General features: G+C 42.2%; 1 protein-coding gene across 2 annotated transcripts; it reads right to left on the bottom strand.

The window, feature by feature from the left end:
- Nucleotides 1–376: 376 nt before the first annotated feature.
- On the bottom strand, nt 377–51,655 carry arpc1a (actin related protein 2/3 complex, subunit 1A). 2 transcript variants are annotated; one of them, XM_078240133.1, is made up of 10 exons: nt 51,492–51,655; nt 30,307–30,406; nt 26,160–26,264; nt 20,030–20,252; nt 15,019–15,126; nt 11,798–12,010; nt 7,944–8,019; nt 6,980–7,173; nt 2,696–2,786; nt 377–784 (listed from the first exon to the last, which is right to left on the bottom strand). In XM_078240133.1, exons 2-10 carry the CDS (start codon nt 30,368–30,370, stop codon nt 746–748), a joined length of 1,113 nt encoding a protein of 370 aa, XP_078096259.1. In that variant the 5' UTR covers nt 30,371–30,406; nt 51,492–51,655; the 3' UTR covers nt 377–745. The 2 variants fall into 2 exon arrangements, with proteins under 2 accessions (XP_078096259.1, XP_078096260.1); XM_078240134.1 differs by lacking the exon at nt 51,492–51,655 and adding an exon at nt 48,924–48,945.
- Nucleotides 51,656–60,948: the final 9,293 nt, after the last annotated feature.

Raw genomic sequence — 60,948 nt, 5'->3', positions numbered from 1 at the left:
GGATTTTTACAATTCTGTGACTGTTTCATGGTAACCATTACTGAGACTTTCTTTATATTTCCAATCATTAAAAAATTAACCGAATTCAAATCCTGCCAGCTGCCATGGTGGGATTTGATTCCACGTCCCTACAGCATTAACCTGGGTCTCTAGATTACTAGTCCAGTGACATTACCACTGTGCCATCATCTCCAATGTTAAAGACAAAAAGTTGAAGAGAGAAACACCTTGCAGTTAATCACTTTTAACACTCTGACCCTACAGTCCTCATTTCCTTTCATATACCTACATCGGAATCTGGAAACAAGCATGAAGCTTTGTTAGATTGCTCTTTCGGCAATTTAATGGGCAATAAAGAGGCATTACCATTAACAGCCAAGTTTTGTAGTGTTTATTTTCTAGCAGACACACTACACAAAAGTCCCCTTAAATTAGTGTACATTATTACCCTTTCTTAGGGCATGTCCCTCAGAATGCCGTAGAAACTGCTTTGAAGGCAGTTTTAGCTAAGAAAAAAGGAAAAAAAAGAGAACCCACTTCAAACCAATTCCTTTAAAAACAAAACAAAAAACAATTCCCAGAACGATAAAAGCGGTGGAGCATTGATTTCAGTATTTTTCAGTGCCTTTCCTTGTTTTTCTTTGAGAATTTTCTCGCCAGCCTCTGGTCAGCTGCTGCTGGGAGGGCAGGGGGAGCTCTTCCTTTCTCATCGCGTTTTGTCATGCTAGAGCACAAGGATTCCTGTTCACATGATGCGTACATCTTGGATCGAGGATTCCAGAGACTGAAAGGAAATTTAAAAACTTTAAATAAATGCATGGTAGCAGCAGGCAAAAATAGTGTTCTGGTAAACTGGATGAAAACGTTTGGGGAGAAAAACTGAGCCCAAAATTTGCAGACTGTACATTCCACACTTGTTGTGGGAATCCTGATTGTAAGGTGGCAAAGATGAAGTGAGTTAACAACATATCATGCAAGTTAGAATCATAGAATCCCTACAGTGCAGGAGGAGGCCATTTGGCCCATCGAGCCTGCACCGACCACAATCCAACCCAGCCCCCTGACACTAGGGGGCAATTTAGCATGGCCAATCCACCTAACCTGTACATCTTTGGACTGTGGAAGTTACCATATTTCTGATTTGACACTTTGAAACCTAAATTAATGTCGCTTCATTGCAGCTCCCTTAATGACATACACACACGTATAGAATCCCTCCAACAGTCTTTGATGGGAGCTTATCCATCTCTGGCCAAAAATTGCAAGTCAACCAATGAAGGGAACATACACTTCATTCCTGTCACTTAAAATATTTTCTGAAGTTGTTTGTGTTTTTACATGCTGGCCATACTGTGCGTTTGCTAAAACCTATACATGGCACACCGGTATCAGTGGTGGCATTCACACCCAAGCTAGAAGATCAAATTCCACTCAAAAAGACGCCTGAATGTACATCAAGCTGACACTTTATTGCAATGTTGAAGGAGGGATCCTGCAGAAAGGGCCATGTTGTACTTCAGTCATTAAGTTAAGTAAAGTTCATTTATTAGCCACAAGCAGGCTTACATTAACACTTGCAATGAAGTTACTGCGAAAATCCCCAGGTCGCCACAATCCGGCACCTGTTCGGGTACACTGAGGGAGAATTTAACATGGCCAATGCACCTAACCAGCACTTGCTGTGGGAGGAAGCCGGAGCACCTGGTGGAAACTCACGCAGACACAGGAAGAACATGCAAACTCCACACAGTCACCCAAGCCAGGAATTGAACCTGGGTCCCTGGTGCTATGAGGCAGCAGTGCTAACCACTGTACCATGCTGCAGGTCATGCCCACCTGTCAGGTCATGTAAAATATTCCACAGCAGTCTATTTTGAAGATCAGCAGCAGCGACAATATTACAGTTAATACCTGACATTCCTCAAATAATTCCTCCTGCCAATACGAGATGGCCTCTGATACTGGTCCATGCATGTGCAGTAAACCAATAACATTATTGGCCAGAGACTGTGCCTGCAAAACCCATCTTCAAAAAGCACTTGTGTGGAGTTCACTCCAGCATTGGTGCTGGTTTGTACGTTAAATATTAGTATTCAATCTTCCATTTCTACCACAAGTGACCTCTCTCTCCCCCTTTCTTTGTACCCATATAGTCCCCCAACTCTGTTCACCTTTCTCGCCTGCTCTCGATAATCTGTCAAAATCTGTTTTTTTTAAACCTCAAAATTAATTAAATGATTGAAATGCACTCTGAAAAGTTTGTCTTACTATTTTAAATTATGACATACTATGGCCATTTCTTTATTCATGCTTTACATTAGCAAACGGAGGGTGGCGGAGGGGGGAATGGAAGCAATCCATAATCAGATCATCAGTAAGTTGAATTTGGGGAGTGTATAGCCATGGTTGCAGTGCAGGAAAAGCTGCAGGCTATGATGCCACAGGGTAAAACAGTACAACTGCGCATGTACCACATTGGCAACCAAAGCACCCTTTCTCAAACCAGTCCATACAATTCTGAAGAAACTGGTAACAGAGCATTTGAACTGTTTAATGGCTTCAATATCAGCTGCAACCGTATAGAGTTTTATACAACACACATAATAAGCTGAAAGTCTTAATGATAACCTATTTATAAACATTCCTTGTGTGGCTGGAACCTATTGAAAAATCCCCAAAATAAATGTGACTTCACCTTCAAATCCCAAATTGTCATTGCGCCGTCAATACCAGTAGTGCAAAACTTCCGACAATCTCTCTTATCACCTTCATATACTGAGACTTGGCTATGGAGAGAAAAACAAATAAATACATTTTTGTAATACACTTTTCAATCCAGCTAAACCCAGCAGGAATCTACAAACAACTGTTTTTAACTTCAGATACGAGGGGTTTGATATTACATTTGAATATACAGCACATAATATTCAATGACATTACCATCATTGAATTCCCCACTATCAACATCATGGGAATTACAAGTGACTGGAAACTGAACAAGATCAGCTATATAGATACTGTGGTTACAAGAGCAGGTCACAGGCTGGGGATTCTGTGGAGTGTAACTCTCCCTTTGACTTTCCAAAACCTGTCCATCGTCAACAAGGTACAAGTGTGATGGAATACTCTCCACTTGCTTGGATGAGTGCCGCTTCATCAACACTCAAGAAACCTGGCACCAACCAGGACAAAACAGCCTGCTTGGTTGACACCCCATCTGCCACCTTCAACGTTCACTCCCTCCATCACCGACACAGTAGCAGCAGTGTGTACAACTCTACACGATGCACTGCAGCAACTCATTAAGGCTGTTTTGACAACACCTTCCAAACCTACGACCACTACCACCTATAAGTGCAAAAGCAGCAGATCAGGGGAATACCACCAGCAAGTTCCCCACCACGTCACACACCATCCTGACTTGAAACCAGATTGCCATTCCTTCACTGTCACTGTGTCAAAATCCTGGAAGCCACTCCTATCAGGGTATTGCTACAACACATGGACTGTGGCTGTTCAAGCAGGCAATATTAGAATATGAAAATATGTATCTTGCATACAAGTGCATAAAAAGGAAGAGAGTGGCAAAAGTCATAGGATAAGACTGAGGAATTAATGGGAAACAAGGAAATGGCAGATTTTGAACAAGTAATTCACAGTAGAAGATATAAAATGCATCCCAAGAATGATTAAAAAACACATGAACGGGTAAAGGGAAGGAGTTTTCACTATAATTTCAGAAAAAAGTACTTGGAAAACTAATGGGACTACAAGACCATAAGAAATAGGAACAGGAGGCAGCCAATCAACCCCTCCTGCCTGCTCCGCTACTCAATAGGATCATGGCTGATCCAACATTCCTTATGTCCACTTTCCTGCCCTTTCCCCGTAACTCTCAATTCCCTTATTGATCAAAATTCTATCTATCTCAGCCTTAACTATACACAAGGACTCTGCCCCCACAGCTCTCTGTGGCAAGGAGTTCCAAAGACTCCCAAACCCTCAAGAAATTCATCCTCATCTCAGTCTTAAGTTGGCGCCCCTTTATTCCGAGGCGATGCCCTCTGGTCCTAAACACTCAGACGAGGGGAATCATCCTCTCAGCATTTACCCTGTCAAGCCCTTTAGAATTCAATATGTTTCAATGAGAGCACCTCTCATTCTTCTAAACTCCAATGAGTAAAGTCCCAACCTGTTTAACCTTTCCTCATAAGAAAAGCAATTTTTAGCCAAACTGCCTCAGGGCTCCATTTTCATCTAATATTTAGTTAAAGACTTGAGTATTTCAAAATTCACCTAATTGAAGCGGCTTGGTATTTTATACATCAAGAATCTTTTGTCTCCAAATCAGCAGTTGACGAGTTCTTGTTCTTAGTTGCTTGTCACTTAGATTCCACCTCAGTCATGCTGAGTTTCACCTATTCTCAATACCACTCCAACTCTCAGAACCCATGAGATGGCAACAAGCAACTCTCATTCATTTACAAACGGAAATTGTACCCAGCAATCCTGAACATCATTGACATTGCTTGTTTTAAACCCCCTTTTTACCTGTCAGCTTGATCGAGGCAATGTGTATTCTGATAGGAATTAGTGGAAGTTATAGAAATTTGAAGGGACCAAAAAAAGGATTTGGTAACTTAATTCTGTTTAAGAAGCTGTGGAGCTGATGATTATTCCATTCTTAAATTCCGACTCAGGAGATTTACTGGGTAGTAATCAACTATCGTTGTCAATATTCTTCTGATCTCTACATGAAGGCAGGCCCCGAATCTGCCCCAGCCGAAACAGGGATCAAATCCCATGCTGCTGGCACTAATCTGATCCACACTGGCTGTCCAGCCAACCAACCCACTGTGGAGTCTTACTTACTGAGGCAACATGCAGTTTTACATGTATATTCTAGTCCCGAAGCTTGAACAGTGATGTTAGGGGCCCCTGGTTTCTTTCAATGAAATCATAGAAACCCTACAGTGCAGAAAGAGGCCATTCGGCCCATCGAGTCTGCACCGACCACAATCCCACCCAGGCCCTATCCCCATATCCCTACATATTTTACCCGCTAATCCCTCTAACATACGCATCCCGGGACACTAAGGGGCAATTTTTTAGCATGGCCAATTAACCTAACCCGCACATCTTTGGACTGTGGAAGGAAACCGGAGCACCCGGAGGAAACCCACGCAGACACGAGGAGAATGTGCAAACTCCACACAGACAGTGACCCAAGCCGGGAATCGAACACAGGTCCCTGGAGCGGTGAAGCAGCAGTGCTAACCATTGTGCTACCGTGCTGCCCCAATGCCGCCTCATCAATGCTGATGAGGAACTCTCCTGCCGTTACTGCCTTCTATCGGCACATTTTGGAAGGATTTGCAGATTGATACTAAACCTGTTTGGCCGCATTATTAACACACCTTCCTCTGCCATCAAGTCCTGGATTGGGATTTGAACTCAGAGCTTCTGCCTGTGAGTTCAGCCTATGTGGTTTTCACCTCTGTGTATTTCATAATAAGTTTGTGTCACCAATACTCGAATACACATATAAATGGGATGGATTCCAAACACCAGCAGGCAAGGCAAACAGTTCTTTGTACTAAAAGCAATTCTGAACAGTATAATATCAGCAATCTAAGTCATAACCTACTCTTTGGAATTAATTAATGGAGAGATTCTGTAACCAAATCATATTTTCCATGAGGAGCTGGGTGGGAGTGGATCCTTAGAGACCAAACTGGATAGGCAAGAATGTGTTGGATGAAGCTACAGTTCCCTTCTATTACTGTGTAAGAATGTTTTTCCAACTACAAATAGATTTGAGTGTTGCTCTTAGAATTTTAGCTCATTTAAACTGAAGTCTTTAGAGATTTAGACAAGCTACATTATATCAACCACTAAAATGTACCTGTAATCTAATAGTGCATCCATTTGATGTTTGTTTATTTCAATGTGTTCAATGCAAGCGATCCCTTAAAGCAATTAGTTGGAAGTTTTGGGCCCTCAAGGCTGACACAAGCTCTAAAAGCTCAGAATGGGTCTAATATTACACCATATCACTCAATTTGTTTGGTTTTGGATTTTGACAACGACTTAAAAAGAGTTTTAGAGGAATGACGTTATTTTTTCTGCCACTGAGTGCATTGTTCCAGGACCCTGGAAAATCCCTGTTGTATAACCTGATTGTTAATGCCTCTTGGAATTCAATGGTAGATATTGACTACAATATTAAACAGTCTGCTGTTTAATTTTGTTAAATGACACCGGATCCTTTCTCAGGAAAGGGACCGTTTCTGGGCTGGTGGCAGTTTCAGACGATGAGTGTTCCATAAGAAATAGAAGCCGAAGTAGGCCTTTCAGCCCTTTGGCCCTGCTTGACCATTCGATATGATCATGGCTAATCTGAGTATTGTAGTCAATATCTCAATTTTCCAACCCACTCCCCCAAACCCAGCAATGGTAGTTTGGTAACTACCCAGTAAATCCAGAAGTCAAGATCAAAGAATGAAAAAATCACCAGCTCCATGGCTCAAACAGAATTAAGTTACCAAATCTCTTGGTCCCTTCAAATTTCTATAACTGCCATGAATTCCTATCACAATACACGTCACCTTTATCAAACTGACAGATAAAAGGGGTTTAAAACAAGCAATGCCAGTGATGTGGGTACAGTTTCCGCTTGTAGATGAATGAGAATGGCTTTCTGCCATCTCATGGGTTCTGAGAGCTGGAGTGGTATTGAGAATAGGTGGAGCTCAACATGCCTGAGGTGGAGTCTAACGGACAAGCAACTAAGAATAGGAACTCATCAACTTCTGATCAGGAGACAAAACATTATTGATGCATAAAATACTGAGATGTTTCAATTAGATTAAATTTGCCGACCAATATAAGCACACTAGTCTATCAAAATATTAGATGAAAATAGGTCCCAGAGGCAGTTTGGCTGAAAAATTGCTGGCCTTGCCTTTCTCAAACTTACGTGATACTGTTCTGGTGCAGCGTCTCAAGCATAGTGTTTCGATCCTCTGTAGTTGCCCTTCTATCCAGATTGTGGAAGCGCTGCATGGCAGACATGTTGCGCTGAATGCTCTGCTTTGGAATGTCTAGCTTGGAGATGTAGGTCAATGAACCACGATCATCATACATAAACAGCATCGGACAACAATCATGGCCCTACAAATATAGAGAAAGCTGTAGAACAGGTTATCCAGTTTCATGTTCATCATGGATAAATACTGATAAATGTGCACAACTTTAGAATCAAAAAGCAAACCCTCTATACTACCATACAAAATTTATTTCTAATTCGTGTTTAGCAAGTAAGTGGAATCTTATTAAAAATAGCACGACCAACCTAGTACACACTTAAAACATTAATATAGAGATCGGGTTTTGACAATGTTAATTTAAACAGAGCACCAGAAAGCAATACTGCTACTGGGATCAGAGTGCTTTATCCTCCTTCGCTCCCTCAGTTTCCTCATCTTTAGTTCTGAAAGCTTTCACCCTAATGGGGTGTGGTACCTCAGGTGGCTGAGCCCTCTGGTTGCCGTTAGTAATGTGGAAGCCTAGGCACCAACTGCTACCAGACTATTTGCTCATGCAGGACATCCTGGCCAAAAGGAAACCTGCCCCATTTGATATGTGCTCTTCCTAACAGGCCAGTGAACAACACACAAGGCTGATTCTCTCCCCTCTTAGCCCTCCTCCTTCCTCCCTAGTCCAGGGCCCGCTGAGGAGTTGCACAGTATATCCCACTTTGATTTATCTATGCCAGATTGGTTCTGGAATATCAAAGGAGGAGTGAGGTTTCCAACGAGTGGCATTCTGCCATAGTGGCAAATACGATATTCAAGACTTTGAATAGCAAGTGTAGATGATACAATACAGAAGCTTGAGTCATTCCCACAGACTTGTGTAACATGAAACTAGGTTGTACTCACTGCTGCCACTATGTTATTCTCAGAGACAAAAATCACACTCAACAGAGGGAGAAATTCGGTCTTCGTTTGAGAAACCCTATAAAGAAAGATTACACTTTAATTCTAACCACTTATCTTTTAAGCATCCTTAGCCACTACTGAATCACCGATTTCCCCATTAAAAGGCAAAACTCCTACAGTTGAAGGTAGAATTGACACAAATTAAGTCAAAATTATTTGCTCAATTATCTCTCCTACTTCTCTTCATAGCGCAGGCCCTTCTTACGACAGTAATTCCTGGGCACCAGCAGCTCTCTGACATGAGTGCAGCTAGACTGTAGGCACTAGCAGACTGTTCAATTGTGGAAAGCATCACAAGAGCGACATTCTCCCTTTTACTAGGCATTCACACATGCATACTTTCCAGTTGAGATCATGGAATGCGTTCAGGAGAAGCAGCCCTGGCTGATTCTTCCTCAATCTCTAACCAAGAGAGACTGAAGACAATTGTCAAACCACTGTCTCTGCTGAGATTAGTAAACCCAAGACAGATCAGGCACCTCCTGGTCTATATTGTTGTACTAACCTGGGAAAATAGAACAAAATATCTAGTCCTTAGTCAATTTGCTATTTCTAATACTTTGGCGTCAACTAAACTGGGCTTTCAACCACATACCGAGAAACTAATTTTTTTGTGGTTCGTAATAAGCACTAACCATAGGGAGCGAAGGTGTAAGAAGAGTACATTTTATTCAAGTACTCCATGTTTGTATTGAAGAAAATTAAATTCCTGTCAAATATTTGGACGTTAATTTTAATCATCGCCATTGTACCACGGCGACCAGAGTTGGATCTCATTCAATGGCCAATCGCTCACAAGTGTCAATTATAGGGAGTGGCTCAATTACGAACACGATAGAACACCAGATTTTACAGCAGCCTTCGCCTCAGGAAGAGACTAGGATGTCAATTTCCTAGTCTGTAGAAAGATTTTCCGAAGCTTTTGGCTTTATGGTTGGTATTTTATAATAGACATCCTAGGAACAGCCTAGCTGGAAAGAACCACCTACTTAAGGGACTTGAGATAAAAATTAAATCACTTTAATTCATGTCTAGCAACAGAATCATGTTCTTTTTATAAAATCAGGGATCGTTTTGATCAAGACTACTAGCCAACATTTTCTTCAGATGTGCAAGTTTACATGGCATCTTACTGACACCATGTGGCGTGAACATGCATTACACAAGTAAGCACTATGCAAATTCAACAATTCAACAAAAGAAATCCCAACACTTTATACAGAAACATGGAACAGGAGTAGGCTGCTCACTATATTCAAAGTGATGTGAATTTACTTTGTACAAACACAAATTCTCTCTTCACTCCTGCTTAACCGATTTGTGACAGCGCAAACGCTAAATTTGAATGCATTTGAATCCTAAAATCAACACCTAACCTCAATTTACCAGTGTAAATGATTCACATTTCACAATACAATTACAGTGGACATTTCCAAATATCAATGTATCAAAATGACTGGGAAAGTCTGAAATAACAACCTTTGGAAAAGTGGTGATTCATAAATATGCGTAGATTTAAAACCTATCTTTCTTTGCGCCACTTCAATGATTTTGAAAATTTAAAGGCCAGCATGACCCTTCTTTCATCTGAAAATATGAGAAGCAATGGCCTGGGGCTTCAATCACGCCAAGCTCAAGAGCATCCGACCAAGATACCACCAACATGTCTCCTGTTCCACCAGAGGCCCAAACATCCACTCTATCACCCGCCCACACTTTGGCAAAGCAGACCACGAGGCTGTGCTCCTGCTCCCGGCTTGCAAGCAAAAACTGAAGCGGGAGAATCCATCAAAGAAAGTCATGCAACGTTGGTCTGAGGAATCGGATGATCTCCTACAGGTCTGCTTAGAGTCAGTAGACTGGTCAGTATTTAAAAACTCTGCGACTGGCCTGAACGAGTACACTACTACAGTAAGTGACTTCATTAGTAAGTGTGTAGAAGACTGTGTGCCAAGGAAGCAAATCTGCATGTTTCCCAACCAGAAACCATGGGTGAATAGGGATATCCACTGTTTGCTGAAGTCCAGGTCTTGAGGCATTCAAGTCAGGCAACCCTGACCTATACAAGAAAGCCAGATATGATCAAAGGAAATCCAAAAATGCCAAAAGACAATACCGGACCAAGCTAGAGTCCCAGGTTAGCCACATGGACCCTCGTCAACTATGGCAAGGTCTGCAAGACATAACAGGCTACAAGATGAAGGCATGTAAAATTGCCAGCTCCAATGCATCCACCCCAGAAGCCTCAGATGAGCCTGTATCCGAAGTCACCATTGCAGATGTCAGAGTAGCCTTCTCGAAGGTCAACCCACGGAAAGCGACTGGCCCAGATGGGGTAACCGGACAAGCACACAGATCATGTGTGGACCAGCTGGCGGGGGTATTCGCAGACATCTTCAACATCTCTTTACAACAATCTGAGGTCCCTATCTGCTTCAAGAAGACAACCATCATCCCGATACCAAAAAGCCAAGCAGCGTGCCTTAATGTCTGTTGTCCGGTGGCTCTAATATCCATCATTATGAAGTGCTTCAAAAGATTAGTCATGGCACAAATCAATTCCGGCCTCCCAGATTGCCTGGATCCACTACACTTCGCCTATCACCGCAACAGGTCCACAGCAGACATCTGCCTAGCCCTGCACTCAACCCTGGAGCACCTAGATAACAAAGACACCTCTGTCAGACTCCTATTTATTGACTACAGCTGAGCCTTCAACACCGTTATTCCTACGAAACTCATCTCGAAATGCCGTGGCCTGGGGCTTGGCTCCTCCCCTCCCTCTGCGACTGGATTTCTTAACCCACAGACCGCATCAGTAAGGATAGGCAACAACGCCTCCTCCACAATCATCCTCAACACTTGTGCCACACAAGGCTGTGTCCTGAGCCCCTTCCTATACTCCTTATACACCTATGACAGTAACGGCAAATTCCCCTCCAACTTGATTTTCAAGTTTGCTGATGACACCACCGTAGTGGGTCAGATCTCAAACAATGACGAGACACAGTACAGGAAAGAGAGAGAGAATCTGGTGAACTGGTGCGACGACAATAATTTCTCCCTCAATGTCAACAAAACAAAAGAAATAGTCATCGACTTCAAGAAGCGTAGTGGAGGACATGCCCTTGGGGCATCAATGGGGACAAAGTACAAATGGTCGAGAGCTTCAGGTTTTTAGGTGTCCAGATTACCAACAACCTGCCTGGTCCCCTCATGCCGACACTATAGGTAAGAAAGCCCACAACACCTCTACTTTCTCAGAAGACTAAGGAAATTTGGCATGTCCGCTAAACTCTCATCAACTTTTATAGATGCACCAGAGAAAGCATTCTTTCTGGTTGTATCACAGCTTGGTATGGCTCCTGCTCTGTCCAAGACCGCAAAAAACTACAAAAGGTCGTGAACGAAGCCCAGTCCATCACTCAAACCAGCTTCCCACCCATTGACACTGTCTACACTTCCCGCTGCCTTAGAAAAGCAGCCAGCAAAATTAAGGACCCCATGCACCCTGGACATACCTTCTTCCATCAGGAAAAAGATACAAAATGCTGACGTCATGTACCAACTGACTCAAGAACAGTTTCTTCCCTGCTGCCATCAGACTTTTGAATGGACTTACCTTGCATTAAGTTGATCTTTCTCTACACCCTAGCTATGACTATAACACTACATTCTGCATTCTCTCCTTTCCTTCTCTATGAACAGTGTGCTTTGTCTGTATAGCGCGCTAGAAACAATACTTTTCACTGTATACTAATATATGTGACAATAATAAATCAAGTCAAACTTACGTCATATTTTTACTGGCATCAACAACAGATACAGTGCTGTCGTGGCTGACCCATGCCAGACGGTTTCCTGTGGCAGAGAAAGAAACACTGTGGACCCAGCCACCACTCCCAGCTCCCCCAAACTCTGCCATCACTTGTCCGAAAGGCATTTTAGAACCCCAGGGTGTGGCAGAAGGCTTTGTGTCTACTTCTTTGATGTAAGCTGAGAAAACTCTAAGAAAAATAGAAATTAAATTGTCAGAAGAATACCCTGACGGATGGTTAGTGACATTCTGCACGGTTAAATAAAAGGTAACATGGCCTCACAAAGCATGACAAAGTACTTACTGCAAGACAGAAATATCTGAGGTAATACAATGCAAGCATTTTTCTATAATACAACTGGATTCATGAACATGTTGTCACCATCTTCCCCAAAATCCAATCCCAACTTTCCCAGAACTCCATGTCTAATTTCCTTTTCTGCCCCTGCCATAGTGCCCGAAACATCTGATCAAAGTCACAAATGACATCAGTTGTGACTGCGACAAAGGCAAACTAACCTGCCACATCCTTCTGAACCTGGCTGCAGACTTCGACACAATTCATCACACCATCCTCCTCCAAATTCTCTTCACTGATATCCAGCTGGGTGGGACTGCACTTGCCTGCCTCTATTCTCATCTACCTAATCATAGTCAGAGAATTATCATCATTGGCTATCTTTGTACCTCTGTAGAGCAATGGTCTCCAACCTTTCTAAGCACAAGATCATTTTTAGCTTCAAAATGTAGCACGAGATTCACTCTTAAAAATCTGACTTCACTAAACCCCCCCCCCCCCCCCCCCCAAAACGTACTCATGCATAACACTCACCTATTCTTAGTGTGATAGCTGTACTTGCACACTATGTGAAGTTTGGGGTCATAGTTTGAGATGGCCAGCCTCAAACAGTCCATCAGATGGGCATTTGTGAGAAGAGTGCAATGCTTGGACTTGATGATTTTCATCAAGCCAGCTCACAGAGGAATTGGAACTAAAGCAGGCCTTAACTTTGAGTGCACACAATGTCAGGAGAGGGTACTTCTCTCTGTTTACAAGTCCCCAAAAGTCTTTGCCCCTTGACCTAGCTTTCAGATCTGTGTCATTGTGCATGGTGATTATTTCTATGTCAAGTCCACTGCTTTGTTCGAACACCTGCTGAAATGTTGCTGTCAGTTCTCCAATGTCCACTTGAAGAAAAGGATTTGAGACAAACATAATGATCTGTTCCACCCTGTCCGACTTTATCAGTTGAATTCCTTTTCCAATTTGTTCAGGTGGTCACAGAATGTGTTTGGATGGAACCCTTTCTGTTTGACCTGTGGTTGGATTTTCCCCAAATTTGAGAAGATTTGAGAGGATCACAGGTCCAGTTTCTCCTTGAACACATTCACTTCTCTGATCATGTATGATAAGTCTCTGCCCCTCCTTTGCAATTCATGGTTCAGTTCATTCACTTTTGCACTTGCGTCCGTAAGAAATACCATGTGCTTAAGTGCTCGGAGGCATAATGCAAGAGATATGAAACCTTAGGCAGTGTATAGTTACGTGGAAAATGATATGGAAAACAAATATATTTTGGGATATCAAAGGTTGGAACTGTAAGATGCTTAGTAGAGTTAAGGAAGAATACATATCGCAGCATTGAAAATAATAGCTAGAAGGTGGTGAATTGGTAGAAGTTATTGTTTATTCCACAGTCTGGACATGTTCTTAGAGGAAGGACATCAGGCCATAGAAAAGTTGCATTGTAGATTCACCAAAACGCAACAGGAATGAAATGACAGTTTTATGACAATGACTGTATTCACTGGAGCAGAGAAGTTTAAAATAATCTAATAGAAACATTAAAAATTTGAAGGGGTCTGGAAAGTGAGTACGTAAGAACATAAGAAATAGGAGCAGGAGTAGGCCATCTAGCCCCTCGAGCCTGCCCCGCCATTCAATAAGATCATGGCTGATCTGAAGTGGATCAGTTCCACTTACCCGCCTGATCCCCATAATCCCTAATTCCCTTACCGATCAGGAATCCATCTATCTGTGATTTAAACACATTCAACGAGGTAGCCTCCACCACTTCAGTGGGCAGAGAATTCCAGAGATTCACCACCCTCTGAGAGAAGAAGTTCCTCCTCAACTCTGTCCTAAACTGACCCCCCTTTATTTTGAGGCTGTGCCCTCTAGCTCTAGTTTCCTTTCTAAGTGGAAATAATCTCTCCCTCTCTACCCTATCCAGCCCCTTCATTATCGTAAAGGTCTCTATAAGATCCCCCCTCAGCCTTCTAAATTCCAACGAATACAAACCCAATCTGCTCAGTCTCTCCTCATAGTCAACACCCCTCATCTCTGGTATCAACCTGGTGAACCTTCTCTGCACTCCCTCCAAGGCCAATATATCCTTCCGCAAATAAGGGGACCAATACTGCACACAGTATTCCAGCTGCGGCCTCACCAATGCCCTGTACAGATGCAGCAAGACATCTCTGCTTTTATATTCTATCCCCCTTGCGATATAGGCCAACATCCCATTTGCCTTCTTGATCACCTGCAGACTGGGTTTTTGCGTCTCATGCACAAGGACCCCCAGGTCCCTCTGCACAGCAGCATGTTGTAATTTCTTTCCATTTAGATAATAATCCAGTTTGCTATTATTTCTTCCAAAGTGAATAACCTCGCATTTGTTAACATTTATTTTCTCTGTGATGAATAAATGGAATTAATACAAGGAAAAATTGGGGGATCAGAAGGATATCCTTTACACCAAAGGTGGTTATCGAAACAATCATGAAATTTAAGTAGGAATTAGAAAGAGAATTAAATCATGGACACAAAATATAGGAAGACAGAGCTGCAATGGAATGATAGCAAATATCTGTGGTTGGAACAACCTGCAACACAAGCCATGGGTCAAGTGATGCTGGAATTATTGCAATTGTTTCCAGCATCTGAATGACCTCTCTCTCCTACACTAATGCTAATGACTACAATAATCAGAGTTTCACTCCAGGAGATTGGGGAATCATTTGAATCCTTAAATATAATAAAAATGCTGTATACATTCAAAGCTTTCCGAGGTAACTACATTGAGAGAAAGTTGCATGAAATGAATTTTGGTGTGGTCCAGTATTATATATTTATGACCAAAACCAGCACCTGTAAATGATATAAAAACTTCAGACAGAAGCTGCAGTGTCTCTCACCTGCATTTGAAGTCACACGAGCCTGCTGCCAATAAGACATTATTGGGATGCCAGTCAAGGCTAAGTATAGTAGAACGAATTGGCTTCTTGATGTGTTTACTCACCCACCTAAAACAGAGAACTACAGCTAATTATGTTAAAGCTTAACAAATGCTTTCATAAATAAACAGAATTTAAATTTCACCTATAACAAGATTTATTCTCTTGAAACATCCATTCATCTGGATGAAAAAATCCCTCCCTGTTCCACACCTCACTACCTTCATGTTTTGGGATGCATCATTTGATGAGCGAAAGGGCAGATGAGCACAGTTCCCAGGTTTGAGAAAATGCTGTGCAAAGTGGTGGACACTAGATACACAAGAGCCTCACAATTTTCCATTTTACCCACGAGAAAAAAAGCATTAGTCTGAGCTCAGCATCGCCCTCCGAAGGCTGAGGCAAGAAAAACTCAACTGTACGAACAACTGTAGACATAAACCTGCACCCCATCACAATACAATGCAGCAGCACGATTTCCATGCTGCAAGTTAACATGCTGCAAGCTGTTGATTGTAAGATCTGCAGGAAAAACTGCTTGCAGATAATGCCAAATTTGGAGTGAGGATTCACACAACTGCACAAATAAAGTAAACACAAAGGGATCTGTATAGATTTAGAAGACGGATTGATGAGAGGAGAGAAGAGAAGTGGACTGTGCAAATTAGAAATTAAATACTTCTAAGCTACAACAGGATCTGAAAGCATTAACTCACTGCAATCAATAGTATAGTGTTCACCAGCAGAAATAAAAGCTAACCAAATCTTCAGGCAAAGACCAATTGTGTTCCAAGCAACTGCAACGGCTACACCTGCAAAATGTTGTAATTCTAGCTTCCACACTACAGCAAGGCTATCCAGGATTTGGAGACAGCACAGAGCAGGGCGACCAAATTGATATGTTAAGCACTGGATCCATGAGGAAAGACTAAAAAACTTGGGGAACTATGCAGAAGACAACTTTCTATGGTGGTTTTATTGAAGCATTTTTAAGGCAGTATAAAACTCAAACCTCGATAATACATTTGAAATTGTTCAAATTCCAGAATTGGTGATGTAAGCTTAAGAGGTAGTGATAACTGCACAGGGAGGAAGAGTGTGTGGAAACTTTTGAGAAAGAATTGGATAGATATTTTAAGGGAACGTATGATTAAGAAGTATCCACTTCAGAGATCAGAAAGTTGGATTGCAGCATTTTTTCCATCTCTGTGGCGTCTATAAAAAATAAATTTAAGTGCACTTTGATCAACACTTGCCAAGTTGGCTGAGCTGGTTAAGGCAGTGAGTAACTGAATTGTACAAACCAGGAAGGTCCTATATTTGAAACTCAATCTGTGATAATTAGCAGAGTGCTAGCAGGAGACTAACCATTATCCACAGTACCCATGGATTTGATGAGCAGAGGGACAAAGATTGGTACTGGATATCTATCTGCCAGTTTATGCTGCAAGGGACACGCATGTGCATCTTAGCTGTGATGCACCCAGTGGTCGAATATCTAGCCAACACTCACTATTTAAGCTTATGTGTGAAGAATTTATTAGTGGATAACACCTAATACCTATGAAATGAGCCATGGGGGAAGGAGTCAACACATCCAGGAGATGAGCTGGAGGGTCAAATACCATAAAACAAATAGGGGCGAATATTCCATGGGAATCAGAGCGGGCAAGGGACAGACCATGGAAAGGTCCATTGACCTCGGGTGGGATATTCCAGTTTCGGGATGAGTGCGACCGGAAAATCCTGAGTCTTTGAAATGGTCTTTGGGTGATATGGTGGCACAGTGGTTAGCACTGCTGCCACATAGCGTCAAGGACCCGGGTTTGATTCCAGCCTTGGGCGCCTTTGTGTGTGGAGTTTGCACGTTCTCCCCGTGTCTGTGGGGGTTTCATAGAACATAGAACATAGAAAGCCACAGCACAAACAGGCCCTTCGGCCCACAAGTTGCGCCGATCACATCCCCACCTCTAGGCCTATCTATAGCCCTCAATCCCATTAAATCCCATGTACTCATCCAGAAGTCTCTTAAAAGACCCCAACGAGTTTGCCTCCACCACCACCGACGTCAGCCGATTCCACTCACCCACCACCCTCTGAGTGAAAAACTTACCCCTGACATCCCCCCTGTACCTACCCCCCAGCACCTTAAACCTGTGTCCTCTCGTAGCAACCATTTCAGCCCTTGGAAATAGCCTCTGAGAGTCCACCCTATCCAGACCCCTCAACATCTTGTAAACCTCTATCAGGTCACCTCTCATCCTACGTCTCTCCAGGGAGAAGAGACCAAGCTCCCTCAACCTATCCTCATAAGGCATGCCCCCCAATCCAGGCAACATCCTTGTAAATCTCCTCTGCACCCTTTCAATGGCTTCAACATCTTTCCTGTAATGAGGTGACCAGAACTGCGCGCAGTACTCCAAGTGGGGTCTAACCAGGGTCCTATAAAGCTGCAGCATTATCTCCCGACTCCTAAACTCAATCCCTCGATTAATGAAGGCTAGTACGCCATACGCCTTCTTGACCGCATCCTCCACCTGCGAGGCCGATTTAAGAGTCCTATGGACCCGGACCCCAAGGTCCTTCTGATCCTCTACACTGCTAAGAATGGTACCCTTCATTTTATACTGCTGCTCCATCCCATTGGATCTGCCAAAATGGATCACTACACACTTATCCGGGTTGAAGTCCATCTGCCACTTCTCCGCCCAGTCTTGCATTCTATCTATGTCTCGCTGCAACTTCTGACATCCCTCCAAACTATCCACAACACCACCTACCTTGGTGTCGTCAGCAAACTTACCAACCCATCCCTCCACTTCCTCATCCAGGTCATTTATGAAAATGACAAACAGCAAGGGTCCCAGAACAGATCCCTGGGGCACTCCACTGGTCACTGACCTCCATGCAGAGAAAGACCCCTCCACAGCCACTCTCTGCCTTCTGCAGGCAAGCCAGTTCTGGATCCACAAGGCAACAGCCCCTTGGATCCCATGCCCTCTCACTTTCTCAAGAAGTCTTGCATGGGGGACCTTATCGAACGCTTTGCTCTGGGTGCTCTGGTTTCCTCCTACAGTCCAAGGATGTGCAGGTTAGGTGGATTGGCCATGCTAAATTGCTCCTTAGTGTCCCAAGATGTGCAGGTTAGGGGGATTAGCGGGGTAAATGCGTAGGGTTACAGGGGTAGGGGGGGGAAGGTGGGCCTGATTAAAATGCTCGGTCGGACAGTCAGTGCATACTCGATGAGCCGAATGGCCTCCTTCTGCACTGTAGGGATTCTATGATTCTATGATTGCTGCTCTATTTAGAGATCCTTCTATTCTAGTGTACATTTCCCTCCAGATGCTCAATAAAACGTGCACATTTTAAAAGATCTTGAGGAAACATATATTTAAGCAGTTTAAAATGTCTTTGTTCAAATCAGCTGGAGGTTAAAACCAACCTGAACAAATTAAAGCTAAAATAACTCCACAGCTAAAAATACATTTGTCATTGAGACAATGACACCTATCTTCTGCAGAAGATGACCTGAATAATCCACTAAATGTGCACACGGTAGCTTGTCCATTATGACTAACAGAAAATAAAACATGATCCAATTTCCTTCTATCTGTTTATATGTTTAACAGAGTCTTTCAGGAATGCAGAGCAAGGCTTAACAGTAAAGTCCCAGCATTTGCAAATACTATGAATTCATAGATACTTAACACAGATTTGCTCTAAATGAACAAAATGTATCAAGCGTCCAGGCAAAGTTTCAAACCATGTTATTTACCATTTATATAAATGCCTTAGATGAAGGGATTGGGTTTAATATATCTAGGTTTGCTGATGATACAAAGCTTGGAGGGAAAGTAAGCTGTAATGAGGATATAGTCTGCAAAGGGATAGATAGACTAAGTGGGTGGGAAAGAAGATGGCGGGTGGGAAAGAAGATGGCGGATGGAATATAATGCAAGGAACTGCAAGGTAAAAATAGAAAAAAAGAATTTTAAATGATGAGGAACAATAACAAATTTTCAGAGGAATTTAGGCATCCACATACAGAAGACAAAAGCAATTAGGAAGGCAAGTAATTTGTTAAATCTCTATTGCAAGAGGGTTAGAGATTAAAAAAGTCTTTTTTTATTCGTCCGTGGGACATGGTCATCGCTGTCTGGCCAGCATTTATTGTCCATCCCTAGTTGCCCTTGGAGGGCAGTCGAGAGTCCACCACATTGCTGTGGCTCTGAAGTCACATGTAGGCCAGACCAGGTACGGATGGCAGATTTCCTTCCCGAAAGGACATTAGTGAACCAGATGGGGTTTTTCTGACAATCGACAATGGTTATCAATAATTCCAGATAATTTTTATTGAATTCAAATTCCATCATCTGCCGTGGTGGAATTCGAACCCGGGTCGATACTCTTCTGGCTTTGAAGAATGTGAGGTAATCTCATTGAAAGATAACTGTCTGAGGGCGTGTGACAGGATAGATGCTGAGAGATTGCTAGCTAGGAGAAACATTGACACTTAATGGGTCATAGTCTCAGGATAAGGAGACAGTAATTCCAGACTGAGAGGCGGAGACATTTCTTCACTCAAAGGGTTGAGTGTCTTTGAAATTCTCTAAATCACAAGGCTGTGGATGTTCAGTCATTGAGATATTGAGGTCGCTAAATTTAAACTGAGGTCAAGATCAGCCATGATCTTATTAAATGACGGATCAGGCTTATGGGGATATATGGCCTACTCTTGCACATATTTATTGTGTTTTCAAAACCCTATTGCATTTTGTTCATCAATAAAACTCATTAATCAACAATCCTATATCATTTTACTATAAAAGCAATGCTCCTATGGCCATTATGCATCTGACTACAGGAAATAGATCATAAACATTTAACAACCAGTATTAACAGCTGAAAACCCAATTCCTTGGAAGGCACCTAATGCTGTCGGTAGTCTTGCATTTATCAAATACTTACTCACCAATCATTTTCTCCTTCAAAGTAGCACACTGAGATCAGGCGAGCACCACTACCTACAGCAAACTTATTTTCCTGAGGAGACCACTTCACAAATGTTGCAGCGCGGTTAATTCTTAGAATGACCAATGTTGGCTTCCACACACCGTCTTTCTGACTCCACACGTAAGCATTACGGTCAGCGCCACAGGTTACAATGCGATCGCTCTGGGGAGCCCAGTCAATGCCTGTACAGAGAATACAACAACCAATTAGTTTAAACAGTTTAAGAATCCAACAACCAAAATATGCCATAAAAGCTGCCCCCACCCCCCCCCCCCCCCCCTCCCCATCGTTTATGTGGCTAGTATGTCAAAAACAGCCAGTCAAAACAAACAGTTCTTGATTTTAATATTCCAACTATAAATAACCTAACTGTTGCTAATTGGTTAATCAGAAATAATGGTCAAATTACACAGTTGACACGGGGGTAACATATATCCAAGTCTAATTTAAAGGATATATATTGGAATTGGCCACAATTATAACAAGTTTAATTATTTTTTGCTTCAGAGCACTAAATTTGTGCTTTGAAATGTAACGTCCAAAGATTCTACAATACTTATTGGCTCAGGTTACTTTATCATACAGAAAGCACAGCCAGATGACATGCCAATCACACTTTCATGCCAATAGGAGATGCAACAAAAGTTCTAATACACTTTCCTCAATCTGCTCATGTTAATCAAAAACCCTGTTGCATTGGTGTGGGGGTGTGCATGCACAACATAACTGAATACAGATTTAATAGAAATTATAATCTTCCTGTGTCTGCATGGCTTTCCTCCAGGTGTTCCAGTATCTTCCCATAGCCCAAAGACGTGCAGGTTAGGTAGATTGACCATGGTAAAATGAACGGGGTAATGGGGATGGGGCAGGGACTTGGGCCTGGGTAAGATGTTGGGTCGGTGCAAACTCGATGGTCTGAACAGCCTCCTTCTGTAGGGATTCTATGATATATGGTTAAAAAAGACTTTAGAAAAGAGTTTAGTAATTCTAAAATATTCTTCCTTTGTAATTCTTCTCTTATAATAATATTCAATAAATGCTATGTTCCATGAATTAGACACTTGCAAAGCACCTGCTGATTCATGCAACAAGTGGTTAGGATCTGGAATAAACTGTCTGAGAGTGTGGCAGAAGCAGGGTTAATTGAGGCTTTCAGAGGGGAACTGGATTATTATCTGAAAAGGAGGATTGTGCGGGTCTATGGGAAAAGGCAGGGGAATGGCATGAGGTGAGGGACAGCATAGACATAATGGCCGAGTCGACTGGCCTCCTTCTGTGCTATAATTATTCTATGATTCCATAACTTACAACAACAACGGACACTCCGTAAAATACTGCTAAAATATTTTATGAGCTCAGTTAGAGAGATGGCAGCATTGTGGTAATGTCATTTGACTAATAATCCAGAGGCTAATGGCTCTGGGAACCTGGTTTCAAATCCCACCTACTCAAGTTCAATTAACGAATCTGGAATATAAAGCTAGTCTCAGTCATGATGATCATGACAATCATTGACTGTTCACTAATGTCCTTTAGGGAAGCCTGGTTTGGCCTACATGTGATTCCAGAAGCACAGCAATGTGGCTGACTCTTAACTGCCTTCTATAATGGCCAAGCAAGCCACTCATTTCACGGACAATGAGGGATTGGTAACAAATGCTGGCCTTGCTTGTGGTGCCCACATCCCATGAAAGAATACAGTTAAATTTTTCCACGTCCCAGATTCTGTCAATTGCCAACACATTCCTAGCATCCTTAATGTTGAGATTTCAGCTCAACTCCTAAGTGAGGTGAAAGCACTGAAACTTGGTTAAAGCAGTCGGACAGGATTTCACCCTCAATCATTTGTAAAAAAGCATTAACACAATAGATTTACTTTGACTGAAGGAAGGCATAACAATTAAATTAACTAAAAAGAAACTGCAACTTTAGCTTCATATAATTATTATGCTATGCAACCATCTTCCTTCAGAAGTGATAATACTGAGACCAAGTAAAAATGGATGATTGTGACTTTCAACTTTAGGGAATTCAGCAAGGTTACTTGGAGTTGCCTGTACAAGACATGCTGTTACACATTCAGACCTGTTGTGGATAAGTTCTCAGGTTCAGTGGTGTCCGTTGCTCCCAAAACTCCAAAGCATTCTGAGCATTAATGCAAGTTGCCTGATGTCTACTTGCGCAATGTCATAAACCAGGCATGTAACAACAGCATCTGCTGCCATCTGGACCAGCTGTTTGTGTCTGTTGCATGTGTACTCACTCTAACATGTCATAGAATCATAGAATCCTACAGTGCAGAAAGAGGCCATTTGGCCCATCGAGTCTGCACCAACCACAATCCCACCCAGGCCCTATCCACATATCCCTACATATTTACCCACTAACCCCTCTAACCTATGCATCCCGGGACACTAAGGGGCAATTCAGAATGGCCAATCAACCTAGCCCGCACATCTTTGGACTTTGGGAGGAAACCGGAGCACCCGGAGGAAACCCACGCAGACACAGGGAGAATGTGCAAACTCCACACAGACAGTGACCCGAGCCGGGATTCGAACCCAGGTCCCTGGAGCTGTGAAGCAGCAGTGCTAACCACTGTGCTACCGTGACGCCCATGTGGCTGGGCAAAATTTGAAATGAATCATTAAGTTGCTTTGTCGCAGTGAGTGAACAAACAGAGCAACAGTTCTGACGAATCAGTATAACTCACCTTTACATAAAATATTAAATAAAAAGCATAGTTCATTTTCCACCAGTGATCATGCTCAGCTATCCTGTAATCATACTCCAGTATTTCTAATCTCTGAAGTTAATAGAAAAGTATATCAGTGTGTAAAATGGGTTACCGATTCCACATCACCTGTTTTGCACTTCCACTGAAGACAACGCCCTTCAGTTTACAATTACAAACTGGATTTCGCTGAATTGTGAGCAGTTGCCATTTCACCAGAAAATGTTTACCCGCGCGTTCAGAACACAACTGGCAAATTACACCCAATGGAAGTCTCTATAACCCACAACATTTAACCTGATTTAGTTGTGTATTTGCCAAAACCTACACTCTGATAGAAAATGATTATCTGATTAATGATCTGCCTCAATTAAACAATAAACGTTAGTGTTTGGCAAGTAATCTTCTAAGTAAGCCTCAACGGTCATCTATCTTCCAGCACGGTTTGTAATTGAGCCTTGGATACTCTTTAAAAATAGAAATACCCAATTTCAGCACTTGAAAAGAACATAGATTTGCTTTGCCCAATTTAATTTTAAATGATTTTATATAAATAGGCAGTACAAATGGCATTAGGCAAATTGAATAATCAATGAGCCCAAAAGAACAGAACTAGGGTTCATGTGATATCACCAAGACATATTTAGTGAACATTTACACTTTTGTCTTAGACATGCACAATGAAGATTTTCCAGTCACAAAACCCACTTACAGTGACAACTCATTTAAATAAGCACATTTATCACAGTAAAACATCCCAAGGCACTTAAGCATGATGTTAATAAAAAAAAGACATTGAGGCAGAAATTAGGAATGATGACCGAAAAAACTTGATTAAAAAGGTAGGCTTTTAGGAGCATATTAAAATAGAGGTAAAGGTGGAGAGGTCTCAGGAGGGAATTCCAGAGCTTATGGCCTACATAGCTGAAAGCACAGTTGACAATGGTGGAGCTATGAAAATCGAGGATATGCAACAGTCCAGAAATGGAATGCAGAGGTCTTGGAGGATTGCAGGACAGCAGGAGGTTACACATATTAGAGAAAGGTGATCCATAGAGGGATTTGAAAACAAGGATGAAGATTTTAAAAAGGGAGCTGTCAAAAAGTGAAGGCCAGCAAACAAAGGGGTGTTATGTGAATGAGATTTGGAGTGAGTTTAAGATATGGGCAGCAAAGGTTTGGATGAGCACATGGGTAGGAGATAGGACGACAGCCTGGGGAACATTAGAAAGTCAAGTCTAGAGATAACAAAAGCATAGATGAGCAATTCAGCAGATGAACCAAGGGGAGGTCAGAGTCGAGCAGTGTTACGGAGGTGGAAGTAGGCAGCTTTGATGATGTTACGGATATGTGGTTGGAAACTCAACTTGGGGTCAAACCCAAATCGGAGGTTCTGAATGTTTTATTCGGCTTAGACAAAGACCAAAGACACTGGACTGCTATCTATTACCAATAATTAGAGGAAACTTCTGTTCACCCAATATTAGATGTTACATAAAGAGTGACAAATCAGGGACAGTTGAGGGGTCTACAAAGCCATACAATCACAGCTGCCTACTTATTGCCTGACTTCACCACTACCTCATCATTTATCAAAGCTCATCTTTCCATTCACTGATCTTTGAATAGTGAAGAGTTTTAGTGATGGAGAGCATTGCCTGATAATGCTCTAAGTGGTCTAGCCAAATCTGGCTACGAATGGTTAAACCAGTTGTTCAAAGGTGTTAAAGTCTGCATCTCTTGGACTCAAGGGAGCAGAGATGAGGTGTACACTGTGGAATGACTAAAGAGATGGGAAGAGGAGGATGGTGCGAGACAGAAAATACTTCTAGACAGTGGAGCATGTGAAATTTAGCAAATCAGTAGCTGCCAGGATGTCATGATGAATGGAGGGCCAAAGGTGAGATGGTTGGGAATTTCAGTGCAGTTGTAAGTGACTTGAGGGAGAGTTTATAAAACATACAGATAAAAGCTGGCATGCCAACAGAAACTGGACTGAAGAAGTTTGCTCTGGAGGAAATACAGCTGTTCTGGTTATTACCTCCCACTATACTCACATGCAGCTCCAAAATTGGTGTTTCAGGCAAGCTATGCTAGACAAGAGCCAGCCTAAAATGTTCCTCAAATAAGCAGCAACAGCTCTTTAATTTGTATATAGTAATTAAAAAAATAATTCATATTGCAAGCAGGAGTCCTGATCCACAGCCTCATTTTGACTTTATATTTTCAACGTGAAGAATAAATCATCTCAGCTTGGAACATGTTCAGGACGAAAGGAGGTGGTGCATAGAACCAATTATTTTCTGTCTTTTGTTTCATGAATTGAAGTTTACACCTCCACTCCACTCAGCTCAACTGCTTAAATTTCTACAACACCGAAAAACTCAGATTGTGGTTCATTTGGTGATAACATGGGCATAAACCTGACTTTCTGCCACTCTCCTGTTAACTACAGACTGTGTTGAAATGTACGTAGGTGATGGGAATTAACTGGTGATTCATTTGAATGAGCAAAGAAAGAATGAGAGTTGATCTCATTCAAACATACACAATTTTGACAGGGCTTGACAGAGTAGGTGCAGGAAAGATGCTTGCCCTGGCTATGGGCGTCTAGAACCAGGGGACATAATTTCAGAATAAGGGGCAGACCATTTAGAACTGAGATGAGGAGGAATTTCTTCACTCAGACGGATAAATCTTTGGAATTTTCTATCCTAGAAGGCTGTAGAAGCTAAGTCATCAAACATGTTCAAGACAGATTTTGATAGTTTTTAGATACTAGGTGCATCAAGGGATATGGGGATAATGCAGAAAATGGCACTGAACTAGATCAGCCACAATCTAGTTAAATGGCAGAGCAGACTTGAGGGACCAAATGGCCCACTCCTGCTCCTATTTCCTAGGTTCCTATAGGTAGACACAGATTGAAACTGTGGTATTGGGTTAGGAAGTATATGCTTCTAATGTATAACTCTAAAAAAAAAATGAAGTGGAGGAAGATCGAATCCAGTTCTAGCCTTTATCCACTGGCTTCTGGAGAAGAACACTAGGACACTTCCATCATTTGTAACAGTTAAAATAAAAAAGAAATGGTTTGAAAATCTGCTTGATTTTTAGGCTAAAGATCTTAGGAAGTTTTCTTCAATACAGTGAGAAAACATTGCATGGTCACTGACTTTATTAGGGCTAATATTTAGCTGCACCTTTGAATGAGGATACGGTATGGTTCAAGAAGCTGATGTATATTAACGTGGAATATTAAAAAGTAGCACAGCTTTATATTTGATGCTGCTCTCAATTCTAAATTTGGAGCATTAATATCTAGATCCAAAAGCACTAATTGTTTTAGTACCTGTTATTCGACCATTATGCTCCTTCAGTTCGTGATTCTTGATCCATTGGTTTCCACTTTTCTTATAAATATGAACCTCATGGTTATTGGGGCTAAGTGCTATCTCTGTAGAAATCAGAAAAATAACGAGTAAAAATTCACATCAATAATCATCAATTCAATATTAAATGTCAGATATAAGGAAGGGTCATAGAATCCCTACAGTGCAGAAAGAGGCCATTAGGTCCATCAAGCCTGTACTGACAACAAGCCCACCCAGGCCCTATCCCCATAACCCCACATATTTACCCTGATAGTCCCCCTGACACTAAGGGGCAATTTAGCATGGCCAATCCACCTAACCTGCACATCTTTGGACTGTGGGAGGAAACCGAAGCACTGAAGGAAACTCACGCAGACACCGTGGAGTAGGTGCAAACTCCATACAAACAATCACTCGAGGCCAGAATTGAACCCAGGGTCCTCAACGCTGAGAGCGCAGCAGTGCTAACCACTGTGCCACCCCTTCAAACTTTGAATTCAAGATTTAAGGATAACTTTAGACTTGAGGTAGACTTGACGCCAAATCTTGGGAAATTGTTTGGCTCATATTACACAGCATTGAACTGGTCAGTTGCAGATTCATCTTAAGAAATGGAAGTACAGTTATAAACTCCTGGTGACTTTCCAATTGATGTATATGTAACTGTAACTCAATATCTGATCTGAATTTAATACTTGACATCCAATGACAGAAATCTAGAGAAAAACATAATATACCAAATCACATCATATAATTCAGTCTGTGTGCTGCAAATTGTGTAATCTTGAAAACTACAACAATGGATCAGATTATCTGTCTATAGTGATGCAACTAAACTGATGCTACTTCACTTACATTAAGTTATTCTACAATTTACAGAAGGAATCTTGTACGATACTAAAGTACACCATGCAAATATGATAGTGGGAAGCACCTGTCTTCTAATTCCACCTGTTTCTTTGGCAATTAAACCAATGTGGTGGACACTGGGGGCTGTTCTTTTCATATGCAAATTTAATTTAGTGAACATATTTTAAGATAGTGCGGGGGGGGGGGGGGGGGAAGGGGGATCATTAAAGGAGGACACAGTTTTTGTTCCTGCTCATTTAAATTAGTGTTTTGAACCAAGCAACTTTAATTGATTCAAAAAGTACACAAAGTATTGTAGAACCAATTTTAGCAAGCTGACAGGGATAGCAAAGTATAAATAATTAGGGGACTAATTTACATATTGCTTCTCGGTCTTCTGGCTAAGATCAACCATTGGATCAGATCCAGGATGGGGTGCAATGTCTTGCCAGCTTGGATCTTGTTTGCCTCTCTTGTGGGGACCATGAATTGGATTCAATTTGAATTTGGTTTTTCGAGTGGGCAGAGAGGTGGATTCAGGTCTGCCTGAGTCATCCATTGATTTTAAGGATGGAGGAAATTCATGCCGATGTTTATGCCTCACTCAAGCCTCCTTGCATCTTTCCTCATCTAAATTCATCATTTTAATCCTCTATTCCCTTCTCTTTGCCTCATGTACTGTCTTTTTAGTGCTCAGATTAAGATTTCAAATCCGTGACCTCTACCACCTAGAATGACAAGGGGCTGCGGCTGCACTGGAACACCACCACCTGCAAACTTCCTTCCAAGTCACACACCATCTTGGAACTATATTGCCATTCCTTCACCTTTGCTGGGTCAAAATCCTGGAGCTCCCTTTAACTGCACTGTCAGTTCCTACATCACATGGACTACAGTGGTTCAAGGCAGCAGCTCACCAGCACCTTCTCAAGGGCAATAAGGGATGGATAATAAACGCTGGCCTTGCCAGCAATATCCCATGAACAAATAGAAAAAAAATTAAGTCATGGATTTTTTTGCTGATCTCTGGATTGCTTATGTAATCTGGCATCATGGTGGCACAGTGCTTAGCACTGCTGCTTCAGTGCCAGAGATTCGGGTTCGGTTCTGGCCTCGGATGACTGCCTGTGTGGAATTTATATACGATATGTGCTGACCCATGATTCCCCACGTTCTCTCCCTTGTCTGCGTGGGTTTCCTTCGGGTGCTCCGGTTTCCTCCCACACTCCAAAGATGTGCAAGTTAGGCCGTGATAAATGGCCCCTTACTGTCAGGGGTATTAGCAGGGTAAATACATGGGGATATAGGGAGGGGGGCCTGGATGGGATTGTTGTTGGTGCAGGTGCAATGGGCCGAATGGCCTCCTGCACTGTAGGGATTCTATCAATAAAAAGTAAGTATAACTTTAAGAAATAAGTTGATAATAAATAAATCAAAGAGCATTTTAAAAATCCTTACCACTACAATGGAAGATGTTTACATAGAAACAGGCCATTTAGCTTAACCAGCCTGTGCTGATGGGCATCCTTCACACAAGCAAACTATCTTACTGATATTTATAATTCACATGCCCAAATTCCCTTATTGCCCAATTACTTCATCCACCTATTTTATTTAATTTTGAATGTTGACATAATCTTAACCACTAACCCAGGAAAGTAAATCCCACAACCTCATAATTTAGTTTAAAGAAATTTATCTTGGTCTCCGTTTTAAATCTTACATGCATCCCTCGCCCTTCATTCTAGCTGCTTTAATTAATATGTACCTTAACTATTGTAAACACTCCACCCCTATGTGCTCTGGCCCATGATTCCTCAGTTTTAAACACCAATGTGTTGTCCCATAATCTAGATGGCTCTAATGAGAAACATCCAACTCTGACATGCATCTGTATTCAATGCAGACTTGATGGGTAATTTCTAAGATTGAGACATTTTCATCCTTCAAGATTATGTATCATGTCAAGGATCTCACGCACCCTGGACATTCTCTCTTCCACCTTCTTCCGTCGGGAACAAGATAACAAAAGTCTGAGGTCGCGTACCAACCAACTCAAGAACAGCTTCTTTCCTGCTGCTGTCAGACTTTTGAATGGACCTACCTCGCATTAATTTGATTTTTCTCTACACCCTAGCTATGACTGTAACTGTCTCGTTTCCTTCTCTAGGAACGGTATGCTTTGTCTGTGTAGCACGCAAGAAACAATACTTTTCACTGTATGTTAATACATATGACAATAATAAATCAAATTAAACCGTGGCACTTTGACTTTTTTCAGCCTAAAATCTCCACTTCAGGATCTATCTCTGTTCTAACAGTCTCTCTTTAGTAAACACTACTCACTCAATTCCTATGCCATTTTATGATCTTTGTCTGTGAATCCACATTGCTTTAACAATTCAATTTTACTGATTAACTTGCTCCTTTGATTTTTATGCCCTCACATGCCCTCTTACTCCTTGACTTTGTTATTTTTTCATTTTCCTCAAAGGCCTTCCTCCTCAATTTTAGTTCGTTTCTAACCTCTATTCATCTATTCATCCATGGCACCTCAAAACTCGTAGATTAGTGAACTGTTTAACCTGGAAATAACAGAAACTATACACACGCCAGCTATGGAGTCTCACAAGAGTGATTGACAATTTTTTTCACAATTTGAAGACATCACCATTGGGCCACTTTAATTATAAGGGCAGACTTTGAAATGCACCATTCCATGTAAATACAACTAGAGTTTTCCGAAGGATAACTGGCCACATTCCTGAGCAATGGAAATACCCTTAATGTGTGATTAACCAACCATGAGTCACTAGCTGCTCCTTAAACAAAGAAAGGTTAGTGAAGAAATTCTCACTGAGAATAGCCTTTTAAAATTCTCATTGGCTTTTTACACAGGCTCAATTAAGTTGTCAATTTTGCCCTGTGCAAGAGGTTTTGTTTGCAGCTGTTTTAATGAAATTTCCACAACTCGATGTGCATTAACACTTACACCATGGAACATAGCAGATTTATGTAGAATCGTGTATATAGTTCAATTATCTTCTCTAATCTTGACAGCAAAGTTTTGTGGCTCTACTACTGTACCCTCTGGGATATGAGATTTAGCAGTCATGAGCCAGCACAAAGACATTAACCCCCTGTGAACAAGTGTTAGTGTAAAAGTGCCTTCAACATAAAAACACCAAACCATCAGCATTACCACATTTTTTCCATTTTTCCTTAAGGGTTGATTATTAATGCCTGCTTAGAGGGACATTCCAAAATATAACTTACGTGTTCTATCTTGATTCCAAGCATGGCATGTGATTGGCTCAAACAAGAATTGATGGCGAGACATTCTAGTGTCAAAACTTCTGTATGGCCGTCACTGAACCTGTAAGATTTTACAGAGTGAAATAACATTTCAATCAATGTTTCAAACATATACCTAGTCAAAGAGATTAATGCAGCTCATGTCAAAAATATTAAGGCATTAGTATTATCTTAAGTAATCCATATCAAATTACTGAAAGAAAAGCTGCCACACTTGACTGCCTACAAAAGAACAGGCTTTAAAAAAATAAAGCAAATGGACGTCTTTTACAACAGCACTTCACGTTACATGAAAACTCCAGTATTAACCTTTTGTCCAAATACAACATTAGTTGTGTTTTTTTGGTGGAGGCAATATTTAATGACTTATGATTTTCCCATAAAGTACATTATTCATTATGCCTATACACTTCATAAGTACTTTGATTGTAAAGCACTTTGGGACGAGGTCAAGTAAGGCATGATGTAAATGCTAGAATTTCTTTCTAAACACTAGCTGAAATAAAGGCCTAATGCTTCTGGTAATATCTTCAAGTAATCAAAGGAGAATAAAAGAGAGAAGTGCACCTAGTCTATACCCTGCACCTTTATCAAAATTCTTAAACCAAGGTTCAGATCACATCACTGGGAAAACTGCTGGCACAAGCCCATGTTCTAATCATTGTGTTCAAAGGGTGGGTCCACTGGGATAGTAGCATCTGTACTTCATTTGTTCCAGAGCAATCAGCCACAAACACCTTTACAGCCTGAATGAATAACAAAGGACTGAACCATGTTCCTTCTGAATACTAAAATGTCTTTGATCATTCGGTGTCAACAAATTCACATATCAAGCACAGGAATGTAGGAGTCTGCTAAAGACCACCATTATTTAATTGGTCCCCAAGTTCAAAAAATAGCTCTGCTTATATTCCACAATGACTTCTTTCAACAAAACATAATGCACTCCCTCCCAAATTGATTAACACTACCTATCTCCACTGTCTCTGCAAGTAGTCCATTTCGTACATTAAGAATCAGTGCATGGAACAAGGAAAGCGGTTTCCATTCTGTGCCTTATGACCGAGTGCACCAATCTCCTGTACAGCTGACTGAGGGACAATTCAAGTTTAATGAAGGTCATTGAACAGAATTATAATGAAACGCGAGAACTCAGTTCTCTCTTCCAGTCAGCATGGGTGCAGAATAACAATAGTTCATAGAATCACTACAGTGCAGAAGAACGAAGTTAATCACTTAGCTTGCAAAACAGAAATATAAATTGACAACTGAAATTAAACCTTACATGATACTTAATGCCTTCAATAATTTCCTTCCTGAACAACCTGCTGCAAATCTGAAGCTGTTGGCCTCAATCATTAAACCTATGCAGCATTTGGCACGTATTCAATACTAGATATTAGGCAGCTAGAATGGTAGCACAGTGGTTAGCACTGCTATTTCACAGTGCCAGGGACCTGGGTTTGATTCCCAGCTTGGGTCACTGTCTGTGTGGAGTTTGCACGCTCTCCCAGTGTCTGCACAGGTTTCCTCCCACATTCTGAAAGACGTGCTGGTTAGGTGCATTGACCCGAACAGGCGCCGGACTGTGGCGACTAGGGGAATTTCACAGTAACTTCATTGCAGTGTTAATGTAAGCCTTATTTGTGACTGATAAATAAACTAGAAATTAGCAACATTTCACTTTCCAAATCAGGGTTCACATTTTGTCCTCAATCGCTACTTGCACTGCTTAGTTGTAACTAGACTATATTCCAATCCAAAGCAGCAAGAGACTTTTAAGCAAATGCTGGAACCAAGATTTCCTATATTCCTCGGAGAAGGTATAATGCAGACTGTGTGTTATGTATGTGATAACAAACTATCTCAGCAGCAACAACCCATGTGCAGCTGAGCTTCCGAAGTTCACCTGAAGTTGGTGACAAAAATTAAACTTCCACACGAGAACTGTGGCAGCAAAGTTAAAAAATTTGCACAAGTTATAAAGGACATGATTCAACTAAATATTTGTAAAACAGTATCTTAGAGTGCGCAGCAATTTCATAGCACCCAAATCCTCCAATTAGTCACCTTTCAAAAGTAAACTAAATGTACTTGAAATATTACCATGCCATTATCATTACAAAGGCATTGGTAAGTCCCACACTGTCAACACCTTTGGGGTTACCATAGAACAGAAGCTGAACTGGACAGGCCATAGAAATATTGTGGCTACAAGATCAGGTCAGAGGCTGGCAATTCTGCATAGAGTAACGGTCCTCCTGACCTCAAAAAGCCTGTTCACCATCTACAAGGCACAAGTCAGGAGTGTGATGGAATACTTTCCACTTGCCAGGATGAGTTGCCAGGATGAGTGCAGCTCCCACGACACACAAGCTTGACGCCATCCAGGACAAAGCAGCCATCCACCTTCAACTTTCACTTCTTCTGTCACCAACGCAGTGTGTTACATCGACAAGATTCACCACAGCAACTCACCAAGGGTCCTTCAACAGAGTCGTCCATACCCACATCCTCTACTAACTAGCAGGACAGACTTCAAGTTCCCCTCCATGCCACATACCATCCTGATCTGGAACTATATAGCTATATGTTCACTGTTGCTGCATCAAAATCCTGGAACTCATTCCCTAACAGCTCTTTTGATGTACCTACACCACATCGACCGATACAGTTCAGGAAGGTGGCTCACCACCATCTGCTCAAGGGCAATTAGGGAGGGGCAATAAATGCTGGCCCAGCCAGCGATGTCCACAACCTAAAATGGAAGAAAGAATTGCCATTTAAGCTGATTGTATGAATTTCAGCCCAGCATTAAGCTAACAAGAATATATTAATTCAAGAAAAATAGACCTTATTAATGACAGACTGTGCAGGAAATTTAAGGTTGCCTCAGTAACTGAACATCTTTCATTTGAAAATGCCAAATTCAAGCAACTGCTTTTGTGTTGCAAGTACATTCTGACTCTCGCATTACTGCTGATTGTTATGAACCATTACCAAGTCTTTCCTAACTATCATTACAGAACCTTCAGGAATTTGGAACAATGGACATTCTTCATGGCTGAATGCTGTAAAATATTCGACATACCAGTCACCAAAATGAATTCTTCACTTACAGCATCAGAACATGTTAGGATGGCTGGTGACAAATTGAATCTCAGCACTAGGATATAGACACATTTGGCACTGAATCTCATTTCAAAAGCTGACTGAAATGCTGATTACCAAAACCAAACAAAAAAGCCCCCACATTCTGCTTGCTAGCTGGGACTAACACATTCACTCGTAAGAATTTCAACAATCTGCTTTTCGCCAACTGAAGCTGGCTGGTTCCTTAGTGCTTAGCTACTAATAAAAGGTTAATTGAAATACTCCTAATACGTCAATGCAGAAACAACTTGAAAATGACATTTCCAGATGTTGAATCCACAGGATTGACAAAAGTACATCACAAGTAAAACCCACTCAATTCCATCTTCCTATTCCAATTAATAAGTCATAATAACATACCAGTAACAGAAGGAATAAAAACTTTTGTCACTAGTGTAATTATTCAGTGTAGTTGATACTTGGGTGTCTAGTTTGTGTTCTCGATAAAAAAAGCCTGTGAAATCATAGCTTCATATGAAATGCTTTTGCAGACAGTGTACAAAGGAAAACATACAACCATAAGAGTGGCTGTTTAGCTCCTTGAGCCTGTTCCTTTCAATGAAATCATGGCTGATCTGTAACCTAACCTTATACAGGGCCTTGGCCCCATATCTCTTTGGTTTATAAAAATCTATCAATCGCAGATTTAAAATTTTCAACTGATCTAATATCAAGAATACAAGTAGACAGTATTTGTTCCCACATGGAGTGTGGAGGAGAGAGAAACTGGGAACACAGCATCAAATCAGAAATTTGACGCAAGCGGGAAAATGGTACAGAGGTGCTGCTTTTTATTATTTTTGTTTTACCCCAAGTAGCTGGAAAATTTTCTTTGGTCTCGAAGCTACAGACTGCAACTTGCTATTTATTACTGTACTAAATTAGCGACTATTGTTATGACCTGTCTCTGGGCGAGGTCCCCAATCTGATTCCAAACAAGAAAACCCAAATTGTTAGGCTCCCAGGTGAGGGGGGTGGGGATGGGGAGGGAGAACGGTTCTCTGTCTTTATACAACCCTCTCTGGTTGATCGCAACAAGGTTAATTTTAAAATGATTCCTTCCTTTGTGGATACCTTTTCCCAGTACTAATGTATTTATGCCAATTTAACAAGGCATTTTTGAGTTTATTTTTTACAAGAAGAAAATAATAAAACACAATATACGTTCACACAGATTAGAGATGAGAAGCGAGTTCAAAAACAAAAGTTTAAAAAATATAGATGAATCAATCCTTGGCTTGTCTGTGAGAAGGATATGGTGAAAGGCTGTGGCCATTAAGTTGAGTGAGCTCAGTAGTATTGACTTCAGCAGTCAAGCAGTTGGCTTAGTGATTCTTGGTTCTGCAGATTAGCTGAAAGGAGTTGTCCTGTTTCCCATTTGACCATGGTTTTACTGACTTGACTTGCTTCCAGCAACAGGAGAGAGACTTTGTCTGCCAGCACAGGGGTGCCAGGGAGGGGTGTTCTTCACAGTACATACTAGCAGTGGGGCTAGAACACCAAATTAGCACAATGAGACCAGAATTACAGTTGTTTTGTAACCCCTTTCCATGTGCATTGCTGGAAAGGGAAAAACACAAACATGTCTGGGATTTCCACTCCATCTGACGAAGGAGCAGTGCTCCAAAAGCTAATGGCATTTGCTACCAAATAAACCTGTTGGACTTTAACCTGGTGTTGTTAAAACTCTTACTATATAACTCTCAGGACATGGTTTCTGCCGAGATGGTAATCAGTTTCCATTATCTCCACAGGAGATTACAGGTCAGTTTGCATTGCATCTCTTCCTCTAAAATGTCTGTCTGAAAAAAGTGCATAATTCTGTTGTCTCTCTTGGACTGAGTATAATCCACATAGGAATTCCAGCAGTTAAGCAGCTCCATCTTGAAGTCTCAGCCAGTTATTGCTTCCTAGTCCTTTTTTTAAAAAAACATCTTGTTTAAAAGTTCAATATGTAACGTGCCGCCACAACCTCAGAAAGCATCGATTAGCATAGCAGCAGGATATTCTCCACATAACATTGAGCGGTGTTAATAATCAAGTGCATGGCCACACATGCATGCAGCTTAGAGTAAATTTAGGAATTGGAAGTGTTTTAGAAATCACAGGCCAACTAAAACATTGATAAGAGGAAAAACAGAATGAGAGTAAACCAACAAAGTATATATAATTGAACTGTAATAGTTTTCATGAAGGAGAGCAGCTAAACTAAATGCTGGTTCCTTAGAAACAGGAGGAGGAAAAATTGAGGCAATGACACAGATGTTGAACAAGTATTTTGTATTTGACTTCACAGTTGAAGATGCTAAGTACATAACAGAAATAAAGGACAACTAATGGGCTAATAAGAATGAGGAACTTAAGGAAATTAATATTAGCAGAGAAAAAAATATTGACGAAACTTAAGGGACAAAAAGATAACAAACCCCCAAGACCTGATGGCCTACATTTGAGGGTGCTAAAAGCAGCAGCTACAGAGTTAGTGGATGCACTGGTTAAGATTTTACAAAGTTCCCTGAACTCCAGAACAATCCAGTGGCTTGAAAGTTAAATATAACACTACTATTCAAGAGGGGAGGTAGAGAAAGAGGAAACAGGGAATTATAGGCCAGTTAACGGCTGTCAAGCAACTGCTGGAATTTATTAAAGGAGTTATAACAATGCATGTGGAAAAGTATAATATGTTCAGACAAAGCCAACATGAGATTTTATGGAAATAGTGTTTGCCAAATTCATGAGAGTTTCTTGAGCTAAGAGCGTAGATAAAGGGAAACCTTTAGATATTGTATACTTGAAATTGCATAAGGTGTCACACAAGGGATTAAAGTGCAAGATAAGTGCTCATGGAATTGGGGTAATATATCAGCTTGAATGGAGAATTGGGTATCAGACAGGAAGCAGAAATTAGGGATAAACAGGGCATTTTCAAGATGACAGCTGTAACTATGAAGTGCTGCATAGATCAGTGCTGGAGTTTCAGCTATCTGCAATTTATATTAATGACTTAGGCGAAGAGACTAGGAGCACTGTATCCAAGCTTTCTGATCATTAACTAGGTAGGAATGTAAGCTATGAGGGCACAAAGAAATTGCAGGTATATAAACAGGTTAAGTGAGTCGGCAACAAAGTGGCAGAGTATAATATAGGGCAATATGAGATTATTCACTTTGCTGGTGACAACAGAAAAGCACAATATTTTGCAAAAGACATGAAACTTTGAAATGATGATGCCCAAGTGTACTCATTCCAGGAATACAAAGTTAGCGTGCAGATACAGCAAGCAATTTGGAAAGCAAATAGTATGGTCTTTATTGCAAGAAAATATGGACTTTTTAAAAAACAAATTGTACAGAGCTTTGAGAAGCTCTATGCTTAGTTTTGACCTCTACAGCGAAGGAAGGATATACTGGCCTTGGAGGTGATACATCAGAGTTTCTCTAGATTCACTGTCGTATGAAGAGAGGCAGGGTCAACTGAGTCTATACTCTCTCAAGTTTAGAAGAATGCGAGGTGATCGCTCTGAAACACAGAAAATTCTGAAGGGGCTTTACAAGGAAATTCGGGGATTGTTTCCCTAGCAGTGGAATTTAGAGCTTGGAAGAACAGCCTCAGGATCATTCAGATTTGAGACAGGAAAATTTGTTTCTCTCAGAGGGTTGTAAATTTTTGTGACTCAAGATTCTGAGAGGACTTAACGGGGTGGATGTCGAGAGGATGTTTCCCCTTGTGCGGTCTAGAACTAGGGGACACAGTTTAAAAATTAGGGATCTCCCATTGAAGACTAGGAGAAGAGTCTCAGAGCGTCATTAATCTGTGGAATTCTCTTCCACAGAAAGCAGTGGAGGCTGGGTCACTGAAAATATTCAAGGCTGAGTTAGCTGGATCTTTGATCAACAAGGGAGTAAAGGGTTAAAGGGGGCAGGCAGGAAGTGATCTTATTGAATGGTGGAGCAACCCAGAGGGTCAAATGGCAGGCGTACTTCTGCCCTAATGCGTGTTCTTGTGGCAGTGGGTTGTGGGTGGTCTATTGTTGAGGTCTGTATATCTTGTGTCAAAATCAATCATATGTAAAAACCGGTCTCGTTTCTGACCTAAAAAACATTTTTTCAGATACCTTGTGCAAGCACTGAATCCAGTTTTTCAGGAATCAAAGCCCAATAATGTCAGAACCAAAGGGTATGTGGGTTTGGGAAGAGAGAAGCCATTGCTTTAAATGCTTGGGCTACAACTGGAAAGGTGAAAGTTAAACCAACCAAACAGTTCGCCACCTTGCTGACAATTGCAAAAAATAAATCCTTGTTGTTATAAAAGTTATATAGAGATAATTACAATGATGGTTATTAGCTCAGGCAATAAATTCTGATTTTATTCTTAAAAGAGGGAAAGGATATTATCTGAAACTTTACTTAGAACAAGGTGGACTTGCTGATATATCACTCAAAATCTCTAGGACAGAAAGGACATTTTCATAAATACATTTCTATGCAGAAATGCAAATACAGGCTAGGTTTTTGCTGCAGCAACGTCACATAAATAAGAATATTGAGCAGAGGGTATGGTTTGAAAAGTTTATTTAACAGGCTGTGGCTCCCTTTTATGTTGAGTTGAAAACTATTTAAAAATTAATCCAGTAATGCCTCAAGCTTTCTAGCCACTACAGGTCACCTTGTCTATTCAATGTGGCCAAAATCAAGCACGGATGTCAAGCCCTTGAAAATATGACCCATGTAAAAGTCGACCCCATGCCGTTTGGCTGAAAAGATTGGTCTCAAAAATGTGACTTTTACATGAGTACATATGGTATATTTAAAACTGCCACCCTTTGTATGTAGTAGCCTTCCCTAATTTCACTTATGATAAGTTTGCCTCAAATATTTAAACTATACACCTTTGTCCTGGATTCCCTAACCAGTTGAAATGGTCCTATGCACCTGTCTGTACACGGTGGCACCATGGTTAGCACTGCTGCCTCACAGCGCCAGGGACCCAGGTTCAATTCCTGGCTTGGGTCAGAATTTGCACATTCTCCCCTTGTCTGTGTGGGTTTCCTCCGGGTGCTCCAGTTTCCTCCCACAGTGCGAAAGACGTGCTGGTTAGGTGTACTGGCCATGCTAAATTCTCCCTCAGTGTACCCGAACAGGTGCCAGGGTGTGGCGATTAGGGGATTTTCACAGCAACTTCATTGCAGTGTTAATGTAAGCCTTCTTGTGACACTAATAAATAAACTCTAATATCATGAATCCTTTGATCAAAGTAGTACCAGAATTTGTCTGCTGACTACTAAAAGTTATTATTTTGAACAAAATATTCTTGGAACTAAACAAAATTCCACCAGGCCTCAAATGACAACATAAAATGATCAAAGACTAGATTACATATATATGTATATGTATAATATATATGCATGCGTGCGTATATTATATATATATATATATATAAATATCTCCACTGTGGTATAATGCAAAAGTTTAATTTAAAAGAAGCAGTGTCAAACACCAATAGTGCATAAAACCACTGAACCACTTAGTGGTTTTATTGCCAGTGAATGGGCTCTGATGTTAACTGCCATAGTGATCCAAAGAATCAGCGCCAGGGACCTGGGTTCAATTCCGACCTCGGTTCACGGTCTGTGTGGAGTGTGCACACTCTCCCCGTGTCTGCGTGGGTTTCCTCCGGGTGCTCCGGTTTCCTCCCACAGTCCAAATATGTGCGGGTTAGGTGGATTGGTTGTGCTAAATTGCCCCTTAATGCCAGGAGGAATGGCAGGGTAAATAAGTGGGGTTACGGGGATAGGGTCTGGTTGGGACTGCAGTCAGTGCAGACTCGATGGGCCAAATGGCCTCCTTCTGCATTGTAGGGATTCTATGATTCTATGAATACAATATCTCACTTTCACATAAATTCAGATTTCTCTGGAGCATAGGTTAACAGCAATGACAGTGAAAGGCTGAAGCGTGTCACTAGAAGTTACTGCCATTCTGAGTAGAAATGCTATGGCACCATTTGTCATTGAATTACAGTCAGCAATTTTTAAAAAAATAATGCTGGTGCTCTTTGAATGTGCAGTCAGCCAGATTTAAATATTGATCTAGCACTCTGCTTCCTGCCTCTTTTAATCTGGAACACAATATACTATTGTAGAAGCTTTCACTTTGAACTTTTGAGCAATTAAAACAGCTTGCTATGAAGAGGAAGTTAATGGACTAGATGGGTCCAATGGGCTTCACTCATTCATGCGTGCACTGTTGTAGAGCATACAGTAACATAAATAGGCAATGGAAAAATAGAAGTAACAGTAGATTTCACTATTGAACGATAAATTGCATGTATTGTGCAATTAGTTCATTCACCTGTAATTACTCCCCCCACTCCCACAAATAGTTATATAGTTCAAAATGCTCTTACGGAGCACTAATTCAAACATGGTAGCACAAAATTTATAATTGCAATGTTGGGTGCTTTCCACAGTCCAAGGACATAGTATGAAAATTTCACCCACCAATAACACTTTACTGACAAGAGACTGAAACAAAGCCAAACCCAGTATCCTGATATAGAGTTTGACATTTTTGGACATTATATGCAATGCTTCTCTTTATAAAATGCAAACCTTTTGTTGCTAACTATTACTCTTTACCTAAAAGCATTCAAAGCAGTGGAATTTAACCAGCATCCTATTGGTACATTATCATATATTACATCAATCATGACTACCATGGAAAACATATTTCAGATTCCCTTCCCCCCGCCAAATCTAGTACATAAAGATGATTCTGTGCAGCAGGACCCGAATTGTGAGATCAAGTGTATTAAAAGGAATTAGCCAATGGATTGGTGACAGGATAATTAAAATCAACTGTTTAAAAATTTTGAGGCATAAATGACAATATTTTTGTCGAAGCTTATAGACAACCGTGGGAAAGAAAGAATTTGCATTTATACAGTGCTTTTCACACCCTCCGGGTGTTCCAACGTGCTTTACGGCCAATTAATTGCTCCTACAGTGCAGTCACTGTTTTAGTTGATAAAGGCGCAGTTTGCAAGCAACAAAATCCTACAGAAAGCAGAGATGGATTGCTAGTCCAATCTACTTTGGTGCAGTTCGAGGGGTGAATGTTGACCAGGACACTATTACAACCGCTGGATCTTCAAATCCACAAAACCCCTATATGCAGAAGGAGGCCATTCAGCCCATCGAGCACCGACTCACCAAAACAGCCCCCCACCACCCAGGCGCTCCTGTTTGCCCTATAGCCCATAACTCCATGCATTTACCACAGTTAATCCACCTATCCTACACATCTTTGGACACTAAGGGGCAATTTAACATGGACAATCCACCTAACCTGCACATCTTTGCCTGTTTGAAAGGGTGCAGAGAAAATTTACAAGGATGTTGCCTGGATTGGTTGGCATGCCTTATGAGGATAGGTTGAGGGAGCTCGGTCCTTTCTCCTTGGAGAGACGAAGGATGAGAGGTGACCTGATAGAGGTGTACAAGATGTTGAGAGGTATAGATCGGGTGGATTCTTGGAGGCTTTTTCCCAGGGCTGAAATGGCTGCTACGAGAGGACACAGGTTTAAGGTGCTGGGGAGTAGGTACAGAGGAGATGTCAGGGTAAGTTTTTCACTCAGAGGGTGGTGGGTGAGTGGAATCGGCTGACGTCAGTGATGGTGGATGCAAACTCGATAGGGTCTTTTAAGAGACTTCTGGATGAGTACATGGAACTTAATGGGATTGAGGGTTATAGGTAAGCCTACATATAAGCCTAGGTAGGTAGGGACATGACCGGCACAACTTGTGGGGCTGAAGGGCCTGTTTGTGCTGTATTTTTTCTATGTTCTATGTTATATTCAGAAAGCCAGTTGGTGAAGGATAGAACCGGAGCCAATCTTTTACACACTTTTATACTTACACACTTTCAAGAATTTCACATTACAAATATATACCCACTAATTCAACAACCAGTTTCAATCTTTGCCTGTTTGTAGGGACTCAGCAAATCCCCAGTTACGTCCACCACTTGCATGCAATTAAACACAACTGATATAAAATTAACAGATTCCCTTCTCTCTCTTCAAATACAAATTAGACATTTCATGTACAACCAAAAATTTCAAAACAAATTAAATCAAAAACCTCCATATGGCTTACAAAGTATTACATTGAAAAATTCCCCTCTTTTAGGACTCAATTTCTTTGTTACACAAAACGTAATGCACACACAGATATATATACATAAATATTGTCATTTATACATCAAAATTTTTAATCCGTTGATTTTAATTATCCTCTCTATGTGCATATCAGCCACCTCCTTAATTTGAGATTTCCTTTCCCTCCAGAATTTGTTTCAAACCAAAAGATTCAATCTGCAACCACCTTATCATGGGTAATTAGGGATGGGTAATACATTCTGGCCTATCCTCCAATGCCCACATCCTATGAATGAATTAAAATAAACAGCTGCATTAGAAATCCTAACAGGAAGATTAATATGTGATATGTGAAGCATCATTAAAAAAGACTAGTTGTATGATCTCGGGGTGGGGATAAATTCTCCAGATTGAATTCTTTACTGTTTTATTTGCCTTTAAACATTCTAAACTTTAGGATGTTTCATCTGAATCAACTGACCAATCAAGCTCAGTCTCAAATATATTTTGGGATATCAAAGATTTTTATGAGGATGTGACTAGTGCGGTTGACGGAGGGGAACCGGTGGATGTGGTGTTTTTGGATTTCCAAAAAGCGTTTGATAAGGTGCCTCACAAAAGGTTGCTGAAGAAGATTGGGTCACACGGAGTTGGGGGTAGGGTGTTGGCGTGGATTGGGGATTGGCTATCCGACAGGAAGCAGACAGTCGGAATAAATGGGTGCTTTCCTGGTTGGCAGATGGTAACTAGTGGCGTGCCGCAGGGATCGGTACTGGGGCCTCAACTATTTACCATTTATATAGACGATCTGGAGGAGGGGACTGAGTGTAGGGTAACAAAGTTTGCAGACGACACAAAGATAAGTGGAAAAGTGAATCGTGTGGAGGGCGTAGAAGGTCTGCAGAGAGATTTGGACAGGCTGAGTGAGTGGGCGAGGATCTGGCAGATGGAGTATAACGTTAACAAATGCGAGGTTATTCACTTTGGAAGAAATAATAGCAAATTGGATTATCTAAATGGAAAGAAATTACAACATGCTGCTGTGCAGAGGGACCTGGGGGTCCTTGTGCATGAGACGCAAAAACCCAGTCTGCAGGTGCAGCAGGTGATCAAGAAGGCAAATGGGATGTTGGCCTATATCGCAAGGGGGATAGAATATAAAAGCAGAGATGTCTTGCTGCATCTGTACAGGGCATTGGTGAGGCCGCAGCTGGAATACTGTGTGCAGTATTGGTCCCCTTATTTGCGGAAGGATATATTGGCCTTGGAGGGAGTGCAGAGAAGGTTCACCAGGTTGATACCAGAGATGAGGGGTGTTGATTATGAGGAGAGACTGAGCAGATTGGGTTTGTATTCGTTGGAATTTAGAAGGCTGAGGGGGGATCTTATAGAGACCTATAAGATAATGAAGGGGCTGGATAGGGTAGAGAGGGAGAGATTCTTTCCACTTAGAAAGGAAACTAGAACTAGAGGGCACAGCCTCAAAATAAAGGGGGGTCGGTTTAGGACAGAGTTGAGGAGGAACTTCTACTCTCAGAGGGTGGTGAATCTCTGGAATTCTCTGCCCACTGAAGTGGTGGAGGCTACCTCGTTGAATATGTTTAAATCACAGATAGATGGATTCCTGATCGGTAAGGGAATTAGGGGTTATAGGGATCAGGCGGGTAAGTGGAACTGATCCACTTCAGATCAGCCATGATCTTATTGAATGGCGGGGCAGGCTCGAGGGGCTAAATGGCCTGCTCCTGCTCCTATTTCTTATGTTCTTATGTTCCTCTTTCAATACAACATCAACTTTCTGCGAGGGCCTAGTATGATTAACTGGAATGGGAGGAACACTCCTCAAAAAGGGTTGTTAATTTAAAGTGAGTGTAGACATTCTCTGCCCAGTGTCAAAACCAATATATTTAATAGTCCCACTAGCCTGACTCCCAATCTGCTTTTAGTTGATCACAACCCATTTTCAGCAGCTGGTCTCAAAAATAACACCCTGGTAGCACCATTTAGGTCACTGATGCATTTGTTTAGTTTCCTTAGCCTCTTTTCTGCATCTGTTGCTTCTTTGGCATACTGTAGAAACACTTCTCTCTCAAATGTACTGCCCTGCTGAAATGCAGCTTTTACGTTGATTGATCTACGCTCCATGAACACATGGCTGAAAGAGCTAAAAAGATTTTCGAGATTACATTTTCAGCTTTGGGAGAATCTACTAATATCTGTAATACCCACTCACTCTTCAAAATTCCTAGCAATTAGCCTCATGTCCAATCTGCAATGAGGCCTTAGTATAAATCCACCAACGTGACAAAGCTGTCTGCCCTTCATCTGGTACCTCAGAACAAACTCCTAACTCTATCCAATCTAATTCTCTCTGTCTCTCATTAGTTTATCCAAAAGTATATCTACAACCACCAAAGCTTCATGATCATGAGGACTTCTGCTTCTCGTTCAGTTCTGTATTCTTTATTTGATTGCCTAATCTTTTCAAGCTCCGGCCTCTCCTTGCACTTTTGTTTGTCAGAACTACTACTGAGAAAAAAATCCTCTTGTACTACCAGAGGATTTTTCTTCAGTCTTGTGACATGAGACAATTTGAGACCCATTTTCAATACTAGCACTGTTCACCATTCTGCTAGTCCATGGACATCACTTCTTGGCCAATATTCAACCAATGTTTAAACTTGCAGTCGCTCTTTCGGCACGTCCCATAAATATCGCATCGCTCTATCCACTAGCACCATCATATGTCACCCAAGTAGCTACCCTGAGGAATTGATCTTTTAAATAGAGTAGCCCTTTCATGTGTTATAATCACGCACGAGCCCTTGATCTATTGTACTCTGTTCCTCGGACCTTCACCACAAAACACAGGAGCATTTGAGTTACAAGATGCCTTGTGTTATTTCTGTCAGCTGTTCAGAGTCAGATATTGCAATTAACTGTGAAGTGAACCTCAACTGTTTGATTGCCATATTTGACAAATATCATGACTGTACCAGGGCCTTTCCATTCCCTATGATCCCCTCTTTTATAAGATATGAAATCTCCTCAGTTAAATTCTCTGATGGTCTTAATACTTCAGTGCCCTCTGAATTTGCTGAGGCCATAGTTTGATGAAAGCATTCAAACATACAGAAAACATTGAACTGTGCTGCTTTCTGGATCAAGACTATTGCACAGCACAGAAGGCAATGTGTGATTTCGAAAACGGACCAATCAATAAGGACTTTACCCTCCGGCCACCAGAGTGATTTTATTGCATGAACTGCCCATGACAGGGTGATTGTTAATTTGCAGTCCGCTGAACAGCTAAACGGTTATGCAGCATTTCATTGATCACTGCATGATTTCTATCACAAAGTCCACTGCTGAAAGGACATCCAGCTGCAATATTTATGACCAAAATGTATTCATATTTTCACATCTCTGAACTCACTCATCATTGGCAAGCTCCCCTCCATTAAGTGTCAAAAACTTTGCTGGTGGCTGAAGTCTAGCACCTATCTATTTATCCATGATTTTGCCCATAATAACCCTTTTGTCTTTACAATACGTTATTGCAGAAAGATGAAATCTGGTCACCAGGTTTACAAAATGTAGAATGCAAATATTTTTGTCCCAGATCTTTAGATCCATGGCAACTACCTTCGAAAGTCACATGCCAATGAAAGGCTTACAACAGAATATGCAGTGTCCAAAACTTTTTACAGATTTCACACTTCCCACTAATCTTCTATTAGTTTCATATACACTTTTTCAACCACACTTGAAACTTTTAGCAAGAATTTTAATCTTTGACAATAGGATGAGAAAACTGTCTATGCACCTTTAGAACATTGTTTTCCTCTCTCTCTGATTATCACTTGATTTCATTAATACTGACATTCTGATGAGAAACATAAGGCTTTGCTAAGCAGAGACAATAATATCCTGGCTGGGTAAATTGCAGGTCCACTAACCTTTCAGAAATAATTGCCTTATCATGGCAGGTTTATTCAACAGCATAAGCGATACACTAGTGGCCACATCAAACCCAATAAAATATTAGTTTTATATTCCTTAACCTTGTGTTGATTCGCTGTACTTAATAAATAAACATAACACTTTGCTGTTCCATATACTGTTGAAGTGCAAGGGCTATCTAGTACTGCAAAGTTAAAGGAGCCACAACTAACACATTCATCAAAGGATCAAAACTCCTTCTGACCAGCATACTTTGCTCAGGTGACACCATTATCTCCACTATGTTTGTTAGAATTCTTTTTGTCATGTCTCATTTTGAGGACCCTGCCTCTCCACTTTGGGGAGTTTGCCTGCTGCACGATTGTATTTTGAGTCACAACTGAAGCACCAACTGGTCCTTGGACATTCCTGGCATTAATTTACCCCTCATTATTTTTCCAATTCTGCCTTCTGCTTTAATAGCTAGATCTACCAAAGATGAATTCAACCTCATTCTGGTCTTTCATTATACTGTCAGCCACATCCAATATCTAGTCAATTTTGAAACTTAGTAATCTTTGAGTCCTTCGCCCTTGTTGCACTGCAGGATGCCCCATTTGATCCATGAAAGTTGAAGGAAATGACTGGTTCCCCAAGAATGTTTTCAAGACAGCAGACATCTGATCTGAACAGGTCATCCATTTCCAAGAACCAAACACCAGTTAGAACCAATAGGCTGCACAAAAGAGACACCTTGGCACAATCCAACACTTTAAATGCTGGAACTATTCCAAAAATCCCAAAATTAAATTTAGTCAATATTTTATACTGTCTGTTAAAATACATGATGCATTCTTCCATGGAAGGACCATCTGATTCCCAAAATCTATCAAAGTTTGATGATGCATCATAGGCATTTAACAGACAATCTTTCTTGTAGATTTCACCCAAGAACCCTAGGAGGTTTGGACCTTCACCACACACCTCACAGGCATTCCTCTCACATTATTTGTTTCGGATTTTACCTGTAGGAAATGTGAATGCCAAGACCATACTTTGTTCCTTTATGTTTAGATCATAGACTGTGTTCGCATATCCACTTAATTCTTCCATTGATCATATTGTTCATACTCCCAAGAATAAAATGCCACTGGTGCTTCACAGGAGCATTATGGAACAAGCCATGAGACAAGCCACATGAGATATTGGGTCCAATTACCAAAATTTCAGCCAAAGAATTAGGGGGTTTTACAGAGTGACTTAAAGGAAGAAAGTGTGGCAGAGATGGGGAGAGGTACATAGAGGGTAGTCCAGAGTTTAGGGCTGAGGCTATTGAAGGCACTGCCAACAATGGTGGAGCAATCAAAATCAGGAATACTCAGAAGGCCAAGGTTAGAGCAGAGCAGGTATCCTGTAGAGTTGTGGGGTGAGGTATTACAGAGATAAAGAGGGGCAAGTTGGTCTGAAGTGTACTGGGCAGAGGCATAGCCACAGAAGAGAGACAGACCAACCTCCTCATACATTCCACAGAGGGAATTGAAAACGAAGATCAGAACTTAAAAATCAAAACATTGCTTGACCGGGACCCAATGTAGGTCAGTGAGGACATGGGTGATAGGTGAACAGGACTAGGTGCAAGCTGAGGCATAGGCAACAGAGTTTTGGATCCATGGTGGGTAGAAAGTAGGCAACCAGCCCATTGGAATAGTCGTCTAGAGGTAACAAAAGCACAATTGAGGGTTTCAGCAGATCAGTTGAGATGGGGCGACGTCAGGCGATGTTACAGAAGTGAAAAAAGGCACTCAAGTCGTAGCTCATTTCGTGGTAAAAGATGACATCATCATTGGAGCTAAAGGGATCAACGCATATGGGAGGGGGGGGGGGGGGGGGGAGGAGGACATAAAGATATTGAATTTGATGATCAGCCATGATCAAAATGAGTGGTGGAGCAGGCTCGAAGAGCTGAATGGCCTACTCCTGCTTCTAGTTTCTATCAAGGTTGCAAAAAGACTGGTTTAATCTCAGACCGTTGCCAGGGGGAGAGATGGAGTTGGCAGCTGGAAACAAGTTTGGAGTGGGGGGCTAAAAACAACAGCTCCAGTCTTCCCAATATTTAACCAGAGGAAATTTGTGCGTACCAAGTATTGAATATCAGATAAGCAGTCTGATAATTTACTAACAGTAGAGGAGTCAGGAGAGGTGGTGATGAGGTACAGCTGGGTGTTATCTGCATACACGTGAAAAATAATGATGTATAACTATCAGAGAGTAATTATACCCCAACAGTTGTTATTTATTTTCTGACATTTATCACGTCACTAGGATTGCAGTTTTTGGTCTGAATTTTTAAAAAAAAGTTTCCACTCTTCACCCCGAGACATTCTGAAGTGTGAGGATGCCCTCCAGAACCAGTTGGTCTGAAGTGTACTGGGCAGAGGCATAGCCACAGAAGAGAGACAGACCAACCTCCTCATACATTCCCTGTCAATGCCATTATTTGCATGCAATCAAACAATTTATGTGTAATAAAAATGCTCATGGGATCTTTAATGTCCACCATAACAGGAGGGCTGGGCCTAGATTTAACACTGCACCTTCTGTTAATGCAACACTCCCTCAATTCTGCACTGAACTGTTTAAGTTCAATGACCAAGGTGTGCATACAATGTAAAACGCATAGAAGTCGATTAACTGAATTAAAACAGCACAACTTATGATTTTCCTAGTTCCCGGAGAAAACATGACAACAAATGTAAACTGCCACTGAGTATTTCCAAAACCTGAAGATAATAATTTTACAAAGTTTTTTGGCCTGCAGTCACAATCAACTCATATTTGCTGTGATTCTTATCTCTGACAAGAACACTTTACATTCCTCCTCTCTTATCTTATTGTTCCCCACCCTTTTCAGACTTCAACCAAATGACTCAAGTCTCATTACACATTAAAGGTTGGTGGTACATTGCACCTTTAAACTCACAAAACAAATGCCCATTCTAAAACCAATGCAAAGTACAACCTCTGTTTTCAGGACACACAGTCAATCTCAATTTTAAATTCAAAATTAAACGAGACTTCTCTGTCAGAAGTCTTTGATTGAAGCTCCTCCATTTGTGCACAACTGAGATCTTTCTAAAATATTAACAGCTGCACCTTATTTATATAATTGCAAAGTTTCCTGAGTCCACAGGAAAATTGCAGTAATGATTTAAAATCTGTTCATTTGGCTCAGAGGTAAATTCTCAATACAGGAGGTCATGGATTCAATTCCTACGACACCAGGGACTTAAACACAACTACAGAGAGTGCGGCATGGCTCGTAGTGCCGTCTTTCAGGTAAGATATTATACTGAGGCCCAACCTATCACAAAAGAGAAGGAATATTCCCCCAGTGTCTTAGCCAACATGTATCCCTCAACCACACGACCACAAAGTCATTTTTCGGATTGTTGTTCATGGAGGCTGGTCAGCTCATTGGCCAGATGGTCGGTGTGATTCAGAATAATGCCAACAGCACGGGTTCGATTCCTATTTCAGCTTAGGTAGACTCAGGACCTACTTCCTCACCGTGCCCCTGAGAATAAAAGACAATGGCAAATGACCACTGACAAAAACAGCTCACTGCGAAACACAGCAGACAACGAGCCAAGGACCTGCCTTTGAAGAGCACACAGAGGGGTGAATTTTCTAGTCCCGCCCCGCAACAGAAATCGTTGCCCTCTTTTTAGGTCAAACCAAATAAACAAACTCAGATTAAGTCAAGACAAAGTAAAAAGGGGCAGCTCCCCAAAAGGAGGGGGAACAGCCCGAACAGAAATCAAAGTACAAAGGAAACTTAAAAACATCAAATTAAAATGTTGTCAGGGTCAATAACGCACCCCAACACCTGCGGTGCCCAGCGAGCGCGGAAGGCATCAACCGCGCCCATGGACACCGCATGCTCCCTCTCCAGGGACACCCGGCCGCGAACATAGCCGCGGTAGAGGGGAAGACAGTCAGGATGGACGCCCCCCTCGATCACCCGAACAGAAATCGTTGCAAGCTGGGCGGAAAATTTGACAGACCATTTAAAGGTTCATTGACTTAGAGCGGGAATTTCTGGAAAATCCTGCCCATGGTATGGAATCCTTACTTTCCACCATTTCTCTCTCTCTCTTCCCCCCACTCCAAACTCATGGAAATGGAATTTGTGGAACCTTGCTCTGTGCAAATTAGCTATCAGAACAACACTTCAAAATCGCTTTATGGCTGCTATCAACATCCTTCTTAGCCATGACCACCATCATTTACATTCATAATATAGAATCTCTACAGTGCAGAAAAGGCCATTCGGCCTATCGAGACTGCACCAACTCTCTGACAGTATCTCACCCAGGCCCTCTATCCCATCCTATTGCTGTAACCCCAAACACTTAGCATAGCTAATCCATCTAACCTACACATTTTGGGACACTAAGGGGTAATTTAGCATGGCCAATCCACCTAACCTGCACATCTTTGGAGTGTGGGAGGAAACCGGAGCATCTGGAGGAAACCCACACAGACACAGGGACAGTCACCCAAAACTGGAATTTTTCTATTTTCTATTGTCTTGCGTTCTGATGAACCATCATCCAGATCATAAATTGTTACTTTTGTCATTATTTATGTATTTAACATAAATCCTATAACAATATCACTAAGTTTATTGCTACAAACAAGCTACAGGTAAAGCAGCATGTAGGTCCGTGCCCTTCTAACAATCTAATTTCACCATGTCAGTTTGCTCCCATCATAAGCAATAGTTTACCCATAACTGCTTCACTCTTGTACTTAAAGGCTAAACATTCTCTTTCTTGACACAATCTAAATTATTTCATGTACCCATGACACAACTCAGGCAAAACCTCATACAAAAATGTGAATCGACTTAAAAAGGAGAATGTTCACGGATGATTGAAGGATTTCCACAAACTCCTCCTCAAACTTTACACTGTATTGGCTGGACAAAAGAAAATAATGCCGGACTGACAAAGAATAGATACCTAATAGCTTCCTGAGGAGCATCAGCAATCTGATCAAATCATTTGCCAGGTATGTAAAGAGGATTTCCTGTATAACATGCCTGAAATTCCTAAAATCTTAGCCTTTGCTTTCTTCCTTTCCCTCCACTCTACAAATCAACTCCTTCCCTCTTCCAAGGTTTGAGGGGGTTAGACACGAGAGAGAGAGACAACAGAGGAGGACGGTAGTGTCGCTCTTCATTCTTTCGAGTTGCTGCACTGTACTGGGGAGAATTACTAAACGTTTGAGCTTCAGTTTGGAGCAGGATTATGTAGATACTTTGCTGAACTCCGGTGTTTTCTGACCACCTCGGTACCCAGGCGCTGTATTAACTCACTGTCCCGGTCAGTGTATTCTGTTGGCTTTTACTCCCCCGGCCTCAGTACTGCCTCAGACACTGGAAGCAGCCTCCGGACTCCCAGACCGGGCCTGACCCCCGGGGCTGGGGGGGGGGGGGGGGGCAGGTCACCCAGGCGGGGTGGGAGGGAGGAGGCAGCTTTTCTCCTTCCTGGGTCTCAGCGGTCATTTCCTAGCCGAGCTTCCCACGGAGAGTGTGTGAGGGGCAGACAGGGCAGTGCGGCTGGGCTGGCCGACCTTTCCCTCTCCCCCGCCAGGAATACCACCACCGCCTCCCCCCCTCCCTTCGTCCGCCGGCTCTGTCGGTGCTGCCGGCTCGGCTCCCGGCCTAGGCCTCAACGGCTTCTCCAGCCAGGAGTGTGTGTGAGAGAGAGAGGGGGGGGGGGGGGGGGAGAGGCTTCCTTGTGCGGGATTCCCCCCCCCCCCGGCCCGGGTTACCCTCACCCAGCCGCCCCGGCTGGCCCTCCCTCTCCTCTCCCGCCCCCCCCGGTTACCTGGCGCTTGTGCGGGGCTGGAATTCGCGGACTCTGGGCAGTCGACACGAATTCACTCAGCAGGCGGAGACGGATTCCGGGAGCGGCACCCCGCGCGCGAGCACGCACGCCTACGCTGGACCCCGGCCGCGAGCACGCACGCCTACCCCCCCCCCCTCTGCCCCGGCCGCGAGCACGCACGCCCACGCGATGACGTAGGCGTGCCCGACGCAGCGTTGGGCGGCGCGCCCGTAGGCTGTTGCTAGGGTGCTGTCCCTTAGCGACGGCCTCTTCACCTGGTCAGCCTCCCCCAGATTGTCCATAAACATCGCCGGCAAAACTTCACTAAAACCCGCCCTTTTTGTTACTTTAGGCAGGCGGAGCTAGGAGAGACAAATCTTTGTTTTTTTTTAATAAATAGACTTAATAATTTAGATCATCTTGTCACCTTTGCCAATGATGCCCGCAAGTCCCTGCAGTGCCCACCGGTCACAGTAGGTCTAAATCAGTGATAGGCAACATAGGCCATTGAATAGGTCACATGATTATCCCTCTGTCGCTGCATGAGTGACCCTCTATCGCCTCACTAATGGCTCTCCGTCCTCGCATGTCTGGCCCTCCATTGCCACATCAGTAGCCCTCCATCGCCATATGAGTGAGCCTCCCTCGTTGCATGAATGATCCTCCATCTCCGCATGAGTGGCCCTCTATTGCCTCATGAATGGCTCTCCATCGTCGCATGATTATCTCTCCATCACCCCATGAGTGGCCCTCCATCACCTCATGATTATCCCTCCGTCGCCGCATGAGTGGCTCTACACCGCCGCATGATTATCTCTCCATCACCCCATGAGTGGCCGTCCATCACCTCATGATTATCCCTCTGTCGCCGTATGAGTGGCTCTACATCGTCGCATGATTATCTCTCCATCACCCCATGAGTGGCCCTCCATCACCTCATGATTATCCCTCCATCGCCGTATGAGTGGCCCTCCTTTGCCACATCAGTAGTCTGCCTTCTTCCCATTGGACACAAGATTGCAATCAGGTCATGACCCCATGAATAAGATTAAATATATTTAATACACACCAAATATTTCAAAACAAGTTATTGAAAATGCTTGATTATTAATATCCGAATAGAACTGTCATCAACTTCAAATGGTAAAAACAAATGAAATATTTACGTTTTGATTTGACGCAGAGGGAGCTCACGGTTCTCACAGTCAATGTGTGGAATCAGCATGTACCTCACTTCACTGTGCCTTGCTTTATATGCGTATCACTTTAGTCATGCGGGTAGGATAAAACTACCCAGACAGAAACAAGCAGAATTTGGCAACCCTCTGTGTTGGCAATGGTCAACAAAATGTCCTGTGGTCTGCACTCAGAACCCAGGTTAGCACTGCTGCCTTACAGTGCCAGTGACCCGGGTTCAATTCTAGCCTTGGGTGACTGTGTGGAGTTCTCCCCGTGTTGACATGAGCTTCCTCCGGGTGCTCCGGTTTTGTCCCACAGTCCAAAAATATGCAGGTCAGGTTGATTGGCCATGGTAATTGCCCCTTAGTGTCCAAAGATGTGCAGGTTAGGTTGATTGGCCATGCTAAGTTGCTCCTTAGTGTCCAAAGATGTGCAGGTTAGGTTGATTGGCAATGCTAAATTGCCCCTTAGGGTCCAAAGATGTGCAGGTTAGGTGGTTTGGCCATGATCAATATGCGGGGTTACGGGAATAGGATGGGCCTGGGCAAGATGCTCTTTCGGAGAGTTGGTGCAGACTCAATGGGCCAAATGGCCTCCTTCTGCACTGTAGGGGTTCTGTGATTCTATGTGGTCCTCGGGCTGCAGGTTGCCCACCATTGACCTAAAGTGTACCGGCAAAATTGCATGCCCTTCTTTCCAGGATCTACCAGGAATGGGAAAATCTGTGGAAAAGAGGTGGGCAGCCAAGTGCCAATGTCCCCCATGGGCCACGTCCAACCTAAACTAGTGAATGATTTTATCTCATAAGTGATGTTAATTTGTTCTGGGTTTAAAATTTAAACCTGTTTTGATGTGTACCATTAAAATGACAGTTCCACATTATCACATCAAGACCTTAAGGCAATATTTTCTTTTAGCTGCAGGTTTCCAGCTGTCACAAATGTGAGATTAAGAAGCACAACAACTTGCATTTATATGAAGCTTAAAGTTTATTTATTAGTGTCACAAGTAGGCTTATATTAACACTGTAATGAAGTTACTGTGAAAATCCCCTAGTCGCCACACTCCTGCGCCTGTTCGGGTACACTGAGGGAGAATTTGGCATGACCAATGCGCCCAACCATATAGCGTCATTAACATGGATACTAGGACTGTTGAAAAAAGGTTGGGCAAAGAGGTAGGTTTTAATCAGCCAATTAACAGAGGAGAAAAAGATAAAGAGTCAAGCAAGGTTAACAGTGTTCCATAGCTAGGACCTGGGCAGCTGAAGGCTCAGCTGCTAATGTTGTATGTGATGAAAATTGGGGATGTACAAGAGGCCAGAATTGAAGGAGCCTAAAGTTCTCTGAGGGTTATAGAACTGAAAAGGTTTATAGAGAGAGGAAAAGTAGAAACAATCAAGGGAGTTGAACACAGGGATGAGAATTTACAAATTCGGACCAGGAGCAAGCAGACTGATGAGCAGGACTAAGTGCAAGATAGGATACAGGCAGCAGAGTTTGAATGAATCTTAAGTTTGTAGAAACATAGAAACATAGAAACCCTACAGTGCAGAAGGAGGCCATTCGGCCCATCGAGTCTGCACCGACCACAATCCCACCCAGGCCCTACCCCCACATATTTACCCGCTAATCCCTCTAACCTACGCATCTCAGAATTCTAAGGGGCAATTTTTAACCTGGCCAATCAACCTAACCCGCACATCTTTGGACTTATGGAGGGTTGTAGATTGTAGTCTGGCAAGGAAAGCAATGGGATAATCAAATCTGGAGGTAACAAAATCATGATATCATGGTAAGTGACCTTGCGTCACTTGTGACCGGTGCCTAGTTCAGTGACAGAATGTCACATGAGCTGTGCCAATTAGACCCATTGCTGTGTGAACTGGGCACTGTGATCGTACACTTATCCGCCACTTATCTGCCTTTTCCCCATTTTCCAGAGAGCAAACTGATAAATGTAAGTCAACAAGCTGGTTTACGTGAAATAAATGACTGAATAGAAGTTAGCGCAGTGGAATTTACCTATTTTCTATCGCTCCTTGTGACATAAATAATAAATTATGCAAACTTTGCCCTAGATCGGGACTAGTTATTTAACAAGTAGAATTGCTGAACTAATTGCAGCTAACCTAGAAAAGGAGAATTTTTTTCAATGTTCTGATCCTGAAACCCAACTATTTTCCACCAAGAAAGTAAAAAGCCCTTCCCTCAAACTTTTTTTTGTTAAAGTTTGGCTCGTTGAGCAGTTAATCGAAACTGCCACCTCTCCTTATGGTGCAGTGGCCGCATTGCCTGATCACCCAGGCCTCTGCAAAGCTCAACAAATGAAACCAATCCAATACTATAGGTCTAAACTCTTTAATGCTATGCTACCAAAATCCTCCATTATCCCATACTGATAGTGTATTACAAATATGGACATTTATGTTACTTGTGTCTTCTAATTCTCTGACCAATGGGCCTAAATCAACCTACAATGTAATTTGTGTATCTCAGGAATGTAACCCATTATGGCCTGAATTTAACTTAATTGCACCATCTTAATATAAATGAATTTTAAAACTCCTTTCAGGACAAAGGTGAAAAATCTTAAAACATGTCTCCTTCTCTGAGAGGGTCCTGTATGGTGAGGTCAGTAGTTGAGAAATGTGTACACTGTGACTGCTGATTCTTCCAGGTCTCAGAATTCCAAAGGCAATGAAGACAGTTCTCTAAGCTATGTGGCAGTATGTAGTGCCCTGATACTTTATTCAAAACATGATTCCATGTCATATTTGTGGCGGTAGGGTGGGTGGGGGCTAAGATGGTCTACCTAACCACACCTCTTTACTTGCACAGTCTCTGGGGAGGAATAAGCATACACTTCCATCTTTGGACTATGGACTGTCTCTCCCGATTCACTCTCCACCTTGCAGCTGGGCCTAAAGAACCATTTGAACAACAAGTAACACCCCAGAAATAGCTGTAAATCAGGGAATTGAATGGAGGGAGGACTTTGGGAAAACTGCAATCACAAGAAAAGCAGTATTGGGAAAATTGTTGGAGCTGTGCGGTTGACAAATCCCCAGGTTCTGATGGACTTCATCTTAGGGTCTTAAAATGAGTGGCTAGTGAGGTGGTTGATGCATTGGTTTTAATTTTTCAAAATGCCCTGGATTTGGGAAAGGTCCCTTTAGATTGGAGTAATGACTCAGGAAGCCCGAGTAGAAAGGAACATAGTTTATTACAGAATGCAAAGTAAAACAACTACAGTGGCGTACACACACATTCCCTACCTGGGACTACCATTCAGCAGGCCCAGTCCTGGGCCTGCCTTATGAAAGGTTCAGGTTATGAGTTTCAGCTGGGCAGGCCACTGCTTGTTACCAGGACAACTCATACTCAACGAGCCCCACAGGAGGATCAATCAGAGATTCCCCATGGACCTCGTAGGGGTTATCACAACTCCCCCCACCCCCCCCCACCCCCCCCCCCACCCCCCCAGTCCAAAAGTTCCTTCTTACTCCCATGATGATAGGGCCTTCTTCATCTCTTTGCCCGTGCTCATATCTCCATCACTTGTACAGGCTGATTGGGGTAACAGATAGGTGAATGCCTCTTCCACAAAGAGTTTTGAAGAGCCACTCCTCAGTGGTGATCTCTGACTGGGTGTCCACCGCTTTTGTCTCCACGTCCGAGACAGAATTTTCATTGTCCAGGTGACTGGCTCTTGAGTTTTTAGAGGGCAGAGTTTCCTGTCCACAGGCTGGTGTGAAGGATGCTGATCGTTGCACGTCTGCAGAGACAGTTGCCTCTGAGGCAGGTTCCCTGTGACAGAGGTGGCCTACATGCTTTTTCAAGGTCTTCTTACTGGTTTTTACCTTTACCAGACACTTGTCCTGTTTTCTCGAGAATAACTCACGGAATCCACAAAGAACTGTTGCTGAAGTAACTCATGTGGACTGTATCTTCCATTTTGAAGTCTCTGACCATCATGGCCCCTTTTCTAGCCTTCTTGTTTCAACTCGGCGTTGCTGGCCAAATTTCGGAGCATCTATTTAAGGCTAGTCCAAAGGCGCCGGCCTACATGGGGTTATGGGGATAGGGCCTGGGTGGGATTGTGGTTGGTGCAGACTCGATAGGCCAAATGGCCTCCTTCTGCACTGTAGGATTCCATGATTCAATCAATAGCTCTGCCGGGGCTATCCCCAACGTCGTATGCAGCATAGTCCTTTAGTTTAAAAGGAAACGTGTGAGCTTTATTTCTAGAGGACCTGTAGTTTGTTTCTTCATGTCTGGGCCGCCCGCTCAGCCAGGCCACCTGAGGACGGGTGGCAGGGTGTCGTGCAGATGTGCCTTACTCCGTTTGTACTCATGAAGGTTTGAGACTCCCTGCTGGTAAACGGGGTTCCGCTGTCTGTCCCAAAAATCTTGGGTATACCATGTGTACTAAAAAATTGACCGAGTTTCTCTGTGGTATTGTAAGAGGTAGTAGAAACCATCCCATCTGGTGCACATCGATCCATTTTGAATGGATATCGATGAGAATTAAAAACATGGAGCCCATAAGTGGCCCTGTGAAGTCTGCATGTACTCACACCCAGGTCTCCCCGCCATTCCCAAGGGTGCAGCAATGCTGATGGTGGGGCCTTTTGGTTTTCCTGGCAAAATTTGCACCACTTGACCAGGTTTGCAATAGCACTGTTTATGCCAGGCCACCAGACATAGTTCCTTGCCAGCATTTTCATCTTAGAAATTCCAAGGTGGCCATTGTCAAATCCTGAAGTATTGGCTGCTGCCATGGAGTTGGGGCCCCTTTTATGGCCTTCACCTTCTCTTCGATAGGGTGTACGTTACCTCACTGAACTGAAACACACATTTTTCCCTTTTTAATTGAACATCAGCATCAGAAAAAAGCAGCAAACTCTCCAAATGTTCCAATTCAACCTCCACTTTGACATGCGGGGAATAGGGGATCAGTCGGGCCTCTGGGTCCAGAGGCCTTAGCACCTCTAATCTTCCCGAAGCCTTGGAACACTCTGGGATATAAAATATATAAAAACATATAAAATTATGAAGAGAATAGATCAGATAGAAGCAGGGAGGTTGTTTCTATTGGCAGGTGAAACTAGAACTAGGGGGCATAACCTCAAAATAAGGGGGAGCAGATTTAAGACTGAGTTGAGGAGGAACTTCTTCAAATGGTTGTGAATCTGTGGAATTCCCTGCCCAGTGGAGCAGTTGAGGCTACCTCATTGAATGTTTTTAAGGCAAAGACAGATAGATTTTTGAACAGTAAAGGAATTAAGGGTTATGGTGAGTGGGCGGGTAAATGGACCTGAGTCCATGAAAAGATCAGCCATGATCTTACTGAATGGCGGAGCAGGCTAGAGAGGCCAGATGGCCTATTCCTGCTCCTAGTTCTTATGTTCTTATGATACTTCCCAATGACTTTGTATAAATTGCCACTACCCAATTTAAACATCTGTTGCCAATCCAGGCAGATTTTCTGCAGCTTGTCCCTTTTCAAAAATCCTTGCATCACTCGTAGAAGGAGTCAGATTGTCTGTTACCCATACGTAACTGAATTGAATTGATTTATATCATCACATGTATTGGGATACAGAGAAAAGTATTGTTTCTTGAGAGCTGTTGCAGACAAAACATACTTCCATGGAGTACATAGGAGAGAAGGAAAGGATAGGGTGCAGAACATGGTGTGCAGTTACTAATAGGGTGAAGAAAAAGATCATCTGAATGTATGATTAACTGGAGTTGCAGTGGTTTCAACGAAACGTTAGGGTTCCCCAGTGTATGTGGCCAATCTAGCCTTGGTGTCCCGCAGGCTTAAAGGCAAGATGCCCAATCGGAGTTGCCTAAAATTTTAACCCCCAATAACAGATACAGCTACCCCATGTCTACCTCCATGTCTAGGAGGGTGGCCATTTACCTGGAATTTAATCTTGTTTGGAGCCACTTTAGGTGTGGCGATGCAATTTAGCTGCATCAATTCTTCATTCCTGGGCTGCTTTATTTGCAAAGCCCTGTCCTGAGGTGGCTTCACCTGTCGGCCTGGTCAGCATGCATTTTGCCTGTTTCAATAGCCTCATCTGGGTGGACTAAATGACTACAAGTTCAGCACCGATGTGCTCGCTCATCGCTATATTGTAGAGAGATTTCTCGTCTAGTTCTGGAATCACGTGGCCTCCGACTCCAATTGCCCTTTCTTGGCAACAAATGGGAGACGCAAGTGTTATCCGCTGGGGACTTGCGGTATAGGGATCGTCCAAGGCCGAGGATGGTACTCTCTATGGACCCCTGAAGCTCTTGGGCCCCTTTTTATGTGTTTTTGCAGGACAGGGCCAGTTCTATAGTTTTCTTGAGGTCCAGAGTTGGTTCAGTCAGTAGTTCCCTTTGGGTCGTAATATTATTAAGTCCACATACTAAACAATCCCTTAACGTTTCCGAAAGGGTTGACCCGTACTCAGTGTTCCACCAATTTCCGCAGTCAAGAATTCAGTGACTAGTTCCCCAGGGAGTCTATTTGCCATGTAAACCTGTACTGTTGCAATATAACACGGTTTAGGGTTGTAGTGGTTCGATACTATATCTACCAATTTGTTAAAAGATTTTGAATCCGGGGCTGTCGGGTAGGTTAAACTTTTTATGATGCTCAAAGTCGAGGCCCCACAAGTGGTCAGGAGGATGACTTTTTGCTGGTTGTCCCCTTCCATCCCGTTGTCCAGAAGAAATATCTCATTCTTTCGGTGTACTGGGGCCAATCCTCCACACCCACATCATAAGTTTCCAGTTTTCCAAACAGTGGCATTTTCAATTTCTCTCTGTCACTGTCTTACCAGGTTTGTTTTGAACAGCCTTGACTTGGCTGTTCAAAACATTTCTTGTTCCTTGTTGCCAATGTAATCACTCAGGAAGCCCGATCGGAAAGGAACATAGTTGATTACAGAATGCAAAGTAAAATCATTACCGTGGTGTACACACGCTAGTGCGGGGCCTGCCTTATTAAAGGCTCTGGTAATGAGTTCCAGTTGGACAGGCCACTGCCTGTTACCAGGGGAATTCATTCTCAATGAGTCCCACAGGGAGATCAATCAGTGATTCCCCATAGACCTCGTGGGTGTTATCACAATTGGTAAATAGCGATTGTAGCTGCTTTATTCAAAAAGGGAGGGAGGGAGACAGAAAGTGGGAAACTGCAGGCAGGTTAGCTTAACATTTGTCATAGGCAAAATGTTAGAAGCCATTATTAAAAACGTTACAGCAAGGCACTTGGAAAAATTCAGTGTCATCAGGCAAAGTCAAGATGATTTTGTTCAAAGTAAATCATGTTTAACCAATTCTTTTCAGTTCTTTGAAGAGGCACCATATGAGGTAGATAAAGGGGAACTGGTGGATGTACTGTATTTAGATTTCCAGAAGGAATTTGATTATTGCAATAAAAAAAGCTCATGGCGTATAGGGTAACATATTGGCCTGAACAGAAGATTGGCTAGCAAAGAGGAAACAGAGGATAGCTATAAATGGATCTCTTTTTGGTTGGCAAGAAGTAATGTGTGCCTCAGGGATCATTGTTGGTTCTTCAACTCTTTACAATTTATATAAATGACTTGAATGAAGGGACCAAAAGTCTAGTTGCTAAATTTGCTGATGACTCAAGGTAGGTAAGATAGTAAGATGCGAAGAGGACACAAGGAGGCCACAAAGGGATATAGATAGATGAAGTGAGTGGAAAGACCAGGAAAATTGAGTACGATGTAGGAAAGTGTGAAATTGTTCATTTTGGGAGGGAAATAAAAAGTATAAATGGTGAGAAATTTCAGATCTCTGAAATGCAGAGGGATCCAGTGAATGGATTGCAAAAGGCTGGTTTGTGAATACAGCAAATAATTAGAAAAGCTCAGAGAATGTTATCATGTATTGCAAGGGGAATTGAAGACAAATTAGAGAGGTTATGCTTCAGTTGTACAGGCCATTGGTGAGACCACATCTGGAGTACTGTGTACAGTATTGATCTCCTAATTTAAGGAAAGATGTAAATGCATTTTAGGCAGTTTAGAAAAGGTTACTCAACTAACACCTGAATTGGGCGGGTTGTCTTAAGAGGAAAGATTGGACAGGCTTGTATCCACTAGAGCTTAGAAGAATAAGAGGTGACTTGATTGAAACCTTTAAGATCCTGAGGGGTCTTGAAGATTGGATATGGAGAGGATATTTCCTCTTTTGATTTGATTTATTATTGTCACATGTATTGGGATACAATAAAAAGTATTGTTTCT

This window comes from Mustelus asterias, chromosome 23, assembly GCF_964213995.1.
Source record: "Mustelus asterias chromosome 23, sMusAst1.hap1.1, whole genome shotgun sequence".
In the NCBI taxonomy this organism is placed as follows: Eukaryota; Metazoa; Chordata; class Chondrichthyes; order Carcharhiniformes; family Triakidae; genus Mustelus; species Mustelus asterias.
The sequence above is the reverse complement of the archived record's forward strand: the minus strand, read 5'-3'. Positions and strand labels throughout refer to the sequence as shown.

Excerpts from the sequence above, each read along its gene's own strand:
- arpc1a (XM_078240133.1), bottom strand. The coding sequence starts at position 30,370 with ATGTCTCGCCATCAATTCTTGTTTGAGCCAATCACATGCCATGCTTGG. Across the intron at positions 20,253-26,159 it reads GCATAATGGTCGAATAACAG|GCATTGACTGGGCTCCCCAG; the intron begins GTACTAAAACAA and ends TTCTCTGTACAG. Across the intron at positions 8,020-11,797 it reads GATGCCAGTAAAAATATGAC|GGTTTCTCAAACGAAGACCG; the intron begins GTAAGTTTGACT and ends CTTTCTTTATAG.